This window comes from Furipterus horrens, unplaced genomic scaffold (assembly GCF_987537825.1).
Source record: "Furipterus horrens unplaced genomic scaffold, mFurHor1.1.pri manual_scaffold_4, whole genome shotgun sequence".
Classification (NCBI taxonomy): Eukaryota; Metazoa; Chordata; class Mammalia; order Chiroptera; family Furipteridae; genus Furipterus; species Furipterus horrens.
This window is the reverse complement of record NW_028327174.1, coordinates 91885820-91957908: the sequence shown is the minus strand read 5'-3', so window position 1 is coordinate 91957908 and position 72089 is coordinate 91885820. Positions and strand designations below refer to the sequence as shown.

General features: G+C 41.1%; 2 protein-coding genes and 2 non-coding genes across 5 annotated transcripts; all 4 read left to right on the top strand.

The window, feature by feature from the left end:
- The first annotated feature begins 19440 nt into the window (after positions 1–19440).
- RPL21 (ribosomal protein L21) lies at positions 19441–23255 on the top strand. The gene is made up of 6 exons (XM_090273768.1): positions 19441–19461; positions 21275–21353; positions 21628–21689; positions 22218–22330; positions 22756–22906; positions 23101–23255. The coding sequence occupies exons 2-6, from the start codon at positions 21287–21289 to the stop codon at positions 23188–23190; spliced, it is 483 nt and encodes a 160-aa protein (XP_090129894.1). The 5' UTR covers positions 19441–19461; positions 21275–21286; the 3' UTR covers positions 23191–23255.
- Positions 22040–22110, top strand: LOC150012433 (small nucleolar RNA SNORD102). The gene has a single exon (XR_016510976.1). It is a non-coding gene; the product is annotated as a small nucleolar RNA SNORD102 (small nucleolar RNA).
- LOC150012432 (small nucleolar RNA SNORA27) lies at positions 22375–22501 on the top strand. Its single transcript, XR_016510993.1, has one exon. It is a non-coding gene; the product is annotated as a small nucleolar RNA SNORA27 (small nucleolar RNA).
- A 6469-nt stretch (positions 23256–29724) lies between the features above and the next one.
- On the top strand, positions 29725–32452 carry RASL11A (RAS like family 11 member A). 2 transcript variants are annotated; one of them, XM_090275700.1, is made up of 4 exons: positions 29725–29997; positions 30388–30444; positions 30557–30636; positions 31528–32450. In XM_090275700.1, the coding sequence occupies exons 1-4, from the start codon at positions 29874–29876 to the stop codon at positions 31993–31995; spliced, it is 729 nt and encodes a 242-aa protein (XP_090131826.1). In that variant the 5' UTR covers positions 29725–29873; the 3' UTR covers positions 31996–32450. The 2 variants fall into 2 exon arrangements, with proteins under 2 accessions (XP_090131826.1, XP_090131827.1); XM_090275701.1 differs by lacking the exon at positions 30388–30444 and having other exon boundaries at positions 31528–32452.
- The last annotated feature ends 39637 nt before the right edge of the window (positions 32453–72089 follow it).

Genomic DNA, 72089 nt, shown 5'->3' with positions numbered 1-72089 from the left:
TCACTACTTTCTACACTTTACTTCACATTTTTTATTGTTTCAATATTTTTCTTATTCTCTTTATCTTAATGATCTCAAAGTGGAGACAAATTAACCAGTAGTGACTCAGGAAACCACTTTGGTTTTGAGATCCGTATGATTGAACTAGATACACAAATCTATTTTAAAAGCCTGTAGTGAAAATAAATGTCTTACTCTCTTCAGGGGAAAATGCTAAATAAATAAAAAATGGCTTCACTTTGGAAAACCTTTTTGCAATTTTTAATGAAGTTAGATAGTGCTGAGTGCAAACAAAAACTTGGCCAGATATTCCTTCAGCAAAGATGACATATTTGGGGTAAAGAAAGGATTGCAATCTTGTACATGCAGTCATGGTGAGCCATGTGCAAGAAGACTGTGACACAAAGAGGAGGAAGCTCTTTTATACAAGGGAAAGGAAATGGGTGGGGGGTGCTGTTACAGTCATAAAGTTGTGTTATAACCATAGAGTTCTTCCTCTAGGACTTTCAAGACTGAAAAGGGGTGTGAGAGTCCCTCATACAGTCCCTCTCAATTCCTGTCACATACCTACCTATGATCAAGCAATGCTAATCCGAGGCATTTATCCAAAATATGAAAACATATTCACAAAAATATTTATGGCTCCTTTATCGTAGTAAAAAAAAATTGTAAACAAACCAAATTTCATCAATAGGAGACTGTATAAATACATTGTGGTATATTCATATAGTATAATACTCCTTAGCAATAAAAAATGGAGTTGAACTATTGATACATGTAACAAAATTATCAAATCTCAAAAACATGAAGCTGAACAAAAGAAAAGCCAGGCAGAGCTCAATCTAAGAGCAGCAACAAACAAGAAGAGTCACAAAAATGGGGAGACAGAGAAACAACCCCCTATTGAAAGGAAAGGAAGAATGCCCAGAAAGAGTGCTAAATGAAATAGAAGGAAGCAAATTATCAGACATGGAATTCAAAAAATGGATTATAGGGAAGCTCAATGAGATCAGCGAGCTCAAAGAAAACTACAAAGAACTCCAGGGAAACTACAAGGAACTTACTGAGAATTACACCAGCATGAAAAAGGACATAGAAGCTATCAATAAGAATCAGGAGGAAATGAAAAATATAATTTCTGCATTGAAGAACACACTAGAAGGAATTAAAAGCAGGCTAGAGGAAGCAGAAGGTCACATCAGCGAGCTGGAGGACAATGTAGAAAAAAATTCTCAGACAGTGCAACAAAATGAAAAAAGACTGAAAAAGAATGAAGCGGTTTTAAGACAGCTACAGGACAACATGAAACATAATAATATTCATATCAAAGGAATTCCAGAAGGAGAAGAATAGTAGCAAAGGATAGAACACCTCCTTGAAAAACTAATGACAGAAAACTTCCCTAAGTTGATGAGAGAAAGAGTCACGCAAGTCCAGGAAGCACAGAGCGTCCCAGTGAAGATGAACCCCAACAGACCAACTTCAACACACATCATAATTAAAATGGTAACATTCAAAGACAAAGAGAGAATCCTAAAAGCAACAAGAGAGAAACAGCTAATAACATACAAGGGAGCTCCAATAAGGCCATCATCAGATTTCTCAGCAAAAACACTACAAGCCAGAAGGGAATGGCAAAAAATATTCCAAGCAATGAAAAACAAAGTCCTACAACCAAGAATACTCTACCCGGCAAGGCTCTCATTCAAAATGGAAGGTGAAATAAGGAGTTTCCCAGACAAAAGAAGGCTAAAAGAATACATCTCCACCAAACCAGCATTGCCAGAGATGCTAAAGGGCCTGCTTTAAGAAGATGAAGAAACAGAGAGAAACAGAGAGGAACACAAGTACCAAGGGGGAAATGACAATGAATAAATACCTATCGATAATAACCTTAAATGTAAATGGATTAAATGCACCAATCAAAAGACACAGGGTAGCTGAATGGATTAGAAAGCATGACCCACATATATGCTGTCTACAAGAGACCCACCTTAGAACAAATGATCTACACAGACTGAAAGTGAAGGGATGGAAAAAAGTGTTTCAAGGAAATGGACATGAAAAAAAAGCTGGGGTAGCAATACTTATATCAGACGAAACATATTTCACAGCAAGGCCAAAAAATGAGACAAAGAAGGACAATTCATAATACTTAAGGAAACAATCCAAGAAGATATAACGCTTGTAAACATATATGCACCCAACTTAGGAGCACCCAAATATGTAAAGAAAATTTTGAAAGACTTCAGGAAGGATATAGACAGAAATACACTCATAGCAGGGGACTTTAACACCCCATTGTCAACAACGGACAGGCCTTCAAAGCAAAGAAACACCAAAGATATTGAGGCACTGAACAACACTCTAGATCAAATGGACTTAGTTGATATATAGAGAACCTTTCACCCAAAAGAAGTAAAATATACATTCTTTTCAAGTGCACATGGAACATTTTCAAAGATTAGAACACATGGTAGGACACAAAACAAGCCTCAACAAATTCAAGAAAATTGAAATTATATCAAGCATCTTCTCAGATCACAATGGCTTAAAACTGGAAATCGACCTCAAGGAAAAACTCAAAAACATTCAAACTCATGGAGAATGAATAACATGCTATTAAATAACGAATGGGTTAACAATGACATCAAGAAAGAAATCAAAAAGCTTCTGGAAACAAATGATAATGAACACACAACAACCCAAAACCTATGGGATACAGCGAAAGCAGTCCTGAGAGGAAAGTTCATAGCAATACAGTCCTACCTAAAAAGAATAGAAGAATCTCAAATTAAAAAAATCTAACCCTACAGCTACAAGAACTAGAGGAACAACAACAAACAAAGCCCAGATCAAGTAGAAGGAAGGAAATCATCAAGGTCAGAGCAGAATTAAATGACATGGAGACTAAACAAACAATTCAAAAGATCAACAAAAGTAGGAGCTGGTTCTTTGAAAAGATAAACAAAATTGACAAGCCTTTAACCAGGTTCAACAAGAAAAAAAGAGAGAGGACCCAAATAAATAAAATCAGAAATGAAAGAGGAGAAATCACAACTGATACCACAGAAATACAAAGGATTGTAAGAAGTTATTATGAACAACTGTATCAGAAGAAATGTGACAACCTGGATGAAATGGACAAATTCCTGGAAACATATAATCTTCCAAAACTGAATCAAGAAGAAACAGAAAGCTTGAACAGACCAATAACAACTAGTGAAATTGAAGCAGTAATCAAAAATCTCCCGGCACACAAAAGCCCTGGACCAGATGGCTTCACAGGTGAATTTTAGAAAACATTTAGGAAAAAAAAAAAAAAAGCCAGGCAAAAAGAGTATGTATGGTATGGCACTGTTTATATGAAATTTAAGGCTAGGTAAAATGAAGAAAGCAGAATATTGTATGGTTCTGGTGGGGATATAACTTATCTGGAAAAGAGCATTAGGAATTTTCCATGTGGATGTCAATATTCTATACCTTGACTGTAAATATTGATTGCAAGATTATATATGATAGATATAAATATACACATATGTCAAAAGTCACACAAATTACACAGATTAGCATCTGTGCATTTTAATATATATATATTTTATAAATCTCTCTCAATCTTTCTCTCTCTGTGTATGTGTGTATACACAAAGTCAAGAATTGTGTACCATGTTTAAAATGGTGGGCCACAGCAAAAAATACATTTAATTTTGGAATTCATTTTGGTGTACTATTATTTTTATTTTCTTAACTATTCTTTTCTTAAGATGATGTTAATATAATTTTGGTACACTTAGCCTGAATCAACTGATAGCATATAAATAATAGAATATGTTAACAAAACAGAGTGACTTAAAATTGAATTTTTCCTATGACAAATACTTTTTAAAAATTACCTAAAATAAAGATGGTGGCAGAATAGGTGGAAGGTACACTAACCTCCTCCCAGGAGCAAACTGAAATTACAACTAAATTATAGGAAAATCATCCTGAATAACCAACTGAACAGCTAGCTAGGGAGAAGGCTTATAACCAAGTATTTACAGAAGAAACCACATCATCACATCAAAACTGGTAGGAATGGAGGAAGCGCAAGAGGGCTGGCTGGGCTCCCACAGGCAGCAGCTGTATTTCTGGAGGGATATTTCAGCACCTGGGGGATTATTCCTGAGAATGGTGGGGTCTAAACACCAAGCTGGGCTCCACAGCCTAGAGCAACAGAACAAGGAAAGGAACCCAAATAACATCCAACTGTGAAAAGCAACAGTGTTTCTGTCCACCGGGGAGAGGAAGCTAGAGACACAGAGAGCATCTTAAAGGGCCACCACAGTAAATATCATTTGCAATCACTTACCCTGGGCTCCAGCAGAGGGAGGGGCAGAGTGGACTAGAGACAAGTGAGAAGAGTCTGGTGTTGGTGGCTCTGGGAAAGGGCTGAAGGGTCAGCTGCCAGGACCTCTGTGCTCAGTCATTCTTCATACTGAAGAAGACATCCATCTCAGGCACACAACTCCCCTACAAGTGGCATCCTCTTGGGGGCATCAATAGCCCCAACCACAGGAAATCTTCTCACCCACCCTGTGGAGCATAATCTGGGCTGCTGAGGAGTATAGCCAGAGGCATTTTCAATTAATAAGCCTAATAGAAAGCTTGCAAGTAGAGGCGGATATCTGGGAACTATGAGACTTTAGCTGACCATCCTCCAGGCCCAGTGCTGATAAAAGTTGGCATTGGTCATTTCTACAAGCACCCAGGCCCAGCAGAGGGAGCCACAAGCTGTGTGACACTGATATTTCCAAACAGGTTGCCCAGGCCCAGTCACAGGCACAAGCTGACCTAGGACGGGACAGACAGTCAAAAGGGAAGAGAAAGAAACAAGTCTCAAATTAAAGAACAAGTATATTCTCCAGAACTAAATAAAATGGAGGCAAGCAATTGATGAGATATAGAATTAAGAGTAATGAATATGAGAATACTCAGCAGCATGAAGAAAGACATAGATACCATAAAAAAAGGAGCAGATAAAAATAAAGAATACAATATCTGAAATAAATAATAAACTGGAAGGAATAAACAGTAGGTTAGATGAAGCAAAGGATCAAATCAGCAATTTGGAAGACAAGATAGAACAAACACCTACGGAGAGCAGCAAAAAGAAAAAGAATTTTTTTTTAAATGAGGAGAGTTTAAGAAACATATGGTACAACATGAAATGTAACAACATCGACATCGTGGGGATACCAGAGAAGAGAGTGGGCAAGGGATTGAGAACCTACTTGAAGAATTAATGACTGAAAACTTCCCTAACCTGGTGAAGTAAAAAGACAGACAAGTTCAGGAGGCACAGAGAGTCCCAGACAATCAGACTCAAAGAGACCCACACCAAGACACATAATAATTAAAATGTCAAAACTTAAAGACAAGGAGAAAATCTTAAAAGCCACAAGAGTAAAGGAGTTAGTTAATTACAAGGGAACTCCCATTAGACTGTCATATAATTTCTCAACAAAACATTTTAGGCCAAAAGGGACTGGTATGAAATATTCAACGTGAAGAAAAGCAACCACCTACAACCAAGGCTTCTTTACCCAGCAAGGCTATCATTTAAAACTGAGGGTGAAATAAAGAGCTTCCCAGAAAAGAAGAAGTTAATGGAGTTTGTTACCACCAAACCAGTGTTACAACAAATGTGAAGGGGCTTGCTTGAAGAGCAAGAAGAGGAAGGAAGGAGGAGGAGAATAGTTAAAAAATAAAATGGCAATAAATACATATCTATCAATAATTGCTTAAATGTAAATGACTTAAATGCTCCAATCAAAAGACATAGGAGCTGAAGGATAAGAAAATAAGACCCATATATGTCCTGTTTCCAAGAGATCCACCTCAAAAAGAAAAATACACACACAGTAAAAGTAAAAAAAAAAAATGGAAAAAAACATTTCATGCAAATAGAAAGAGGAGAAAACTTCAGATATACTTGTAACCAACAAAATAGACTTTAAAACCCAGGTCATAGTAAGAGATAAAGAAAGACACTACATCATCATAAAGGGAAGAATCCACCAAGAGGTTATAACCCTAGTAAACACTAATGCACCCAGTACAGGTAAAGTAAATCTTGATGGACATAAAGGGAGAGGTCGACAGAAATACAGTTATATTAGGGAATTTTAACACCCCACTGACTTCAATGGATAGCTCTTATGGACAAAAAATCAACACTAAGACAAACTTTTAACCAGACTCATCAAGAAAAAAAGAGAGGGGGACAAATAAATAAAATAAAAAATGAAAGAGGAGAAATAACAACAGACATAAAAGAAACACAAAAGATTGTCAGAAAATTTTATAAATAACTTTATATCAACAAACTGGACAACCAGGAAAAAATGGATAAATTCCTAAAAACATACTTCTTCCAAAACTAACTCAGCAAGAATCAGAGAACCCAAATAGACAGATTATACCTAGCGAAATAGAAGCAGTAAAAAAAGAAACTCCCAGTAAACAAAAGCCCTGGACCTGTTGGATTCACAGGTGAATTTTACTGAACATTTCAAGAAGAAGTAACAGCTCTCTGTATCAAACTATTCCAGAAAATTCAAGAGGAGGAAGATTCCCATGCTCATTTTACAGGGCCAGCATTACCCTAACTCTAAAACCAGATAAAGACACTACAAGAAAAGAAAATTATAGGCCAACATCTCTGATGAAGATAGATGCTAAACTACTCAAAAAAATATTAGCAAACACAATACAGCAACACATCAAAAAGATCAAACACCATGATCAAGTAGAATTTATTCTAGGGATACAAGGTTGGTACAACATTCACAAATCAATAAAGGTGATACACCACATAAACAAAATTAAGGATAAAAACCACATGATCATATCAACAGATGCAGAAAAAGCATTTGATAAAAACCGAGCACTCACTTATGAAAAAAAACTCTCAGCAAAGTGGGATGAGAGGAAACATACCTAAACATAATAAAAGCCATATATGACAAATCCACTGCCAGCATCATACTCAACGGACAAAAACTACAAGTGTTCCCATTAAGAATTGGAACAAGATAGGGATGTCTGCTTTCACCTCTCTTATTCAACATAGTCCTGGAAACCCTAGTCACAGCAATCAGACAAGAAGAAGAAATAAAAGACATCCAAATTGGAAAGGAAGAAGTAAAACTGTCATTATTTGCAGATGACATAATACTGTACATAGAGAACCCTAAAAATTTCACCAAGAAACTACTAGAACTGATGAATTAATTCAGTAAAGTAGAGGATACAAAATTAATATCCATAAATCAGTTGCATTTTTATATGCCAATAATGAACTATCAGAAAGGGAAATTAAGAAAACAATCCCATTCACAATTGCTTCAAAAAGAATAAATCTAGACTTCCAGCCAAGATGGAGGGGTAGACAGACACACTGCATCTCCCTCCACAACTAAGAAGGAATACAACTACCTCAAAACTAGAAACAACCAAAGTTCCAGAAAATCAAACTGCATGAAAGTCCGGCAAACAAAGATATAAACAAGAAATACTCATCCAGACAGGTAGGAGGAGTGGAGCCATGGTGGAGAGAACGCAATGTGGTGGTGGCAGCCATGGTAGCAGCAGCAGGTCAGCAGAAAGTGCAGTCACACATTTTATAAAGTGGGAAGGGACACCTGGGGAGTGTCCCCAGCTCCTCACCAGACTGCACAGCTCACAGTTCCAGCACCGGGGAAAATCAAGCCTCATGACTTCTGACTGTGCAAACCAGTGAGGGTTGAAGGGGGTCGGAAGAAACTGCCAGTTTCTCAGCAGAGTCCGCTTCTTTAAAGGGCCCCCGCATTCCTAGAAATTCCGCAGACCCACCCATTCTGGGAACAACAGCCAGGGCAACAGCTAGGGGGGTGCCAGTCCCATACAGAAGTGGGAGAAGTGCCTGGAAAGGGGCAAGTGCTGGGCAAGTACCATTGTTCCCTCTTCACCCCTTCACCACATACAGTGCCACAACATGGTGAAACTGGTCGTCCCTACTGACAAATCCCTAAGGCTTTGCCTGTTACAACATAACAGGTGTGACAGCTTTGCCTAAAACACAGAGGCAAACAAACACAGGAGCCTATCAAGATGAGGAGACAAAGAAGTATGGCCCAAAAGAGGGAACAGGTCAAGGTTCCAGTGGAAGAACTAAGTGATGAGGAGATAGCCAACCTAACAGATGCAGAGATAGCCAAACTAACAGATGCAGAATTCAAAAAACCGGTGATAAAGAGGCTCACAGGCTTTACAGATATGCTTGAGTACAGCAAATGTGTTAAGAGAAGAAGTGAAGGTTATGCTCAGTGAAACGAAGGAAAATCCACACAAACCAATGGTGAAGGGAAGAAAACCGGGGTTCGAATCAATGATTTGGAACATAAGGCAGAAAAGAACAATCAACCAGTACAAAATGAAAAAACAAGAATTGAAAAAAAATGAGAAGCTTAGGAACCTCTGGGACAACTTTAAACATGCCAACATCCGAATCATGGGGGTGCCAGAAGGAGAAGAGGAAGAGCAATAAATTGAAAACTTATGTGAAAAAATAATGGAGGAAACCTTCCCTAATTTTGCAAAGGAAATAGACATACAAGTCCAGGAAGCATGGAGAGTCCCAGGTGAGCTGGACTCAGAAGGGACCACACCAAGATACATCATAATTAAAATGCCAAAGTTTCAAGATAAAGAGAGAATCCTAAAAGCAGCAAGAGAGAAGCAGAGTTGCCTACAAAGGGGTGCCTATAAGACCATCAGCTAATTTCTCAAAAGGAACTTTGCAATCAAGAAGGGACTGGCAAGTATTCAATGTGATGAAAAGCAAGGACCTACAACCAAGATTACCCTATCCAACAAAGCTACCATTTAGAATGGAAGGGCAGATGAAGTGCTTCCCAGACACGGTAAAGCTAAAAGAGCTCACCATCACCAACCCATTATTATATGAAATGTCAGAGGGACTTACTTAAGAAAAAGAAGATCAGAACTATGAACATTAAAATGACAACAAACTCACAACTATCAACAACTGAATCTAAAAAATAAAAACAAAATCCAACTAAGCAAACCAGAATAGGAACAGAATCATAGGTATAGGGATCATTTGGAGGGTTATCAGCTGGGAGTGGAGAGGGGGAGAAATGGGGATATGGTGCAGAGATTAAGAAGCATAATCAGTTGGTACAAAATAGACAGGGGGAAGTTAAGAATAATATAGGAAAGGGTGAAGCCAAAGAACTTATATGCACGACTCATGGACATGAACTAAGGGGGTGGGATTGCTGGAGGGAAGGAGGGTACTTGGCAGAGGGGAGCAAAGGTGTTATAACTGGAACTACACTAACAACATAATCAATAAAATATACTTTCAAAAAAAGAATAAACTAACCAAGGATGTAAAAGACTTGTATAAAGAAAATTATAAGACACTGAAGAAAGAAATTGAAGAAGATACAAATAAGTGAAAGTACATACCTTGTTCATGGATAGGAAAAATTAACATCATTAAAATGTCCATGTTACCCAAAATAATTTATAGATTTATGAAATTCTTATCAGGATTTCAGTGATTTATTTCACAGAACTAGAACAAACATTTCAAAAATTCATATGGAACCAAAAAAGTCCCCAGTAGCAACAACGATCTTGAGAAAGAACGAAGTTGGAAGAATCACACTACCTAATATCAAACTATAATATAAGGCCATAGTAAGCAAAACAGCATGGTACCAATATAAAAACAGACACATAGATCAATGGAACAGAATAGAAAGCCCATAAATAAACACAGTCCTTTATAGCCAATTAATATTTGACAGAAAAAGCAAACATACACAATGGGCTAAAGACAGTTTATTCAATAAATGGTGTTGGGAAAATTGGACAGATATATGCAGAAAAATGAAACTAGATCACCTTCTTACACCACACACAAGAATAAATTCAAAATGGAATAAAGGTTTAAATGTTTGACCTGAAACCATAAAAATAATAGAAGAAAACATAGGTAGTAAAATTTCAGGCATTACTCATAGCAGTATTTTTTTCTGATATATCTCCAAAGGCAAACAAAAGAAAAAATAAATGAGACTAGATCAAAGTAAAAAGGTTTTGCACAGCAAAGGAAATCATCAACAAAATAAAAACACAACCCACAGAATGATAGAACATATTAGTTGATACACCTGATTAGGGGTTAGTATCCAAAATTTATAAAAAACATAAAACTCAACACACACACACACACACAAAATCCAATTTAAAAATGGGCAAAGGACATGAATAGACTCTTCTCTGAAGAGGACATACAGATGACCCATAGACATATGAAAACATGCTCAACATCACTAATCGCCTGAGAATTGCAAATTAAAACCACAATGAGATATCACCTCACACCTGTCAGAATGGCTATCATCAATAAATCAAAAAACAAGTTCAGAGGAGACTGTGGAGAAAGCGGAACACTTTTGCACTGTTGGTGGGAATGCAGATTGGTGCAGCCACTGTAGATAGCAGTATGAAGTTACCTCAAAAAAATAGAAATGGAACTGCCTTATGACCCATTAATTACACTTTTGGGAATTTATTCAAAGAAACCCGAAACACTAATTCAAAAGACTATAAGCACCCTTATGTTCATTGAAGCTTTATTTGCAATTGCCAAGATTTGGAAGCAACCTAAGTTTCCAGCAGTAGATGGATGGATAAAATACTGTGGGTTATATTTATACAACAGAGTACTACTTGGACATAAATAAGAAGAAAATTTTACCCTTGTGACAGCATGGATGGACCTGGAGAACATTATGCTAAGTGAAGCAAGCCAGTCAGAGGAAGACAAATACCATATGATTTCATTCGTATGTGGATTCTAATGAACAAAATGAACTAACAAGCAAAATAGACACAGACTCATAGATAGAGAACAGGCTGACAGCTTTGGGGGAGGTTGTTAGGGGGTGGAGGGATCAAGCAAAAAAAAGACAAAGGACTCATGGACAGAGACAACAATGTGGTGATAGGGGGAGGGGGTGCGTGGAGGTGAAGGAATAAGGGGAATAAGTGGTAATAGAAAAATACAACTAAGAGGTTAACTAAAATAGAAGTAATTATAAACACTTAGGTCATGAATATTTGTTTTGTTCTATAATTAAAATATCTTATTAATTTTCCAGCTATTTAGGTATATAAAGCAATGTATATATTTAGGAAGCAGGAAGATGAGAAACAATGAGCCATTTGAAAGGCAAAGGGACAACATGCATAAAGCTCCTGAGGCCAAAATAGCTTGGTAATGAAACTAAAGACAGGCAGTGGGAGCTACAAGGAACTGTAGAAATGAAGTGAACCTGAAAAGATAAGCAATGACTGGTTTATGCAGGACCTTGTAAACCAAGATAAGTTTCTTGTGAGCAATAGAAAGTCTTTGGGTGGCTTTAAGTCAGGATGTAATATAATCAGATTTACATTTACATTATTAAAAGATCACTCTAGTATGTAGAAAGTGGACAGGGCAGAGTCAAGAGGGAGAAAAGTGACCTTAATGGGACCATTGCTAGTTCAGCTGAGAGATTCCAGTGGTAATGGTAGAGATGGAAAGAGGTAGGCCATCTGGGGATATACTTTGCAAATGGAACTGGGACAGAATTTGCTGATGGATTGGATATGGAGAGGGTAAGAGAAAACTTAAATATGAAAACAAAGTGTATGATTTGTGCCATTTACTGGTATGGGAAAAACTGGCACAAAAACAGGTTTTGGGGTGAAAATCAAATGTTTTATTTTGGACATGTTAACTTTGAGATGCTAGAGGATATCAGGAATAGATGTCAGGCTGAATAGAAGTTTTAAGAAGAGGCCTAAATTAAATAAATAGATCTAGTAGTAAACAGGATAGAGATGAAATTTAAAATTATGGGTGTAAATGGAAATCCTAGGAAGAAAGTATACAAAGAGAAGAGCAAAGGAACGATAGTCATACACCACATAATGTTTCAGTCTATGATGGACTGCATATATGATGGTGGTCCCATGAGATTATAATGGAGCTGAAAAATTCCTGTTGCCCAGTTATGTCATAGCTGTCATAACATTGCAGAGCAATGCAGTACTCTCTCTTCTCTCTCTGGTGATTCTGGTGTAAACAAACCTACTGCATTATCAGCGATATAAAAGTATAGTGCATACAAATACAGCATTAGGTTAAACCATCTAGGTTCTGTAAGTGCACTTTATCATGTTCCTGCAATGATGAAATTGCCTTATGAGACATTTCTCAGAATGTATCCCCATTGTTACACAATGTATAACTGTGATTCCAAATCCTGGGGAACTGTATAACTTAGAGGACAAGGAAATGAGGGGAAACCAGTAAAACAGCCTGTGAGGTGTTCAGAAAGGGTAGGAGGAAGGAGTGGCCAACAGAGTATAAAGCTACCAAGAGATTAAGAAATACAAGAATAAGGAATGTCTCTGGTTTGGGCAATATGGAAGCAGTTGATAACCTTGGCAAGATCTGTTTTCATGGCATGATTGGAGCAGAAGTCAGATTAAACTGAAAACAGAAGGGGAGATGAGGAAGCAATAACAGTGTTCATGTATTAAGTAAAACCACATTGCTGAAATCTTACAGTTTTTAATGTACAAAAAACAGTAATTTCATATGATTTTTTTTTTTTTTTGAAGCTTGATGAAAGAAAATATGGTGCTGTAGATCTCAGGGAAAATGAGGTCAATTAGTACCAGAAAGGAGAGGGTGGTGGGTTTATATGGAAATATCAGAGCATGTTTGTACACTGATAGAAACAGTCATCAGCTGAAAGAAAGATGAAGAGAAGAGATGGAAGATTTAATAATCAAAGAAAAATGTGAAATAGTCTTTACATGAGTAGGTAAGCACACTAACTCCAGAACCCCAGTGGGGAATCCTAACACTTCTCAGTATACATTTGAAAATGGTTGATCATGAACTTATGGCAGGGGCTAAAAACTGAAATGCCTACAGGCAAAGGCACATAAACAACTGAAGCAAGGTAAGTAGTTACACAGAGACTGAAAGTAAAGGAATGAATAAAAGTATTTCATGCAAATAGAAACAAAAGAAAAGTTGGAGTACCAATACCTGTATCAGAAAAAAATAGACTTTAATATAAGGACTGTAGCAAGAGACAAAGAAGGGCATTTCATAATGATAAATGGACACAGCCAAAGCAGCTCTAAGAGGGAAATTCAAAGTAATACACGCCTACCTCTAGAAACAAGAAAAATCTCAAATAAATAATCTAAACTTAAATATAAAGAAACTAGAAAAAGAAGAACAAAGAAAGCCCAAAGTGAGTAGAAGGAAGGAAATAAACATCAAATTGGAAACAAACTAAATAGAGACTAAAAAAAAAAAAAAAAAAAAAAAAAATTCCAGAATAGATCAGTGAAACTAAGAGCTGGTTCTTTGAAAAGCTAAACAAAACTCATAAACCTTTAACCAAACTCATCAAGAAAAAAAAGAGAGAGAACCCAATTTTTTAAAAATTCAGAAATGTAGACAAATGACAACTGACACCACAGAAATACAAAGGATTATAAGAAAATACTATGAACAACTATACACCAACAAATTGAACAACGTGGAAGAAGTGAATCCCTAGAAACTTACAATCTTCCAAGGCTGAATCAGAAAGAAACAGAAAATTGAAACAGACCAATAACTGCTACAGAAATTGGATCAGTAATAAAAAAACTCCCAACAAAATTCCTAGACCAGGTGACATCACAGGTAAATTTTACCAAACATTCAAAAAAGAATTAATGCCTATCCGTCTCAAAGTATTCCAAAATTTTGAAGAGGGAGGAAAACTCCCTCATTTTATGATGTCAGCATTATCCTGATACCAAAGCCAGACAACAATACTAGAAAGAAAAAAACTATAGGCCAATATCCTTGATGAACATAGATGTAGAAATCCTCAACAAATTAATAAACCAAATTCAGCAATACATTAAAAAGATCATACACCATGATCAAGTGGGAATTATTTCTATAATGTTAGGTTGATTCACTATCCACAAATCAATTATTATGGTATACCTTAAAAAAATGAATGTAAAAATCATATGATTATGCCCTGGCCAAGTAGGTCAGTTGGTTAAAACAGTTCCATACACCAAAAGGTTTGCAGGTTTGGTTCCCTGGTCAGGGCACATACCTGGGTTGTGGGTTTGGTCTCTGGTTGGGGCATGTTGGGGGAAAACCAAAATGATGTTTCTTTCTCACATCTCTCTCTCTCTCTCTCTCTCTCTCTCTCTCTCTCTCTCTCTCTCTCTCATCAATAAAAGTACATATCCTTGGGTGAGGATAGCATAGGATCATATCAATAGATGCAGAAAAAGCATTCAAGAAAATCCAACATACCTCAACATAATAAAGGCCATATAAATGACAAATCCACACCTAACATCATACTCAATGGTAAAAAGCTGAAATATTTTAAAGATCAGGTACAAGACTAGGATGTCCATTTTTATCGCTTTTATTCAACACAGTATTGGAAGTCCTAGCCACAGTAATCTGACTGGAAAAATAAATAAAAGGCATCCACATTGGAAAGAACTAAAACAAGTAAAACTGTCTTATTTGCAGATGACATGATAGTATATAGAGAGAACCCTGAAGATTCTATGAAATAACTATTAGTATAATTGAATTCAGTAAAATAGCAGAATATGAAATTAATATTCAAAAATTAGCTGCATTTTCATATACCAATAACAAACTATCAGAAAGCAGAATTAAGAAAACAATCCCATTTACAATTGCATGAAAAAGGTTTTAAATACTTAGGAATGAATTTAACCAAAGAGGTAAAAGACCTGTACTCAGAAAACTATAATAAATTGAAAAAAACACAAATAAATGGAAGGATATACCATGCTCATGGGTAGGAAGAATTAATACTGCTAAAATGTCCATATTACCCAGAGTAATCTACAGATTCACATCAATCCCTATCAAAATACCAATAGCAGTCTTCACAGAACTAAAATGAATAATCCTAAAATGTATATGGAAACACCAAAGACCCTGAAGAGCCACAGAATATTGATATCGAAGAGCAAAGTTGGAGATATCATGCTACCTGATATCAAACTGTACTACAAGGTTATAGTAATTAACTGCATGTTACTGGCATAAAAATAGATATAGAGATCAATGGAACGGAATCAAGAGCCCATAAATAAACCATGTTTATATGGTCAATTAATCTATGACAAAGGGGGCAAGAATATATAGGGAGGTAAAGACAGTCTTTTCAATAAATGGTTTTGAGAAAATTGGACAGATACATTGAAAAAAAATGAAACTACACTTTCTTACAGGTACCCAAAAATAAATTCAAAATGGATTAGAGACTTAAATGTAAGACCTGAAACCATAAGTCTCCAGGAAGGAAACATAGGCAGTAAACTCTTTGGCATTGGTCTTAGCAATAAATATATATATATATATATATATATATATATATATATATATATATATATATTTTTTTTTTTTTTTTTTTTTTTTTGGAGGGGGGCATGCCTATATCTATTAGGGCAAAGACAACAAAAGCAAAATAAACAAAGGGACGAATCAAACTAAAAATTTTTTGCACCACAAAGGAAACCATCAAAACAAAAAGGAAACCAACTGAATGGGAGAAGATATATTTGCAAATGATATATCTGATAAGGGATTAAACCAAAATACATACAGCTCAACATTAATAGAGCAAACAATCCCATTAAAAAATTCACAGATGACCTGAATAAACTTTTCTCCGAAGAGGATATACAGATAGCCAACAGACATATGAAAATATGATCAACATCACTAATCATTAGGTTTTAATGCAAATTAAAAGCAAAATGAGATATCATCTCACACCTGTCAGAATGGTTATCATCATAAAACAACAAAAAGCGTTGGTGAGGATGTGGAGAAAAAGGGAAATTCATGCACTGTTGAGATTGTAAGTCGGTGTAGCCACTATGGAAAGCAGTATGTAGTTTCTGCTAAAAAATTAAAAATAGAACTACCATATGACACAGCAATTCAACTGCTGGGAATTTACCCAAAGAAATCAGAAACATTAATCCAAAAAGCTATATGCACCCCTAAGTTCATTGCAGCATTATTTACAATAGCCAAGATATGGAAGGAACCTAAGTGTCCATTAAAGATAAGTGGATAAAGAAGATATGGTACTTGTATACAATGAATGTTACCCAATTATACAAAAGAATGAAATATTTCCATTTGCAACAACATGGCTGGATCTAGAAGACATTATGCTACTTGAAATAGACCAAGAAAGGCAAATACTGTGATTTTACTTCCATGTGGGATCTAAAAAACCAAATAAATGAACAAACATTGACCTGGAGATTATTATGCTAAGTGAAATAAGCCAGTGAGAGAAAGACAAATACCATATGCTCTCACTTATATATGGAATCTAATGAACAAAATAAACTGATGAACAAAATAGAAACAGAGGCGTGGATACATGGAACAGACTGACAGCTGTCAGAGGGAATGAGGGAGGAGGGGACTGAATGAAAGAAGGTGAAGGGATTAGTCAAAGAATATATATGTATAACCCATGGACACAGACCACAGTTTGGTGATGGCAAGAGGGAATGGGGAGTTGGGGCTAGGGGGAGGAGGGCAAAGGGGGCGAGGAAATGAGGGCATCTGCAAAAGTGTCAACAATAAAAATAAAGAAAAAAAAAAGAAAATGACAAAAATAAATAAATAAATGAACAAACAAACTCAAATACAAAGAACAAATTGATGGTCACCAGATGAGAGGGGTGCTGGAGGGATGAGTGAAAAAGGTGAAAGGGATTAAGAAGTACAAATTTCCAGTTACAAAAATAGTCACAAGCATGTCGTCGTCATTGTCGGCAGCCGTCCGTCTCGAGAGACGATGGTGTAGCTTCTTAAGAGTCTATCTGCACTGCCGAGAATGGCTGTGCAGTCCGACTCGGGAGTGACACGGTATCTGTCTCCTCCCGTGTTGAATTGACATCTTGCGATGACGCTGGAGTGTCCTCTCCAGTGAAGCTGAAGCTACAGAGCCTGGGCAGGGTGATATGGAGGGTCTGCTGTTGCCCATGCAGTACAGCATAAGGAATATAGTCAATAATATTGTAAAAACTCTGTATGGTGTTTGATGAGTACAGAATTATTATGGTGCTCACTTCATAAGGCATATGAACCTAATCATTATCTTGTACACCAAAAATTAATATATTGCATGTCAACTATAATGAAAAAGTTAAAAAATAATAATACATAGTATTTAAAAATAGCAGACAAATTCCATTATTGGGGCATCCCACAAAATATATGACCAGTACTCTTCCAAAACTGTCAAGTTCATGAAATACATGGGAAGTCTGAGAAACTGCCAAGGAGATAATGATAACTACCTGGAATGTGCTCTCCTGGATGGGATCCTGGAATAGAAAAAGGGAGGGCATACAGATATCCCCTAGACATGAAAAAATGTTCAGCATCCCTAGTCATCAGAGAGATGCAAATTAAAACCACAACGAGATGTCACCTCACACCGGTCAGAATGGCCATCATCAACAAATCAACAAACAACAAGTGCTGGTGAGGATGTGGAGAAATGGGGACCCGAGTGCACTGTTGGTGGGAATGTAGACTAGTGCAGCCACTATGGAAAACAGTATGGAATTTCCTCAAAAAACTAAAAATGGAACTGCCTTTTGAACCAGTGATTTCACCACTGGGAATATACCCTGAGAATCCTGAAACACCAATTCAAAAGTACTTATGCACCCCTGTGTTCATAGCAGCACTGTTTACAATAGCCAAATGTTGGAAACAGCCCAAGTGCCCATCTGTAGGTGAGTGGATTCAAAAACTGTGGTACATCTACACAATGGAATACTAAGCAACAGAAAGAAAGAAGGAACGCCCACCTTTTGCAACAGGATTGGTGGAACTAGAGAGAATTACACTAAGTGAAATAAGCTAGTTGGTGAAAGACAAATACCATATGACCTCACAACTGGAATCTAATGAACATAATAAACTAATGAGAAAAATAAAACCAGAGACATGGAAACATGGAACAGAATGATAGCTGTAGGAGGAGAGAAGGGGATAATGGTGGAAAGAAGAGGAAGGGATTAGTCAAAGAACATGTATGAATGACTCATGGACATGGACAATGGAGGGGGGATTGACTGTGGGCTACAGGGGTGGGCTGGGTGGAGGGGGATAAAAGGGAAAAAATTGGGACAACTGTAATAGAATAAACAATAAAAAAAGTAAAAGGATATTATAGAAGTAAGTCTGAATAAACTATGAACTTTGGTTAGCACAATGGCCTTTTGTATACTTAATATCCAGTTTTAAAATGGTGAACAGTTAAAGTCTCTCTTCTACCTTTCTTTATAGTCCCCTATTTTTTTTCTAAATTTGTTTTCTTCCCTTGACTACATTCATTACAGATGTGTACCTAAGCAATATATTTTGTTTTAAAATTTTATACATATAAATTATCATACTACATACATTCTACATTATCCTCTTTTGCCTTGTCCTATTTCTCGGTTCATTCTTAACTTACTGGCATATAATATTCCATTCCGTGAGTATCGATTAAGTCTTTATTCTCTTATTGATGGATGTTTAAATATTTGCTTCTACTCACAGTGCTGTTATGTACATCACTACCTACATATCAAAGTTTCTGTAAGAACATACTTTGGACGGAATGCTGGCATTTAATATTTGGACATTTTCAGTTCCACTACATTTTGCCAAACTGCTTTCCAAAGCTTAGAACACATTTGCATACATGAGCCAGTGCATAATATGTTCCTACGCATTTGGGGGAAAACCTTTGACACATACAAATTGGATAATCTTGCTTTAACTATAGTTTTATTTTTGCGTCCATGTAGTCATTTGTACAAACAACAAGCAATTACGAACACTAAAACTATAAACGCTCTGAAACGAGCAACCTCTTCGGGCCGGAAGACAGAGACACGCCCGCTTGCGGCGTATCTTCTGACGCAAGAGCGGACGTCGGCACGCTCGGCATGTCGGCGTTCTGTTTGACGCTCTTGAAAGCCCTTTTCCGGGCTGTCTGGCAAAATCCATGTATCAAGCTTATTTTGGTCGAGTGCTTCTTTTTCATAAGAAAGGAAAACATCCTGACAGCCTCTTAGTGTCAGAGACGATTCTCTAATCGTCTCTAAGAGTCTCTAATCCAAGAAGAGACTCTTTTGGCTGGCGTTTCTTTCAGGCAGTGCCACGGGCAGCCTTCAGGCCCTTGTAAGGCGCGCGCCGGAACTCCGCCTCCTTCTTTTTGGCCGGAACCGCCATCTTTCAGGTAGGTCGTGTGTGTCCTCCCCGGCCAACTTGGTTCGATAGTTCTGAGTTCTAACCCTGAGGCCATTGAAGCCGCCCATTGGGGCCCTAGAGAGCCTCTCTAGATTGTCGGGGTTCCTCTGGTCTGGGTGGTGGAGCTATGTTTATCCACACCGCTAGTGGCGTGCGTCTGGCGTCTAAAGGGCTTGGGCCTGGGGCCGAGGACCAAACTGCCATGCCGTGGCCTAGCAGAGGCGAGGCTCCAGAAAAGCGAGATCGAATCACTTGCGCGAGGTGACTCGCAAAAGTCTGGAAAGGTACTCGTCTTATCTGTGTCCCCACGGCTTTGCTGCGTTATCCCGGGCCTTCTCGGCCAGGCTTCGTGGGGACAAGCCGCTTGGTGTGATGCCTTTCAGATTTGTGCGGCAGGCATTTTTGTTTTTAAAACGAACATTTGCGATGTCGTATTGGGGCTTAGGAGTAGGAGGAATAGTTTAAAATTAGGAGTCGGTTTTAATCTGTGGTGGGGTCTGGTTGCGTGTAAAGCCTCGTGGTTGAGAACGGAATAGGTTCGCACTGTGCTCACGTCGATCGTGAACCCCAGGCCACTGGTCTTTGGTGCATGAATTGATTTTCCATTGTTTTTGGCCCCGGATCGCATTGAACAAAGGAAAAATAATTCGTTTGCCACGGGCATGGTTATGTTAATGCTGAGGTATTTTTCGTTGAATGAATAGATTTCCTAATAACTGTCTGATTTAGAAGTTTAAGGGAAAGGTAATTGAAGGAACACTTAAATCAGTGTCGTGTTTTTTTTTGTCTAGCTTGTGGGTAGTAGTCGTCAGCTACCAGAGTTGAACAAACTGAAGTTTGCAGCCCATAGTGGGTTTTAATTTTGGAAATAATAGAAACTTTTCGTGTATTGGGTAGTAATGTAAAGTGAATTTCTTACTCGGGAAGATGGGCCTGGTGCAAGGAGCGTGGGCTCTGGAGTCAGAAATGACTCCCGTTACTGATTCTGCCACTTTTTGACATAAATTTCTTGGACCTGCAGAGCACTCTTCCTTGTTTTGAAGATGAAAATGGTACTTGTTACTCAGTAGGTGCCTCGTTGCTTTTAAAGTAAAGAGTGCATTCATTTTAACAGTTTGTTTGGCTTTGGGTGGGTCAGGTGAAACATTTTTGTGTGTGTCTGCGTCACAAGTTACGTGAAAAGGGTACTTCGGTAAAGTCACTTTTCTTTAAGATTGAGGAGTGTTGATTAAGAGACCAATTTATGTAGAACTCTGTCAACAAGTTAAGCTAGACTTAGGTATATTTTGCCTTGTGGTGGTAATTATCAGCAGTGGTAGATCTGTCCTTAGATGACCTGAAACATTTGAAACCTTTTGGGAAACAGCGGAAGCTTACGTTCTAAATGCCTATAGGTGAAATCTTGGGCAGTGAGTTGGAGGTTTTTGTCAGTCATAGATTTTTGTACAAGAGATACACTGTCAAAAAATGAGGTTGCAATAAAAGATTTAATTCACCGTGTAAAAATGCGAGGCTGAGTTTTGTTATGTTTTCCAACGATACATTATCTTCTGGTTAGTCATTTCAGTGTCCTGGGCATTCTAGACTGGGTTTTACGGGTAATAGGCTGGTAGAAGTCCTGTTGTGTTTTTCTAGTCTAATGAGCGAAGTACCGGTCTGGGTTCTAAAGTCCAGTTCTGCTACTTAGGAATTTTGACGATATAGAACTTAGGTTTGGCAAAGATTTTATTTCATAAAATGATGGTTTTACCATTTGTAAGAAATAACTGTTTGCCATTATATTTGTTTTGTATTTTCTGGTTTCAGTAATTCGGCAAAATGACTAACACAAAGGGAAAGAGGAGAGGTACCCGCTATATGTTCTCTAGGCCTTTTAGAAAACATGGTAAGTAGATTTATCCTCTTTTGAGAGCAAGCATGACATACATTTCTGTTGTATTAACACATTTGTGTTGTGGTTCATATAATGTATTCTTAATAATGTCAGTTAACTAGCACCTACCTTATTTTGTAAATAAAGCATGAATTTTATATAGTAATTGTCAAATAGTGAGTTTTTAAAATACACGTAACTGTCAAATGTGTTTTCAAAAGCTAGTGAGGTTATGTTTCTTTGACTTGGCTTTTTATTTTTAATCTTTATACTTTTTTTTTTTTAGGAGTTGTTCCTTTGGCTACATACATGCGAATCTACAAGAAAGGTGATATTGTAGACATTAAGGTAAATTATAAAATTGGGGAAATAAAAAATTAGAAGTTAGAAAAGTTGGATTTAATCTAATAGGAATTCAAATACTGGTGTTTATTGCACCTGCTGGCTCATTTTTATCCTCCTAAATGGGGGAAAATGCATTGCACTTGAATAGCTAATTTAATTTTACTTTTAAAACCAGTTTTTTAAAGTGCTGTTCTTGAGTCTGAGGAAATTTCTCATTGTTAACAGCTAACGGAAAAATAATCACGAGGTGACAAAGGAATGCCTTAGTGTAGAATTTATTGATGGTAATTAATAAACCCTGTGAAAGCTATGTTCTTTTGTGACCAATATTTAAGTGTATCCTGACACTCTAGAGCTTAATGATGATTATCTTTTTGATTGCTTAAAGCAGTGTGAAAAATCCATTTCACCGGCTCTGAAAGCTCTTGAGTTGCCATTTAAAAGAGAAGTCTCTTAGTTATTTTAATAATTAAGTCAGGGTGTAAAAGGAAAGGGGACTTGCTGGGATGAATTTATCTCCTTTCTTAACAGGGAATGGGCACTGTTCAGAAAGGAATGCCCCACAAATGTTACCATGGCAAAACTGGAAGAGTCTACAATGTCACCCAGCATGCAGTGGGCATAGTTGTAAACAAGCAAGTTAAGTAAGTAATGTCATAGTTCTTGGTGACTAATTTGTATTCCCTCGTACCCCCTTTTCACTTTGCCAATTGGACTTGTGTCTTTTTTGGTCATTCAAGTGGGGCAAAGGAAATATCCTTTTAAAACTCAAGCAAACTGGATGTTTGTCTTGTATCCTGTCAGAGGAAACATTAAAACAGACACCCGGGCAAGTCTTAACGGGATTTGGTATTCAGCAGTTCTAGTTTTTAAAGTATAAAATGGTTGATAATGTAAATTTTATTAGCAATCTGGTTTTGGTTACATTATTTAGTGTTTCAGGATCTGTTATCCTGTCTGGGTGAAAGTTTCATGGTTTATTTAATAAATGAAACTGCCAAAAACAAGTTTTTCTGAATTTTGGTTTTATTTTTTATGAAGCATTTTATGAGAATTTTGCTTTTACCAGGGGCAAGATTCTTGCCAAGAGAATTAATGTACGTATTGAGCATATTAAACACTCAAAGAGTCGAGATAGCTTCCTGAAACGTGTGAAGGAAAATGATCAGAAAAAGAAGGAAGCCAAAGAGAAAGGTACCTGGGTTCAACTGAAGCGTCAGGTGAGTGCTTGACAAAGGTTTTTTTAAAGGTTGCTCATGGGAACTGTAAAGTTGTTGCTCAGTAATTTTATTTTATATGAAAGTAAAAATAAGAATTGAGTGTATTTTATGTCATTGTTTCTGAGAGCATTTTGAAATTGAGTTACAGTATATTACGTAATTATTCCCTCATTCTTTCTTTTTTTTAATTATAGCCTGCTCCACCCAGAGAAGCACACTTTGTGAGAACTAATGGAAAGGAGCCTGAGCTGCTGGAACCTATTCCCTATGAATTCATGGCATGATAAGTGTGAAAAAATAATAAAAGACTTCTGTACTGATAAAAACATTTAATTCGTTGGGTGATGTCCTTACTGTTTAAATTTAGTGTTTTTTTCTGTCTGAAAGATGTCAGGGATTTTTTTGCAACAAAGAATGTACTCCATTGATTAGGAAACTGCATGTTACATTATAGTTAAAATCAAGGAAAGTTGATTACTTTTAATTAGATCATAAATAGCTATAGTTTTAAGGATCAGAAACTTGCCTTTGAAGCCTGCTACTTAAATTGTTTAAATTACCCTGTTCTTTGTGAACTGTATACTAGTTCTGAATTACTTCTACCTTTCATGGAACATAGCTCAGAAAATAATAGTGTTTGATAATTTGGAACTAGAATACCTTTTTTTTCAACTAAGGATAAACATCTGTATAGCAGTTAATATATTATGCTGCTTTCTAAACACTACATGGTTAGCTCATTTTACATAAAAGAAAGCTGAGGCACAGTTAACTTGCGCAAGGTTACAGGTGCAAAGCATTAGTCAAAGAATCAAACCCTGGCAGTCTGACTGCATTGTCTGGTCTTAATCATTAGTTAATGGGAACATTTTAAAGCTACTTTGTGTAGTTTGAACACATTTGTGTTAATCTGTAGCTTCATGGATATTTACTTGACTGTGACAAAAGCATCTCAGACATAGCTAGAAGAGAATTGATCAGATCCTCTCCTAGCTGCCTTCAGTATTCTGTGATACCTATAGCAATAACATAAGTTAATTTGAAATGAAAAAACTCAACACTTAAGAGTATTCTCTTGCCCAGTAATAGATTCAAGGACAATAACATATTCATTTATAACTTCATTCGATGCGGTGAATGGGTAAACCCAATGTTAGTGGCCTTCAGTTTTCTCCAGTGAAGTGTGATAGTAATAGGTCTGCTTTGGAATCCAGAAACCTGGTTTTGAATCTTAGTGAATGCCTGACATAGCAATTGGTGTGTATTAACTGGTTAAAGAGTCACACATGGTAGAAAATGGTGTTCAATCATGTTTATATTGGTCAACAGAATTCACCGTAACAGAAAGCAACCATAAAAAGCTTACAAAATGCTTCCGTTGGCACTCGTGTTCTGTTTTTCAGTCTTAGTTGACGGCACCACTACATCCAGTTGAAGTCATTTTAAACTCAAGTCTGTGATTTTTCATATTTTAAAACTGTTCCCTGAATATTTTTCTAGCCATTTTCAAGGCAAAATAAGGCATCGAGTTGGTGCTGACAGAGCTCTCATCTCTGCCCTCATTTCATTGATTATCCCTGGTCTCTTGTGCCTTTGACCCTTGCCTACTTGCTGCTTCCTTGACCTTAGCCAACATACTTAATAAAAACCAACAAATGAAATGAGCAGCTTTTTCCTGTGCCTTCCTCTGGTAGCTTCATTTCCCAGTTCCTCTAAATATGGCTTCTGCCTCCACCACTCCAATGAAACGACTCAGTTTACTAACACTTGCTAATTAAATGGAGAGGCTTTTCAATTTGACTTTATGTCCCTAAATCTATGACAGTTTTTTTTCTCTACTAGAGGCTTTGCCATAATACCTTTTCCCAGTTCCCCAGCTGGCTGCATCAACTGGAAACTTGATAAAAATGTAGACCTGCCCAAAGACAGTTTGAGTCAGAAATTCTAGGAGTGGGGCCCAGCACTCTAAGCTCTGGGTGGTTAAGATACATGTTCCCAGTTTGAGAACCACTTATGTCTTAACCTTTTCTAATATGCCTGGGAGTCAGATTTCAGAGCTCACTCTGAAGCTCTAGATCTGTATGATTTGCTCTTGGGCAGGTCCATCTGAATATCCTGCAAATAAACAGATTCATTTGGGAGGTTTTACCACATGAATTAAATTGAAAATCCCTGTGCTCTGGGTAATGTGTATGCTGATAAAATAATGTGCCTGCCTTGAAATGGAGGTCCTTTTAAATAATGTTATCACAGATTACAAATTAATGAATTAATCCTTTACAATTCCCTTCTCTGACACTTGAGAATGAACAAAAATGTTCTAACCATTTAACTTTTCACCCTGTTCTGAGTCAAGACAAAAGAGGTTGCATGGCTACTTGATTTCTGATCTAGTCCAGTGTCTTAATGCTTCTTTTTGTTCAATTGAACCCAGTCCCAAGGGTTGAATAAATAGAGCACACTCTGAAGTCTGAAAGTTGTGTCAAAAAACCCTCACTCCATTTCATATCTCTTCTATATTCCCATTAGTGTCTGTTAGTATTTTTTCTGTACTGGGATGGGAAAAAGGCCAAAATACATAAAAGTGCTAGAAATTGGCAATAAGAATTGCTAAAATACAAACAAGGTAGGTTTATTATTTTAGCACAGAAGATTCAAAACGATTTATTTGAAACATGAGTCTTTGTAGCATTTCTTCATCCCAGCTCCACTTAAAGGCAAAAAAAAATTGTTCATTCAAAACACCTTATCTGTTAGACAAATTGCTTGGTTATGAATAATAACCGGCAGATTCTGCAGCTGTTCTGCTGAAGTGGAAAATGTTTCAAGGAATGGATAGTAGCTAACTGAGGTTCTGTGTTGTGATGCTTTTCAAACAGCAGAAGTGTGGGGTGAGGAGCAATTGACAGGCCATCTCACAAAGCCCCAAAGGGAAAAGGCACAGAAAATGCTTTCATGCACACTTTCCTAGCAAGAATGGAATTTATAGAAACCCTTTGGTTTGGAAAAGAAATGGCAATGAGGTACTCTCCTGTCTACAAGATTAGATGATGGCTTGGCTGAAGTGAAGATGGGATTGGATTTTTTTAGCTGCTGGGAGAAGAAAGGTTCAGATTAAATTTGACTGGCTTTGTCATTCCATTTACATGACTAGAGTACTCTCCATCCTGCTTCCCACATTGGTGGACAGCACCAAGATACGAAACCAGAGGGATTGGACTGTCTACTACTGAGTGACTGATTTAGGATAAATTACTAAGCTTGACTGAACCTCAATTTAGAAGACATTTTACCAATTTCAAGGAGTAAGAAAAGAGTTCAGATGATTAGAATATTTTGTTAATTTGAATAATTTATGAGTGGTAATTAACATGGTGGTGCCTGTGAAGGTAGGAGTATCTTACAATTTGTTGTCCTCTCAGTAAATGTTTCATAACAAAATTTAGCTGTTCTCTGTGTTCAGTACCAAGCACTTTGCCTTACAGAGTAGATTTTCAATTTTGTTGAAATAAAGTAGGAAGTTGGGGGAAAGTATCAAAAGGCAGTCTTAGTTTCCAGTAAGCACAGTAATCAATGATTTAGGCTATATAGGAAAGGTAATTGATGCTGGGCAATGAATGGTGGTGGGAGAGATTACCTTGAACTACTGAGGGACACACCTTTGGTGAAGTTTTGCCTGAGGGCTAGAAATCAAGCTTTAGCTGGTAAAGGGTTAGTATTAACTTCCTAAGCCTGGGATGTTTGCATGTGCCAAATTCTGTCCTTCACACTCATTCTAAACACCCACATATTTGTGATCCATATATGCCTACACATTTCTATTTTTCTATAACTACATCATGCTTGTTATTTTAGCTGCACCACATTTTTACATAATGACACAAAGAAATCCAATGAAGTAGTACACAAGCAGCAACAATTTACGCAAGGCTATTTATAATTCCACAGTTCAGTAATATATTGTCTGCATTAAAAGGTCATGTATTATCTTGTGTATTTGCAAATGCAAAGAGCTTTCCAAGGATAGTGGAATAAAGTTTTGAGCTCACTGAGCAAAGGTGTGATTTAAATTTAAAGTGAACGTAATTATTACCTGGGCAGGGAACAGTCTTAGGAATCTTATTAGGTGACCTTAAATTTAAATCATCTTATTCCTGACAGGGAATGTAAAACAATTAGGTGAAGAGAAAAGCCCAAGATTCAGCCAAGAAAGGGCTCCTTTTCCCTTGAAAATTCTGCATTTAGGCTCCAAAAAAAGTGAAGTGTTAGTGGTAGCTGCTCAACAGAGATTCTCTTTTGTGTTCCTTGATTTTTAACAGGTAGCAACTGTGTCTAGCCCCTGAATAGGAACTATGATCAAGTTCATCAGCAATCCCAGTCTTCTTTGCCAGATACTTGAATAAACTCTTTGTCCCAGCTTCTGAGTTCTTGCCATTGAGATGTAAGAGAAAGTCTGCTGGGTTCTTCTGAAAATTATTTCACAGTAACAAAAGACAAAGGAAGAGAGGTCCTCCCTCCCTGCTTGAATGAGGACTTGATGTTTGGTGAAGCAGGAGCCATTTTGTGTTCTAGAAGGAGAGGCCAAGAGAATCAGAAAACAACCCAGACCCCGCTCATTGAATTGCTCAAGGACCCCTGGAGCCTAATAGTTTCAAGGTTGTTCTGTAAATAGTAACTGTCTATGGTGCCTTTTGCCCAGTCAAGGAAGGAGGTGCCCTGCTTCAGGTCTTTCCTGTTGAACTGAAGTGTAACACAAGTGCATCCCTTTGTGAACAGCCAAAAGTTAGTATAACTAAAATATGGCTGTTCATTTCAGGATGTTTTCTGGAACACTTGCTCCCGAGAGCAGGTTGCTTTCAAAACTAAGGTTCTGGGTTAATGGTTACACACATAATTTCTGTGTTTTCCAGTTCACACAGTGAAGATACCATTAATTCATTTAGAACATCAATCATTGAATGAACATTTATTCAGGACTTTTTAAAGTCCCATGTACCACTATGTGCTGGGTACTGAAGACAAAAGCTAGAGTCCTTGCTCTCCTGGAGACAGACAAGAGACAAATACACCACCAGAAAGTAGTGACACATGAGTACTGCCAAGGGTGCCCTGAGAGTAACTGGGAAATAGGGGTGTGGGCGGCAGCAGTGATCAGAGGAAGCTTCCCCAAGGGTGGAACAAGTAAATCACCATCTATTCCTTCAGGATTATTCAGGATTTGTCCATTGAGAAGTGAAAAGAGCAGTAGGGGTGAAGAGGAGACACCAAGAAACAGGCAGTAGAAATGATGGAACTTGGCAACTAATGGATGTAGAAGTGAGTGGTGGGAGTCAGGGAAGAGGTCACTGTACTATTGGGTGATTGGAGGCACAGTCATCAATGTGGTCAACTGTAAAAATGGGTCCCATTCTCTACCCATATCTGCATCCCGCTCCTTTCAAATGTGCCTCTGCAGCTCCCTCCACCAAGGAGTAGAGTGTATTTCCCTATCCCTAGAACTTGAGCTGGCATTGTGACTTTCTTTGGCCAACAGAAAGCAGCAGAGGTGATGAGTTCCACCTGTGAGCCTAAGTCACTTTTTGAACCCTTCTCAGACACCATGAGAACAAGCCCTGGCCAGCCTGCTGGATGAAGAGAGCCATATGACTCAGCCACTGTCCCTCTCTCATCGTAGCTAACTGACAGCCAGGTGCAGGATGATGCCAGTTCTTCAGCCCTTGCCAGTTCTTCAACCCTTGCCAGCTCTCTGAAGATGCATAAATGAGCCAACCTAGATCAGCTGAGCCTGGCCTAGAGTAGGATAGCCACCACACTGTCCTTCAGACTTGTGAACAACTATGAGGGAATATTGTTTTAAGCCAATTGGTTTTGTGCGGTTTTTCATGCAGCAAAAGCTAACTAATACAACCAACATGGAGGGGTAAGGAACGGTGGGCTAATAGGCAATTAGATATATGAGGCTGGAATACAGGAGGCTAGAAGCATGAAGGTTGTCTAACCTGTAAGGATAAACCCTCACAGCTCTGCATTGCCAGGGTTGACCTAGAAACACAGGACCAGGCCATATTTCTCTTCTGTGTCCTCTTTTCTCTTCTGTCCTCTTCCCCTGCCCCAAACTCCACTTTACACCTGCAAGTCAGTACTTGAATAGCGAAGCACATGCATGATGCAAGTGCCTACGGTCCTGAACCAAAGCTTCCAGGGAAGGGAATGCTTATTGAGTGTTCTCTAATGAGTCAATGCAACCAGTGCCAGCTGAGGTGGAAACAATCACTGCCCCCCTGGGGCCTGCACAGATCTGGAGCCAGGTCAGTAACTACAGTTCTTTGTAGTGCTACTAACTCGGGGTTCTTTCCCCCTCCTTCCCCTTTTCCCTATTAACGTCACCCCTTATCAGCTTTTGAAAATAAAAGGAAACATTCAACAGGAATTTCGCCCTCCCACTGTTGCAGAAACATCCGACTGATTGCACTTTTCCCTCTTCCTTTCGTCCCCTCGCCCCTAAGCTTGATCTCGGTTCCCCACTAGGGTAGGGTAGTGCAGTGTAGTGTATAGAGTAGTGGAGAGAGCTACCTGGGCTCTGCAGACACAGCCTGGTGAGAGGCCTCGCCTGCGCCCTCAGGACAGTGGCTGTATTTCCAGGGACTGGGGACCATGAGCCGCGCGGGTTCCCGGGGAGAGCGCATCAGGCGCCGAGGCTGAGTGCAGGCTGGTGACCGCAGTTCTGCCACCGCCCTACAGCTGCTGCGGGGTGGGCGGGGAAGAGGAGGAGCGAGAGGCAACCGCCTCTGCCCAACCCCCGCGGAGGAGGCCTTTAAAAGCCTACAGCGATGACAGCTCCGCGGCTGTCAGCTTGGTCCCTGAGCCCCGAGTCCTCCTGTTCCCTACGCTCACCAGCCGCTCCCGCTCCCCCTGTGGCCGAGGCTCCGCTGAGTAGCCTTGTGCTCTCTGCGGTGGCGCACGGTCCATGCGGCCGCCCAGCATGTCCGGGCACTTTCTGCTCGCGCCCATCCCCGAGTCCTCCTCCGACTACCTCCTGCCCAGGGACATCAAACTGGCCGTACTGGGCGCCAGCTGCGTGGGCAAAAGCGGTGAGTGCTTAGGGGACGTTCGGGGCGGCGACCACGCCAGGCCGGCCGGGACAGCTAGGGGCTGGGGAAGACCAGGAGCTCGTGGTGGGGGGAGAAGGACAGGACCCAGGGAGAAGGCGGACACCCCCTCCCGCCTGGCTTTCCCTCAGCTTCCCGGAGCATCCACTCGAGGGCTCTCCCGGGTTTGGCACCTGTTGAAGAACGCGGGCTGGTGCGACAGGTCCAGTACCTGCTCTGCAGTCGTCCCCACCACCAAAGACCGCGAGCCGCCCCTCGGTTTTGCAGTTTTGCAGAGTCCGCAGCTCATCCCTTCCTCCCTTCTCTCCGAAAGTGTCGGGGTTTGACGGTCTTGTCCGAGTCCTTCAGCTGATTTTACTATTTTATTTTCAGCAATGATTGTGCGCTTTCTGACCAAGAGATTCATTGGTGATTATGAACCGAATACAGGTTAGAATAATTACAGGCCCCCTCCCCTGCTTTTGTGGCTGCATGCTCCGACTTTCTTTGTCCTGCTGAGAGTGTAAGAATTTAAAAGCAGACTCTCTCCTTCATTCTCCAGGGAAGTTGTACTCACGGCTTGTCTGTGTTGAGGGAGACCATTTGTCCCTGCAGATTCAGGACACCCCCGGAGGAATCCAGGTAAGGATGGCGGACTTTCCTTCCCACACGCCTGTTGTGCATTTAGATGGAGCAGTGGGCTGACCCAGGAGGGGCTGATCTGTGGGGTGTTAGAAACCCTTCAAGGGGGCGCGGACTGGACGGTGAGAGGTAGCTCCCTCCCGTGACCTACCTCAGAGAGAGAGAGAGGTGCTTAACTTTTCTTTGCAAAGGTCTTGGAGCATCGCTACTGGGATGGGTCTCACCACCACTTTCAGAGCTTGGCCATGGAACCATTAACAAAACAGTCTGGGTGGGGTTCTGGAGAGGGTTTTCCTCCCTAGCAAGGACTGCCAAAGAGCTTCTGTTTCTAGCTTTCCCTCAAGTCAGTAATTGCAGTCAGACACCCTTGGCACCCTGTCAGGAATGTAACTTGATTAACAAGTTACTAATTGCTCTCCCTTCTAGGGAGGAAAGGTCTTGTGGAAGACCAGAAAGAAAGAATTTATTTCTGGAACATTCTCAAGAAGGACATGCTAAAAATATTTTTATGGGTTTTGGGAATAGATATTTATCTTGGCTTATTTTCAAAGTTTTGTTTTTTTCTGAGTTCCTTGAAAATTGCAACATTCTGATTTGAAAGTTCTCATTGATGTCATTCTTCAGCCAGCCTGGGTTCACTACAGACTACCTGCCAGGCAAGGGGGTTAAAAACAATGCATTGATAACAGCTAATAAAATAACCCAGACAAGGAGCTTGCCTGAGAATTTGCTCTTTCTGCATCAAAAACCTCCTCTGCAGAAGCTGGGCAGAATGTGAACATTATATTTAGTGATTTCTTTTTCAACCATTGTTCAAGGGTGACTTTGATGTTATTTGGAGTCCTCTCCCACTGAGGGCTTCCTTGATCAGATTCCCTTTGATCTCCTCAGGTCCAAGACAACCTCATGCAGGTGGTTGATACCCTATACAAATGGGTGCAGTGGGCAGAGGGCTTTCTGCTGGTCTATTCCATCACGGACTACGACAGCTACCAGTCTATTCGCCCCCTTTACCAGCACATCCGGAAGGTCCACCCTGACTCAAAGGCCCCTGTCATCATTGTGGGCAACAAGGGGGACTTGCTGCATGCCCGGCAGGTGCAGACCGATGATGGCATTCAACTAGCCAATGAGCTGGGCAGCCTGTTCCTTGAAATTTCTACCAGTGAAAACTACGAAGATGTCTGTGATGTGTTTCAGCATCTCTGCAAAGAAGTGAGCAAGCTGCACAGCCTCAGTGGGGAGAGGAGAAGGGCCTCAATCATTCCTCGGCCGCGTTCTCCCAACATGCAAGACCTGAAGAGGCGCTTCAAGCAGGCTCTGTCTTCCAAAGTCAAAGCCCCATCCACACTGGGGTAAACCCACCTCAGACAGACTGCCTTCTTTTTATTGTGCATTTGCAGCTAAGAAGACTGGGGTCTCCCTTTTTAATCACACATTGAGAGTTTATTTTTATACAAACTATTACGTTACAAGTGTATGTGTATTTCTGAAAATTCAGTGATTGCCTAGAAGTTGCAATTGTTTTTTTTTAATAAAACTTTTTTTTATTGTAACTGCTAGCCACTTTTCCATTAAAGGCAAAATGGCAACATTTCGCCTTGTTTCTTAAATGTCTTTTTATAGAAACCATACTTGCACCAGAGCCCAGAAATGCTCTATACTTGCCCTCAGTCTGAACTCTGATTGGTGTCTTTCTGTCGGGAGGGATTTAAGTGGAGGAAATCTGTTGTGGGAGAAAGAAAAATATGTGGAATAGGAAAGAGATTTGAATAACTTTAGGATGTCTTTAATTAGGGCACTTTATCACAGGCATGAAATTTACATCATGTGATTTTCACTGTGCACTGATGCTAAAAATTACAAACATGAATGACATTATTATTTATTGGTACAAATGGAAGTTTATCCTCCTACTCTTATTTTAAAAAAATTAAAAAACCTTTTCCAGTATTTATGTCAGTAAGTGCACTCTACCATCCAGGAGTTGTCTAAAAATCCTCCTTCTCTCTCTCTGTCCATAACCCTTACATCAATAGGGTATTCAAGCTCTCAGTTCTCTCTACTTTTCTCTAAAGCATCGCTCTGCCTTAATTCAGTCCTCTTTCAGCTGGAAAGACAGCTGTCTGATCCCTTCTCCACCCCAGAACACCCTTACTAAAACCAATCCTAATCATTTTATTTCCATGATTGAAAAACCTCATCTGGTTTCCGCTTATTTAGTGGATGATATATAAAGGAAGCATGGCATCAAGATAATTCACCAGCCTCATCATTGCCTTCTGCCACATACACACACACACACACACACACACCCCTCCATTCCAGTAGAACGATCTTCCTTTCTCGGTATACACAAGGCTCTTTCACACCTCCCTGCCTTGGCATAAACTATTCCCTCTGCCTTGAATATTTTTCCCTCTTTGCCAGCACAAGGATGCCTAACTCATCTTCCAAGACCCAAGTCACGTGCTTTATTCAGCTTCTGAGGTGCCTTCTCTGAGTCTTCCTCTATTTTTATTGCATTTGTGTTATAACCCAACCATGTCGTATAGCCATTTGTCACTTCCTTTGGAAGGAGCAGTACCCAAGGCCACTAACTGCACTTTATGACTTTGTATTCCAAGCTTCTATCCCAGTGCATGCACATGGAGTAATAGGTTTTCAGTAAATATTTGATGAATCAATGACTAATGTATTATTCATTGGTGCCAAGGGACAATAACGGGAGATTACAATGACACGACTTGTCACTTCTTTAGAACAAGGACAGAAGACATTCTGAGTAAAGTTCTTTATTAGTAGTGATAGAAAGTGACACATTTGCAGCTTATGGCCATTGCAGACCATTATCCTTCCTTCCCAGGACACCTCTGTCCAGACCTGTAATGGTAACACTACTCTTCCCTATAGTTGAGGGGCATCTACCTATGCAAAATGACATAAGGCATTTAGAAAATTTAGATAATTTGTGTCTAAAGGAGTGTCGAAATATTTAAGAAAAAATATTACTTTAGATTCCATTATCTTTGTAAAAGTGCCCAATTCCCTTGCTCATTTGCATACCCTCAGAACAAAAGGAGTTCTATCATTGTCCATTCCTGCTTCCTACCATATGTAAGCTGGGCACGAAAACAACTGACTCTCCTACTCATGGTTATGCCCACAGCATGCCCAGATTGTCACCCAGTACCTGGGGGTCCTCTGCCTTCAAGAAGCTGAGATCGAACATCCCATGAGAAAAGGTTAAATTATAATGCAACAGCAGAACAATACAAGAGATATCCCAGGGCAGCCTATGAGTTCCAAGTGAGCACACTGTGGGCCAGAGGGGTCAAAGATGAGTCACAGGGCAGTTCCAAAGGGAGTAACAGCCTCCAGGGGCCCCAGCAGGCTGGGGGTCAAGCAGAAAGCAGAAAGCACTCCACAGGGTATTTTTCCTGTCCTCAGCATCACAAATAATTTCCTTTATTCTCTGGTCCTAGAACTGGCCTAGCACAGGACCTGGCTCCCTGGTCTCAGAGGGACCTAAATGTCTGTTGTCTCTTTCCTGGGCTTTCTGCTCATGGCAGTAGGGTCACTTCGGGGACTGAGTGCCTGGGGAACACCTGGAAAGGTCCTGGGATCCTAGACCTGGAAAAAGAAGAGGGGAGTGGGGAGTTATCAGCAGGTGGTTAGGGCGGAAGTTGTCAGATTTGCGTGTAGGGCAGAGGATCTGAGGATTTCGGGGGGACGGTGCTGAGGAGGCCCTGAGAGGAAGCTGAGCCTGGAGCCCACCTTCCTTCCTCTCAGAAATGGGGAGGCTGGGGCCGTAGGAGCCCTGGATGTCATTATATTACTGATAGGGACAGAACTCCTAAAACACTGAAAACTTGGTGGGTGTGGAGAGGCCAGTGCGTGAACATTTTTGCCTGGAAGTTTTGCCTTACCTCTGGGTGTGCCCATCACCGCCGAATTCACGAGGGAGGAGGAGCTACAGCGTCCCTGCTCCGACTTTGTTCCCCTCCCCCCATCAGAGCCTCCGCTTTTGAAATCCCAGATCTCCATTGGTCCCTCCTCCTCCACTGGTCCAGGCTCGGCCTAATTGTGCTCTAAAACTGCAGAACAGTCTAATTAACATGCTTGTCAGTGTGGTCCTGGAGAAATGGACAGGATCCAAAGGCTAAATTGCACATCCTGCAAACATTCTGTGCTTCATATGCGACTCATGAAAAGCGGAATTGAATAACGGAAAAATACATCAATTCTAACAGAAGAAAATAGATTTGTTTTTCTTGTGTTGAGGTGAAGGGCTCAATGGAAGTTCTAAAGCTTATTAATATCTCTTTGGAGAACCGGATTAAAATAAATAGCTATGGAAGGCGGCAGTAAACAAAACAGCAAGTAGGGAAGACAAGATGATGGTTAAGTCACAAATTGGGGGCTCCAATAGCCTTTTTCCCCATTGTAGGTGTTGTAATTTCAATTTCTCATTATGCAAAGTTACCAATTCAAAGTTATGATACAAAGATACTTGTATGATTAATAATTTATTCTTACCATTTCATCTGTCTCCAAATGGTGAAATATTTTAGAAGACTTAACTAGTCTTAAACTGCTTTGACTCTCAATTAGAAAGATGTGATATAGGAGAAAAAAAAAACCAAAATGATTATTTTCCAAACACCATTAGGTTAGCTAGAGCTCTAGGAGAAATTATTGCAATGATTATTTTGCAATAACAGAACAGTTTTCAGCATACAGAGTAGAAATTTGGTTAAACTAGAAAAAATGCTCTTTGCCCAGTAGAAAATGAGCTCCATTAGAGGGAGATGGGTCTCATTCTTCTTAGCTCCACAGAACTTGTTAGAGTGTCCAGTACAAAGCAAGATCCTCAAAACTATTCGCTAAGCTGAACCATTAGAAAAATTAAGGTGTCTATAATGTTACTTTCGTATTAATCATGAGTGCAGTGGTGTATATCTATATTCTGGGTCTCCGCTGTCAAACAGGCAGAGATGGCCTTTTCCCCATTATTGAAAGTTGGCCTGCTTGAACAAAACAGGTGTCCACAACAGTGATGTTCATGATTTCAAATCATGTTTATTGAGAATATGTGTATGCAAAGCCTTGTGCTTAATGTTGTGATCAAGACAGAATTCCAGGTGTAGGAGCTCAGGCCGCTGGGAGCTAAACACTACCCACTAGGCAGAATTATTGGCAGAACCTGACATATATAAGGTGCTCTGTAGGTTACAGTTGTCTTGTTTTGTTTAAAGATACATTGATACGTTAAGAAGTGGTTTGCGGGGGTGGGGCGAAGTGCTTCTTGAGCTTGCTTGTATACTCTAAAAGGTGTAACAGTTGCTTTGAAAGCTGTGCCTTTTCCCATTTCTCAGTTAGGAAAGAGAAGGTCTGCAGGGGAGTAGTTATTCTTTCAGTAATAATACCTAACAATTACTGATGCTTAACTGTTCAGTAATCTCCTGAGGTCTATTACCACTCTCATGCTTCAGAGAAGGAAACTAAGGATCAGAGAGGTCACATGACCTAGGAAGCTAAGAGGCCTGGCTCCAGGAAGAAACAAGAATTCCCTCCAGCTTGGGGCTGTTCCTCTTGTCCAGGTCTGTGCAGCCAGCATCTCCTAAGGAACTTGTGAAAAATGAAGACACTGCTGCTATGTATTTGAGCCATGGAGGAGGAATTGTGTTTTAAGGAGCTCCCTGAGTGGTAGTGGGGCCCGATGGCTCATGTTTGCAGCTTTCAAGTGAGATCCTGGTCTGGGCTCACCCCGTGCTTCGTGCTGACCCAGGGGGAAGTCAGGCTTGCAGTGAGAAGCAGGAGTACCACACAAAGTCAGGGGGTGTGAACCCCTGTGTTTCACCTGGTGCTGTAGCTGGCAAGGCTGGATGCAGGGTGGACTGACCTTGTTGAGCTTCATCCAGTCTCCTCAGAATTATCTGATAGAGCCATGTCCTTCCCCAGGATGGGGTCTTCCCCACCACTGTGAAAGGCGTGGTAGGGTGTGGGCAGTGGTAGGAAAAGGGGTAGCAGGCATCATCCAAGTCAGCATGCCCAGGGACTCCCTCCCACTGGCCGCATCTCTCTTCAGTCTCTTCTGTGTCCAGTATCATGAGAAGCAGCCCGCACCCAGCCACCACAGATTCAAGCCTGTTATTTTCTCCTGGAGGCAGGAGATTAGCACCTTGCAGGCGGCTGGGAAAGGTTTGGGGGTCCAGAGTTGTTGAATGTCAGCATGGGTAAGGGGCTAAGGGAGTGAATGGTTTACTACAGTGGGAAGAAGCCAGAAGGAGAAATTCACAATGCACATTTGGGAGCTAAAAGTGCCTTCCCACCCCCAACTCAGTCTGGTCCAGGATAGTAATGTGTGTGTGTGTGTGTGTCTGTTGTCCTCACAAGGACATATTTCCCCAGGTGAGGAAAATAAGAGGATGCTGCTGCAATGTTCACCAGGAACTGTGTTCTAGTCACATCATTTGTGGCATAACAAAACTAATGACAACAACAATTAGCTACTGTAATTACCAAATCTGCATAAATTTCTCAGTTTGCCAGAGAAATAGAACCAACAGGATGTACTTACATGTGAAGAAATTTATTAAAAGGAATTGGCTCACACGATTATGGAAGCTGAGAAGTCCCAACAACTGTAGTCCCAAATTGGAGACTCCAGAGAGCCCACGGCACAGTTCCAATCTGGAAGGTGGCATGCTGGAGATGGGACCCACCCACATTTGAGAGGACAACCTGCTTTACTTACTCAGCTAAGTGACTTAAATGCTAATCTCCTGCAGAAGGATGACACATCCAGAAGAGTATGTGACCAGCACAAATCACAGCAAGATCCACTGCCTTTGAGGAATGTGGTCAGACTGAAAAGCGATCTGATTGTCAAGGCCATTCTTATTTGTAAGCTTGAGGAGCCTAGCTAGAATGGAGGAAATGAAAGAAGTGGCAGCTCATTGGTCAGGTTCTCTCACAGCTGATGTGAAAGAGTTGGGTGCAGTGGCACAAACTGGGGTTTCTGTCTGTGTCAGTTCCATGGGTTCTGGTCCCCTCGCTCTAGGCTGCTCACGAGATAAAGGACCCCTGCATGGGGGAGGCACCTGAAAATCAGACTTGGTTGGTGCTGCTTGAACTTGTTCAAGTTCATGAATGATTAAAGGTGGACTAGATAGTGAATTAGGCAAGGTTTTTTTTAGCTTGGCTAAGTCATTTCACCTTCCTGATCCTCAAGTTCCTCATTTATTAAAGAAGAGATTTGAATGACATTAGCGGTCCACAAAACCTAGTGTTCAGTAGAATCACCTAGGGGGACTAGTTTAAAAAGCAGATTCCTGGGCTCATTCTCAGAGACCTCAGTACAGCAATTCCAGATGGGACCAAAGGATAATAGTACCTAAGATCCATCAAGTACATTACATGTGCTGGACACTGTTCCAAAGAGTTTTTTGTGGATGAACTAATTTTTATCTTGCAATGATCCTGTGAGGTGTGTAGTATTATTATCCCCATGTTTCAGATGTGTAAACAGGCTGAAGCTGCTGGGAGACTTATCCCATGTCACGCAGTTGGGGAAAGGCAGAGCTGAGACCCAGGCCAGGCCTTGGCTGCAGATAACTGTGCCCTCAGTTATTGTTTCATCCAGAGGTTGTTGTAAACTATTACAAGCCAGCTGTTGTGCTGGCTGCTTAAATAGATAGTTGTCCCCAAGAAATTGGCACTTCTATCAGGAAACTGAGACCCACATAGCGGAATACAAGGCAAACAGACAGAAACCACGAGAAAGGGACAAGCAACGTGCTCTGGGAACAGAGTGGGTGGTTGGGGAAAGGCTTTCTGTCTTCTGACGGGGGGATTAAAGTAAGCAGCAAAGAGAAGCAGGCAGGCAACTCAAGTGAGGAGCTTGTCAAGGTGGAGGTAAGCAGAGCGCCCAGCTTGAAGGAGGGCCAGAGCACAGAGTTCCAGGTACAGAGGTGATGGGCTTCTCCAAGGAGCAGGTGCTTTAGTTGGACTTGTGTGTGGGGTTCAGGCAAGAGGGCTCCAGAAGGAGTGGAAGGAAGTCTGCAAGCAAGTGGATTGTGAAGAGCTTGATGGCCTGCCAGGAAGGGGGAGACTCTGTTTGTACAGACTGTAGGAGGTCTCAGAGGGAGCCGAGGGAGCACAGGCAGCAGCTTGGTGGGAGTGGGAGACCAGGAGGCCAGCTCAAGGGTCCACTGGACCAGATCAGAGGCAGGGGCATGAACAAGAGGTGGTGGGTGCAGGGGGGATGGTTCAAAAGTGGAGCCCACAGAAATGAGAGGGCCTGGAAGTTTAGAACAAAGGAAATAAAGGTGTTAAACATGACCCAGGCTTTTTAGCGCAGGAGAAATGGAGGAAAAGAAACCCCAACAGAGGGCTAGGTGGAGAAGAAGTTGAATTAAGGAGACACAGAGATGCCCTAAACTCAGAAGATAACTCAGGACGCAAGGAGTACATGCTGAACTGTTCCTTCTGCAGGAAGTTTGAGAGGAACAGCATCACTGGATCTTTCTAATGAGGTAGTGCCTTCCCATTCCTTTGGCACAAAGTGGACCGCTCCATTTTTTCATACTCCAGAAGGGAAATGACATTTTACAAGTTTCCTTTTACTGTTTCTTAGGTGCACTGAAAACTCAGAATCCTATGCTCAAGCAAGAAGGAGTTTCCCGATTGACAATTTTGGACAGGAAGACCGTTGTTTATTCAGATGACCGAGCTGTGTTGAACAGTTAGGACTGGCTTTCCAGACCCCATTAGTCCTCTCAAACTTCCTGCAGAAGGGAGAGTTCAGCAGGGCACAGACCCCTTTCTTATTGTCCCTATCCCCAGTATACTTTAGGAAGCCAACATGTTCACTTGAGATTCTGTTTTAGGGGCACCTGGGGTTGGGGGAGTCTTCCAGTAGGCACTAACTCTGGTCTCAGAGGCCAATCACAGGCCACAGTATGAATCTCTCTCAACTTGGCTCATGTTGCTTTGAAAGGAAGTAGTTGCATGAGTAAATACTCATCCTGTTTATCCTGTGAATGGTATACAAACAAAATCACTCAACCAGTGGGCTGAATTGTATTTCCCTCAAATTCATATGTTCAAGTCTCAATCCCCAGCACCTCAGAATGTGACTATTTGCAGATAGGGCCTTTAAAGAGGTAATTAAGTTAAATAAGGTTATATGGTTGCTCAAAAATAGGCACTCAAGTCACTTTCCCACACTGATAAGCAAATGCAAATGCCCACTAGAATGATAAGAATCCAGGGCTACAGTACATTCCAACTGAAGAAATCTGCCTTCCTCCAATTCTTCTGCCCTTTCTCCTTGATCTCTTCAGGTTGACTTCAAGTCTGTAGGAGGTGAAGGGCAGATGGCCAGGTGAAGTTATCCCTCTCAGGCACAATCAAATCTTTCCTACCCATCCAGACTGGCAACTCACATTTCCATGGCATAATCCTCTCTAGGGTCCTACCAGACCTTATCTACTCATCATCCCTAAATATGGTTAGTCTTTCCTCTTTCCTGGCCATTATTCATGTGTTTCTTCTACTTGGAATTCCTTCTCCCCATCACGTTCTTAGCTCATCTGCAGGGGTGAACTCGAATGCCTTTTCTTCATGAAGCCTCCTCTCACCTCTTCGCCCCTCCACCCTGAACACCCAGCACACAGTAGGTTCTTGATCTATACTTGTTGAGTGAGTGAAAGAAACAATAAAACTTTTCTTGCTTCTGTTGCTTTTCATGACACTAACTAGTCACAGAATATTCGAATGCAAGTGGTCTTGGGGGACCTCCAGTGGCTGTCAGAGGTCAGACTAAATTAATTTCAATTTTACATATTCTTGTTTTGTTTGTGCTAGGAAGCCAGACTGTGTGATATGCTGCAGAAGACCACTTGTCCTTGACTCTTCTGATTTATGCAGACAAAATTGTGGTCTTGATGATGCTGAGTTTGTTCAGGAACCAAAAGTCTTATGTTCGTTGTAACTGTTCTTTAAATGGAAGCATTAAGTGTAGAGGCTGTTTGTATAAGTTCTTCCTGAAGAGCGTTGAAAGGTCCAGGGTAACATGACTATGACTGATGGCAAAACCAAGTTTGTCAGATCCAGTAAGACCTACTTTGCAGGGTCCATGTCACTGGCAGCCATGCTCATCTCCTGCCTCTACCTTCCAGTCCCCAACTCCAGCCACCACGCTGCTTTGGAGGACTCAGAAAAGCTGTATTGGGCTATGTCCAGGATGTGCTAAGTTTCTGTGCCTGCAGATAATTATATTGAATACTTACAAGGGTGTGGGTGTGGTCTTCAGAAATTATGCCCTCTGTTATGGGCTGAATTGTATCCCTCTCAAATTCATATGTTGAAGACTTAACCCCCAGCACCTCAGAATGTGACTGTTTGCAGATAGGGTCCTTAAAGAGGTAATTAAGTTAAATAAGGTCATATGGTTGGGCTCTAATCCAATCTGACTGGTGTCCTTATAAAAAGAGGAAATTTGAACATAAATATACACAGAGGGAAGAATATATGAAGACACAGGGTGAAACAGCCATCTACAAGCCAAGAGGAGAGGCTCAGTAGTAACTAACCCTGCATAATACCTTTATCTCAGATTTCCAGCCTCCAGGACTGTGAGAAAATTTCTAATGTTTAAGTCCTCCAGACTATGGTTCTTAGTTATGGAGGCCCAAGTAGACTAGTGCCACTTCTATTAGGTCTATTGTGGAGAGTCACATGCATACTATCTTCTCAGTGAGACTGACAGACAGGCATTCTATCTTCCCATACCTCCAGGTCATAATCTGGAATATTTTAGCTGTGAAGGGTCATACAAACCTAAGCTGCACACTAGTGGGAGATCAGGAATCATGTCTACACTTCTCTGGATAACTCTTAACACGTCTTAGAGGGTGAGGCTTATAGTAGGAGTCTGGTAAATTCCAGCTAGTCAATGAAAAATCAATAACAGTAAGTAGGATGTTCATCACTAAATTTTTGTACTGTCTTGGGTCGTGTGGGTTAATTCACCTCCTTCCTGGATGTGGCCAGTTAAGATAGTCCTTAGCTGGGGGTCAGCTCCAACTATAGTTTCTGGGTAGAGAACTCCATCTTCACTGATTCATGCCATAGCTCCAGCAAAGCAGTGAGGCAGATGAGCACTGCCTCTCAGTCACTGCATTTCTGGCCAATCTGCTTCCTCACATGCAAATGAGGAAACTGTGTTAGATCGCCTCTACAAATTATTCTAGCTCTAGAATTTATGATTCCCTTCTTGCGTCAGTTAGCATGCATTTGACTAAATACTTGATTCCAGCTACATTGACAATAGAAACACTTACCATCTAACATAATAGCAGGCCAATTTCTTCACTCTGACCTTGGTTTCAACTTCATCCTAAGGCTCTCATCTTGGCTACAAGATGAGAAGATGGAGGCACAGAGAAGTTAAATAACTTGCCCAAGTTCGCACAGCTGGTAAGAGGTAGGCAGAACTCACAACCAGGCTGTCTGGCTCCAGACTCTACACTCTTAGTTGCCAAGCCATACTGCCTCTCGTGAAGAGCCATTGCCTGCAGTCAGAGATATATGCAGGCCAGGAGGGTCACTGCTTGCCACCCCACTCTACTTGTTGGAGAGGGAGAGAGCATTACAGAACCTCAGAAAAGGAGTGAATGCTCTGTGACAGAATCAGACACTGGAATTCTTCAGCTGCCATCCTTCCCATTAGGATAGGCTGTTCTTGTGTCCCTCCATCTGGTGTGATAGTGTTCCCAACACAGTGGGCACTTGGTCAGTCACAGTTAGAGAGGGTGGCCTGAGCTTCCTGCTTCCTCTTGCTCCCTGAGCAATCTGGTCTGTTGCTAAGAACAAAATCTTCCAATTCTACTGAAAGGCTCAGCTGACAAGCACAGTGATTCAGACTAATTTCCTTGAGACTTAGAACAGGCTGAGTACGTCTTAATGGTTCTGCCTACTCTGTCTTTTTGTGTGTCACAGACTGTTGATCTGTTGGAGAGGTTTTATCAAGCTTACAGAAACAGTTGCTGGTAGACCTCTGGCTGTTCTCAGAACAGACTGACACTCACCAGAGGGGACAGGGCTCTGTGTGGCCAGGGACAGGAGGTGAGTAGGAACCTGGAATATGCTAGATATTAAGTTAAACAGGCATGTTTCAAACCCTTGGTCCTCACCACCTGTATGACCCTCATCAATAATAACAATAGTATTTATAGCTCAAGGTCTTATACTGAGCATTTTACATGTTATCTCATTTAATCCTCAAACAACCATGAGTTGGTGCCTCATTTTACAGATGAGAACATTGAGACTTAGAGACAGGGAAGCTGAGTCATTTGCCTATGGTGATATATTTAATAAATAGCTGGGTTTTGAGTCAATATTGTTCCTTTCTTTGTTCCCTCTATCTCCTGCTCCCCCACTCTCTCTGTCTTTCTCTCCCTTCCTCCTTCTCTTTCTTCCTCTCAACGAATAGATAGGTGTTAGGTGCTACGTAAGCTGTGGGCAATATACTGGTGAACACAACATGTAGATTCTTACCTTATTTTAACCTATGACCTCTTGTCTTCCAAGTCATTTAAGCCTGGTCCAGCACAGTCTCAGATTGGGAGAACTTCTTCCATGTAGCCCCCCAAAGTCTTCCCTTGGCTTTTAGATGCATTCAAAAGTGGAAACATCGAGACTGAGAAGCCTTTAGGGGCATTTGAGCTGAGATTTTGGGCATTTGGGTACAGATTTTGAAGTCTGGGGAGAGACTTCAGAGTGAACGTATTTGACCAAAATGAGGTGTGCAGTGGGAGGACAAGAGGGAGGACAACCAAGGATGGAGTCAAAGTAGATGACAGAGCTGTGGTTTAAGACAAGCCCATGACAGGGCAAAAAGGGAATGTCAGAAGTGGGAGGAGAGCCAGTCCTGGAAGTGCACAGTCCTGGAAGTCAAGAAGGCTAGAGTGCTAAGTCATAGGTAGTGGTTAACTGTATCACCTGTCAGCAATAATTCAGCCGTTCTTCAGCAACATTTGTTTGTGTTTCCTTGTTTGGGTTTTGTTTTTAATGTTTATTGATTTTAGAGGGGGTAGGAGGGAGAGAGAGAAACACTGATGTGAGGGAAACATCGATTGGTTACCTGCGATACGTGCCCTGACCAGGGATCAAACCCACCACCTAGGTATGTATCCTGATTGGGAATCAAACCCACGACCTTTTGGTGCATGGGACAATACTCCAACCAACGGAGCCACACAGGTCAGGGCTGTTTGGCTAGTTCACATAATTTCTCCTCCTATTTCTTTTGAAATCATTTTCCTTTTTGATACAAAGTGAAAGGTAAGTCTCTCATAGGTCTGACTCTCTGGCTACCTGGACCCACTCCCCTGAAACCAACAACTATTTACCTGTTCCTTATATCTCCTTCCAGAGGTATTTTCTCCAGTTAATTTGTTTTTGAAAAGCAAAAATATCAACTTATTTGCCAATTCACCTGCTTAATACAATTGTTTTCAAGTTCCATTAACACAAAAGTATCCAAATTCTAGTTTTTTGTGATTTTTGCATTATTCTTCACATACTGTTTTAAATGTTGCCAGTTGTGTATTATTTTCAAACTAGCGTAGGGTAGGTAATTTGAAATGGTGTGTCCCTTTCTTCCCCAAGAACTGCAAGTAAGTTCCTGTTCTTGCTCTGGGGACAGTCCTGGTTCACTGTGCACTTACAAAATGAGACATTGAAAACCAGTGAACCATCTAGGAAATAGCTCTGCCTCTTCCTAAAACTCACCAGGGTTGCTCATTCAGATTCCTTCTCCCAGAAAGGAACGTCCAACGTTTAAACAAAGTTTAAACACACAAACCCTTTAACTGGCACGAGTGCCATCTTAGCAAACATGGTGTGGTTTTGCAGACCCTCCCATTGCAGCGCTTTCCAACTCAGGGACATCCTTGAGGTCCTCACAGCCACCTTCAGTCCTGATGCTTCTCCCCTCACTGGGACCCTTCACAGAGCTTTCTCCACAAAGAGAAAGAGCCACTATACCTGAGGTAGCACAGTTTTCAAATTTTATATTTTTAGATATGTATACCTTTATATATTTCAGAAATTTTTAAAAATACAAAAAGGCAGAAAATGAAATCTTCACTTCCACCTTCATCCACTCTGTTTTCTTCTTCCTGCTCCCTCCTCTGTACATCAAGGTAAGCATTAGATTCCAGTTATTCAAATATGTTGCATTCAGACCATGCTTGATTTGAGTCTTTTCCCCCCTGGAATATGGATTCACTTGACCTCGTCAAGTAGGTTAGTAAAAAACAAACAAAATTAAAAAAACACCTGCTGAGGCTCAATTTTGACCGAAGTCAAACCAAGGACCTCATTTAAATCCTGTGAGTGTATTTTTTTGCATAGTTACAGAATGGGGTTCCTCTTTTTACTCTGCTTGGAAAGCAGTTCAAAAATCTTCAAGTGTCCATAATGTTCAAACAGCCTTTCAAACTAACAAAATTCACCCAAAGAATAGTCATACCTCTTGAATTAGTATCATGGGGAGTTCGACACAGTAGATAATCTTCCTGATGGATTACCACTAATCTTTTGCCAAAGGGCATTTCACGTGCATGTTAGGATTCAATAAAGGGCAGGATGAAACCCTGTTCATGAACTCCAGGCTGATTTGAGTTGGGGTGTCACTGTTCCTGTGCAAAACCAAAGAAATGAGGCACACAGTGATATTATGGACTGGTGGCAGATGGCCAATAGACATTTGAAAAGATGCTCAATGTCACTAATCATCAGAGAAATGAAAATTAAAACCACAATGAGATATCACCTCACACCTGTCAGAATGGCCATCATGAACAAATCAATAAACAACAAGTGCTGGTGAGGATGCGGAGAAAAGGGAACCCTACTGCACTGTTGGTGGGAATGCAGACTGGTGCAGCCACTGTGGAAAACAGTATGGAGGTTCCTCAAAAAACTAAAAAGTATGACCCAGTAATTCCACTTCTGGGTATACATCCAAAGAAACACAAAACACTAATTCTAAAAAAATATATGCACCCCTATGTTTACTGCAGCATTATTTACAATAGCCAAGATATGGAGGCAACCAAAGTGCCCATCCATAGACAAGAGGATAAAAATGTGGTGATATATTACATATATATAATGAAATATTACTTGGCCATTAAAAAGTATGAAATCTTACAATTGTGACAGCATAGATGGACCTAGAGGGTGTTATGCAAAGTGAAATAAGTCAGTCAGGGAAAGAAAACCACCATATTATTTCACTTACATGTGGAATCTAAAGAACAATATAAATGAACAAACAAAATAGGAACAGACTCAAAGACACAGAGAATAGATTGTTGGTTTCAGAGAGGAGAGGATTTGTGGGACTGGGTGAAAATGTTAAGGGATTAAGAAGTAAAGATTGGTAGCTACAAAACAGCCACGGGGATGTAAAGCACAGCATAGGGAATGTAGTCAACAATACTGTAGTAACGACTGGTGCCAGGTGGCAAATGGGAATATTGGGGGGAACAATTTGTAAAGTATATGATTGTCTAACTACTATGCTATACACCTAAAACTAATACAAAATAATATTGAATGTAAACAATAACTGAAAAAAATTGAAAAATTACAGAAAAGGGCTGGTGGCAAAATGCCTTCTTCAGCCCCAGATCAATGCTTGTGGCAGGAACACCTCAAATAATTTAACTTGGTAATATAGTTGATATGGGAGGCATTACTTAAGTTAGTGGCTTTCTTTTTGACATAAACATTTCAAGACTCCTATATCTGAGTGAGTTATGTCCTTCAAAGTGGTTTCCAAGAAATAATGCACTTTTCCCAAAGATGCTGGCATTCTCTAAAGTGTTTTTGAAATTTTTCTTTTACAGTGGCTCTCAGAGATAGTTTACAAACTGTAATAAAATCATCTTATTATATTTATGCCAGACTTACAAATCAAAATGATATTTCCTTATCTGGAAACAAAATTAAGTTATATCTTACACCCAAATGAAAAGCAGATAAAACATTAAATATTACAAAGGAAACCACACAAAATGTGGAAAGAAAATATGAGAGAAAATTGTTTTAATGATTGCAGAATGGGGTAGGTCCTTTTAAGTAATACACAAAGTACATGTATAAGGGTTTTCCAGAGAATCACAATCAACTGGAGACACACAAATGTATCCATTATATGTATTATATGTACATGCAATTATCTGTATAATATGTGTGTGCATGTGTGTGGGGGAGAGAGATTGAGAGAGAGAACATGTACATGTGACAGAGAGGAATTTATTTTAAGGGACTGGCTCATGTGATTGTGGGGATAAGCAAGTCCAAGTCCAAAACCTGTAAGGAATGCCAGAATTGTAGGGATCCAGGGAAGAGCTTATGTTGTAGTCTTGAGTTAGAACTCAGGCAGGATTTTCATATGGCAGCCTTGCAAAAAATTTCTTATTCCTTGGATAACCTTGGTTTTGCTCTTAGGGCCTTTAACTGATTAGATGAGGCCCACCCACATGATGGAGGATACTCTGTCTTACTCAAAGTCTACTGATTTAAATGTTAATTACTGCTAGAAAAGAAAAAACCCTGGCTGGTTTGGCTCAGTGGATTGAGCGTCGGCCTGCGAGCTAAGTGTCGCTGGTTCGATCTTCCAGTCGGGGCACATCAGAGAAGGAAAACTCTGACTCCAAAAAACCTCTGCTGCCTTGCAGCATACCTCTTCAGGGGAAAGGCTAAGGGAGTAAACCCCGACAGAAAATTCGGAGCCGGAGTCCCTAAGGCGGTTTGACGTTGTAGTCAACACCGGCAACTCCTGCGGCGCACCTGAAGCCAAGCTGTATTGACTCCGTCTTTCCCTTGGACCCTTCAGCTGTGAAGAGAGGGGGGGTCTGCTGCATGGGCAACAGCAGACCCTCCATATCACCCTGCCCAGGCTCTGTAGCTTCAGCTTCACTGGAGAGGACACTCCAGCGTCATCGCAAGATGTCGATTCAACACGGGAGGAGACAGATACCGTGTCACTCCCGAGTCGGACTGCACAACCATTCTCGGCGGTGCAGATAGACTCTTAAGAAGCTACACCATCGTCTCTTGAGACAGACGGCTGCCGACGACGACTGCTAGAAAAATACTTTCACAATAACATCCAGACTAGTGTTTGACCAAACAATTGGGTACCATAGTCCATCCAAGGTGACATATTAGCCATCACAACATAGAAGATGTAAAAGAAAAAACTGACATATCTGACTAAAGTTACAAAAATCATAGCAGCCCTGCCCTTACAGGACTTGAATTTTTGTGGCATTGCTGTTGGTGTGTCTGCCCATCAATCTTTTCTACCTGTCTATGTGGCAGCTTGAAATGAACCATGAACTTGGAAAATGCCAGTTTTTCTTTCTGAAGATTTATTTTTATTTTTAAATATTTTTATTATTTACTTTTTAGAGAGAGGGGAAGGGAGAGAGAAAGAGAGGGAGAGAAACATCAATGTGCAAGAGATAAATCAATTGGTTGCCACTTGCACACCCCCAACTGGGGACCTGGTCTGCAAGCCAGGCATGTGCCCTGACTGGGAATCGAACCAGCGACCTTTTGGTTCACAGGCCAGCGCTCAATTCACTGAGCCACACCAGCCAGGGCTAAAGATCTTTTTAAAATATTTCATTTATTTATTTTTAGAGAGGGGGAATGGAAGGAGAAAGAGAGGGAGATAAACATCAATTGGTTGCCTTTTGTATGCTTTGTCCGGGGACCAAACCCAGGCAAGTGCCCTAACCAGGAATTGAACCAGCGACATTTTCGTTTGCAGGGTGATGCCCAACCAACTGAGCTTCACCAGTCAGGGTATGTTTCTAAAGGTGTTTTTAAAGGGGTGTTTAAAAGAGGACTTCTTAGGCTGAGAATAGACCTAAGCGATTCCTCAGGAGTGAAATGACTGACATGTTTGGCACATGTAGTTGCTGATGTTGATCTTAGTCCTTGAGTACATTTGCTGTTTTAGAACTTCTTTGAATGAGAAATCTCTGCTTGTAAAGATAGTACTTTATTTAATATTAACTTTTCATAGCAATTTAAAACTGACATTAAAAAAATTGATATTGAGAGAGAGAGAAACATTGATTTCTTATTCCACTTATTTATGCATTTATGGGTTGATTCTGGTATGTGCCCTGACCAAGAATGGAACCCACAACCTTGGCGTATCAGGATGCCATGATGCTCTAACCAACTGACCTACTGGGCCAGGGCTGAAACTGACATTTTCTTATTAAAAGAGGCTTCTTTTTCTTTTTAAGTGACTGCTTTTAATCGAATTTAAAAGCTTCCATGAGAAAAAAATCTTGCTTTCTGTGGCTTTCTTTCTTTTTTAATTAATTAATTAATTTGTTTGTTTATTTATTTTTAGAGAGAGGGGAAAGGAGAAAAAAAGGGAGAGAAACATCACTGTATGGTTGCCTCTCACGCGCCCCCAGCTGGGGACCTGGCATGCAACCTAGTCATGTGCCCTGACTGGGAATCGAACCAGCGACACTTGGTTCGCAGGCTGATGCTCAATCCACTGAGCCACAGCAGCCAGGGCTTGTGGCTTTTTTTTATAATACTAAAGTACTTGAATTTCTACTGTATAGTTATTGCTATTTATGGTTTTTTTAAAAAGAACTTATAATAGCAAAAACAATCATGAAGAAAAGCAGTAATTACTATAGTGGTTTCAACCACAAAACTCTTGAGGGGATGGCCAATAAGGTATCTCTCTGATGATCGGTGATGCCGAGCATGTTTTCATGTGTCTATTGGCCATCTGTCTGTCCTTTCTGGAGAAGTGTCTATTTAGGTTCTCTGCCCATTTTTAAATTAGATTTATTTTTTTTTTGGTGTTGAGTTATAAGAGTACTTTATACATTTTGAATATTAACCACTTATCAGATGTGTCATTGATGAATATGTTCTCCCATTCAGTGAGCTGTCTTTCGTTTTGTTGATGGTTTCCTTCACTGTGCAGAAACTTGTTAGTTTGAAGTAGTCTCATTTGTTTAATTTTTCTTCTGTTTCCCTTGCTTGAGGAGATATATCAGAAAAAATATTGCAATGAAAAATGTCTGAGATTTTTACTGCCTATGTTCTCTTCTAAGGTTTTTATGGTTTTGAGCCTTACATTTAAGTCTTTAATCCATTTCAGTTTACTCTTGTAAAAGATATAAGGAGGTGGTCTAGATACTGTATATAGAGAACCCTAAGGACGCCATCAAAAAACTCCTAGAACTGATGAATGAATTCAGTAAAGTGGAAGGATACAAAACAAATATTAAGAAGTTGGTTGCTTTTTTATATACCAAAATTGAAATATCAGAAAGGGAAACTAAGAAAATAATCCCATTTCCAGTTGCACAAAAAAACAATACCTAGAAATAAATTTAACCAAGGAGGTAAAAGACTATAGTTGGAAAACTACAAGGTACTGAAGAAAGCATATACTGTGTTCATGGATAGGAAGAATTAACATCATTTAAATATCCATACTGGCAATCTATAGATTCAATGCAACCCCCATCAAAATACCAATGGCATGTATTGCAAAACTAGAACAAATAATCCAAAAATTTATATAGAACCACAAAAACCCCAAATAGCCTCAGCAATATTGAGGAAGGAGAACAAAGTTAGGGATATCATGGTACCCAATATATAAAACTATAATGTATGGACATAGTAATCAAAATGGCATGGTTCTAGCATAAAAACAGACACAGAGATCAAGGGAACAGAATAGAGAGCCTAGAAATAAATCCACATCTATATGGTCAATTAATATCTGACAAAGGATGCAAGAACATACAATGGGGAAAAAAAACAATCTATGCAATAAATGGAGCTGAGAAAATTGGGAAGATATGTGCAAAAAAATGACATCACTTTTTTCTGCTCTCATCTTGGGGTGATGGGGAGTAGGACTGACCAAACAGTGACTTGTGTAGTAATGTCAGTGGTAGTGGTGAAACACAGGGCTGCCTTCTTCTAACAAATGGAAGCCCTGGTATATGTCCCAGGCAGAGTTTTGAAGTTTGCAGCAGGATACACTTCCTTGGTTTCTGCACAGTGAGGAGCAGGAGATTCTAAGGAACAAACACAACTCCCAGTTTCTTAAGGCAGCCTGGGCACCCTCCTTGCAGCGAGAGTGAACCATAGCCCTTCCAGCACAGAGTGGGAATGCACTGGCAGAGTTGTTGGGTACAGACAACACTCACGCTGATCTTTCGGTGCATGAGATGCCCTGCTAATTGCTTTAAATGACTACAAAGCACTGGAGGATAGAGAAGCAGATGAGGCTACAAGGAAAGAGGAGTATGTGAAGTCAGAAAGACACCAGGTCAGAGCAAACTCATGACATGGGCATTACATCTTTCCTTCAGCCTGTTAATGGGGCTAGAAGCTTCTGTAACTCCCCATTAGTAGTCTGTCAGTGTTGGAGGGAGCAAGACCTCTAACATACCAGCTGCACAGCTCCATCAGAATTTTCCTGTAAATGGGGGCCTACTCCTCTGCCTCACCACTCTCTACTGACCAGAGCGTAGGAGCTGAATGAAGCCCAGATGATTAAGGGCTAATATCTTTTTTTCTTTGTGTGAGAGGAAAACACTATTTTTTAAATTTTCTTCTTTTTATTGTTGTTCTATTACAGTTGTCCCAATTTTTCCACCATTACTCTCCACTGCCCTCCACCCCCACCCCATTGTCCATGTCCATGGGTCATTTGTACTAGTTTCTTGACTAGACCCTTCCCCTTCTTTCCCCTTTTCCTTCTCCCCCCTCTCCTCTGGCCACTGTCAGCCTGTTACTTGTTTCCATGTCTCTGGTTCTATTTTGCTCATTTGTTTGTTTTGTTCATTAGTTTCCTGTGTCAGGTGATATCATATGGTATTTGACTTTCACTGCCTGGCTCATTTCACTAAGCATAATATTCTCCAGTTCCATCCATGCTGTTGCAAAAGGTAGGAGTTCCTTCTTTCTTTTTGCTGCACAGTATTCCCTCATGTAAATGTACCACAGTTTTTTGATACACTCACTTGCTGATGGGCACTTAGGCTCATTCCAGCACTTAGCTATTATAAATAGTACTGCTACGAACATAGGGGTGCATAGACTCTTTTGAAATGGTGTTTAAGGATCCTTTGGATATAATCCTAGCAGTGGGATCACTGGATCAAAAAAGCAGTTTCATTTTGAGTTTTTTGAGGGAAAACACTGTTTTAAAACCATTATACATCTTTTAAATTATAAACTTAGCCAAAGCCTCTTAGAAGACTGTTTCAGCCATAGCCTAGTATTTGAAAACCAGAGAAACTGGTGAGTGGAACAGTGTGTGAGGATTTCATTTCAAGTATCTGATAAGAGAAGTTTACGTGTCAGATGAGAGAAAGAAATTTAATGTGATTTGGTAGAAAAATGTCTATTGTAGAAAGTCACTGTTGCAAAGTGTTTCTTTTTTCTTCATTCATTCACAACATACTTAATGAATACCAGCTCTGTTCCAGGCATTGTGTTGTTTTGCCAACAAATACGGGAACATAAAAGGGAGTTGTGGAAGGGATTGTGTGGTCACCAGTGACCTGTCCTAGTTGGTTCCTGTTGAGATAGTCATTGTCATGGGCAGCTGGGCCTGCCAGACCTCTGGAGTGTCAGGACTGAGCTGAGGAATGCCATCTTCCTGGAGACTGCTTGGGCTCACTTGACATTCCCCTCAGGGGTCTGGTCCCCTCCCCAGCAGCCCTACTCTTGCTCCCCATCTTCCCCAAGAACTGGAGGGATGTTTCTCTCCCTCTCTCTAAAAATAAATAAGTAAAATCTTTTTTAAAAATGACTTCAAATAGAAAGGATGCTCCTCTTTTGTCTCTTGCTTACCAATGTTTACTGAATAAATCTTTTGAGGCCCCCAGGCATGGGCAGCATCTTAAGGACCATTTACTGATATTACTTACCATTTACTCAAAGGGCTAGCTTAGGGAAATGTCATGGAAGTGAGTAGTAGGTGCAAAACTCAAATCTCTGCATTGGTGGCCAATGTTAAGCTCCCTCTCTGCATTTTCTCTCCCTGATAACTTAATACATGTGGGTGTTCCTCTTTGGAACTTACTGAGCCTGAGTCTTGTCCCTGAATGGTGTTTGTCTTTCCAGAAGCAGTGAAGATAGATATACATGACAATGGAATGAAGTTTCAAAATGGCACAAGTGGCATCCCACTTGAATTATTTCAAGAACTCTTTGTTGCTATTGGAACACTGTTAAACATCCTGCAGAGACAAAAAGAGACAAAATGGAGAGAAATTTTGTGATGAATGAGAACTGAATCGCAAGATCACATAGCAATATTGTGTCAAATCAGCTACTCCACTCAAGATTTTCCTTAACAAAATTATTTCCCTTTTTATCACTCCAAATTATCATTTTTACAATTCAGTGTTCATCTTAAACACAGGCTGGGCAGGAAGTTCTGTATTTTAACATTCATCACTCACATCAAACTGCATTTTATAGTGTCTTTCAGAGATTTATATGATGACATGATAACACCGACTTGAAACAATCCTCCAAGTCAGTTTTGGGGTAAGGATACTGTTTATCTTTGATGATTTAAACAAATGAAAATTTACAGGTTCATCGACTTAAACATTATTTTGATTGACTTTATTTTTTAGAGCATTTATAAGTTCACAACAAAGTTGAGGAGGACACAGAATTCCCATATACTCCCTGCTCCCATCACACACAGCCTCCCCACTCTCAGCATCTTGCACAGAGTGGTACAATTTTGACAGCTGATGAACCTACATTTACAGGGTTGTTATCAACCAAAGTCCATAGTTTATATTAGGATTCACTTTTGCCGTTGTACATTCTATGGGTTTTAACAAATGTGTTTTTTTTCCTGAAAGATTTTTCATATTTTTTTTAGAGAGAGAGGAAGGGAGCGAGAAAGAGAAGGAGAGAAATATCAATGTGTGGTTGTCTCTTGCACTCCCCCAACTAGGGACCTGGCCTGCAACCCAGGCATGTGCCCTGACTGGGAATCAAACCAGCGACCCTTTGGTTTGCAGGCCGGCATTCAATTCATGGAATCACACCACAGGGCAACAAATGTTTAATGACATATATTCACCATCATACTATCATACAGTGGAAAGGGCTGGCTCCTTGATATAAAAGACATCTCACGAAGAGGCCAAAATTTCTGAAGCCTAACTCCAAACCATAGGACCCATCTCACAACTGAATTGGCATTCACCATTTTTAACCGTTATTAACTTTTTGCTCTATTTGTTTTATCTTTCTCTATATATATGTATATATGTATAGAAATTAAGTTATAGACACCATGACACTTCCCTCTTAAATATTTCAGCAGACACCGTCTAACAATGAGAGTATTGTCCCACATACCCATAAAAAAATTTTAAAAAATTATTCAATAGGATCTAATATCTAGTCCATGTCTAAATTCTCCCAATTATATCCAAAATGTCTTTTTTAGTTGTGCATTTTTTTCAAACCCAGATCTCACCAAGTTTATCTCATCATATCTGGTTATAAAAGCTCTTTAGTCTATTTAAATATAAACTAGTTTTTGTTTGTGTGTGTGACTAACTTTTTTGTGTAACACTGGTATTCTGTTTTTGTTTTAAAAACCTACTGTTTGAGGTGTAATTTAAATATAATAAAATGCTGTCATTTTAAGTGTACTAATCATAAGTTTTAATAATATGTATACCTATGTAATCATCACCCCAACCAAGAAAAAATATTTCTATCTTCCTGAAAAACTCCTTTGTGCCCTGTGCAGTCATTCCCCCCTCTGCTTTTGGTCTAGGCAACCACTGATCTGCTTTCCATTATCATATTGATTTTCTGAAGAGACTAGGCCAGTGTATCTTATAGAACAACCAATATGTCTGGTTGTTTTCTTGTAGTGTCATTACCTTCATACCATAGATATTAAATTTCCTGTGCACTGAAGGTTAGATCTAAAGGCTTGGTTAAATACAGGTTGAGCTTATAAAGAAAAAATACTTCATAGGTGATATTCAATGCTTCCTGGTGAATCATTGTTAGGGCTGCTAATTCTACTACTTTCGTTGTTCTGTTGACCACCTGGTCTTTTGAAAAAGGAGATCTTTCCCTTAAAATGGGCAAATCACCTATGGGGTGATATTTTCGTAATGATCCAAGATCTTATCGTGCCACAACATTTCACTTAATGGTTGTAGCATTTCTTGCTTGACTCAGCTATTTCACAGGGAGTTAAAAAAAAGCCAGAGAAGGAGAACAGTGGAAGGAGAGAAAGGAGGGGTGGGTGGCCTCCCATATGACAGTGGCTTCTAGAAAGACAGAGCCTCTGAAAGAGCCGGGGAGGAAAATCAAAGACTTGTTTTAACACAAACATCTATGTAAGAAACCATAGCAACCATGAATGAAATATCAAATGAATGAATAAAGCAGGACATATGCACATTAACTGATATAAGTCTGCACAAGAACTGACATGAACAAACACTTTTGTGTAGCTGGGTGAGCAGACACCAGCTTGGTAGAAATGGGCTCTGAAAATGTCATCCTCAAAGAAAATGAGCTAAAGGAGTCAATTTTCTTTTTCCTCTTGGTTTCAATGTCTGACTTGATGAAAAGTTTGCAACTTTTACATCATTATTTCGTATAAGTAACAATCTGACTCATACATCATAATTTATCTAGTTGAGTTAGTGTAGTTTTCTTCCCAAATACTGGGATTTAAAAACCACTCTTTTTCTATGCTTGGAATTGTAAGCTCACAACATGTATGTGCTCCTAAATGATGTAAAAGGTAAGTTACTATTCCAAATAATTTGGGATTTTCTTGATTTAAAAATATATATCAAAAAATATGTAGATAGTATCATTTATTTTTTTAATGTGTTTTATTGATTATAATATTACATTTGTGCCAATTTCCCTTCCCTCTGCTCCCCTCCACCCGGTGGCCCCCCTCCCTCCAGTTGTCCCCCGCTTTTAGATCATGTCCATTAGTTGTGCATATAGTTCTTCTCAACCTCTCTCTGTCTATTCCATTCCCTCTTACCATGATCCTTAATTCCTATATCATCTCCCTCCCTCTCCCCATTCCCCCTCCCTGTTGACCTCCCCCCAATATGTTCCCTGTATCTATAGTTCTTTTTCCACTCTTGTTGCCTGTTTAGTTTGCCTTTGTTTCAATTCCCTAGCTTCTGTTGTTTCTTGTGATGCAGTTTTCATTTTAGATTTCATTGTCTTGATCCTCCTTTTTCTAAACCAGTCCCTTTAACATCTCATATAACAGTGGTTTGGATCTAATGAACTCTTTCAGTTTTATTTTGTCCTGGAAACACTTTCTCTGTCCTTCTATTCTGAATGACAATTTCGCTGGATAGAGTATTCGTGGTTGTAGGTTTTGGATTTTCATTACTTTGAATATTTCTTGCCAGTCCCTTCTTGCCTGCAGGGTCTCCCTTGAGAAGTCAGCTGATAGTCTAATTGGGACCCCTTTGTACATAATTCTTTTCTTCTCTCTTGCTGCTTTTAAGATTCTCTCTTTATCTTTAATTTTTGACATTTTGATTATAATGTGTCTTGGAGTGGTTCTCCCTGGGTCCAGTTTTTTGGGAACTCTCTGTGCTTCCTGGACCTGTAAGTCTATTTCCTTCCCCAAGTCTGGGAAGTTCTCCTTTATTATATTTTCACTCAATTTTTCAAGTTCTAGTTCATCTTCCTCGCTCTCTGGCAAACCAATGATTCTTATGTTGGGCCTTTTATAGCTGTCCCAGAGGTTTCTGATCCTCTCATCGTTGCTTCCCATTTCCTCTCGCTGCATTGGTTGACTGCTTGTTCCTTCTCCATATTCCAGTTTGTTGAAATGAACTCTGGATTTTATTTCCTCACCATCTGTCTCGTATGTGGTTTTGTTCCTTTCATTATGAGTGTTTTTCGCTTCTTTCTCATCTTTTTCCAGATCTTTTGTTAATTCTGTAAGCCAACTGATAACAATGGCCCAGAACTGAGCATCTGACAGGTTTCTTATCTGTTCATCTGTCAGGTTCTCCATCTGTTGCCTGGTGAGCTGTGCCACCGGGATTTCTATAGTTGTCTGCCTCATTTTGACAGATGCGTTTTGTTTTCTTGGGCCGGCTGTCGGGGGCAGTGCCTGTGTACGCGTCACAATCCAGCGACCGGCCGGCGCCTGCCTGTCCGCGACCTATTTCGCAGCCCTGTGGTGCTTTCTGTGGGGGCGGGGGTCCAAGATGGATTCACACAGTTATTCAGCTAGGAGACCGGGATCCGTCCTCCCGCCCCCCTGGGCCTCACTGTTCAAGGCGATGTGGTGGCCGCTCTCCCCAGCGCTGGGGTCGCGAGCTGCCGGGGGTTCGACTGCAGCCGGGGTTGTTCTCCCCGCCGCTGTCCCAGGTGCGACCGCAAACAGCTCCGCCCCCTTTCTCTCGTCCTACCTGCCCAAAGAGCGCCGCTGGTTTATAACTTCATATGTTGGGCTTCCGTGTAGTTTTATTTTCTGGAATTTCTAGTTATCCTTTGTTTTGAAGTAGTTGTATTCCTCTCTAGTTGTAGAGGGAGACCTAGCGCATCTGTCTAAGCCTCCATCTTGGCCGGAAGTCCGCATCTCATTCGATAGTATCATTTATTGTAGAGGTTTAGTAAGTGATATGATTTTTCAGAATCTGTTGTTAGGCTATGGCTGACAAGATTTAAAAAAACAACAATAGCATCCTAAGATTTGAAAACATAATGGTTGTTGCTAACATCTTATAACAGTTATAGAAAAACAGGTAAATTCAGAGTTTTTGTGTATTATAGATTATTTTTAAAGCATGTCATTAATATATTATAGGGATACTTATCATAAAAGTATAATCTACCCACACACCAGATATCCTGCCTCTGAAATCTTGTTATCAAGAGACTGACAACTATAGACAATAAATAGAACAACACAGGCTGCTCAGAGGGCCACATCGATCATTGGTAATTTCAGCTGTGCTGCCCAATAAAAATGGACCCTCTGCTTTCAGCACTCATTCCTTCTTAACAGGCCTGGTAGGGCCAAGGATCAGTAACATTTAAAGCTACAAAGTTTTAGATGAGGCCACTGGAACCATCAATACCAGCTGTGCTAAAGGAAGAAGAAGCCTTTGGCACCATCTACAAGAAAAAAATCCAAAATATATTTGAAGAAGTTCAAAATTTCAAAGTTCTCTTTTCATGAGGGGTTGTTAATAAGTTCCAAATAAGGGCCAGTCTCTATTGGGAAAAGTCGCAGGAATAATGTAACGAGCTCTGGGATGCAGTCATGAGGAGGGACAGGGTCCCTCCAGGGTGGCCTTCTGCTCAGTGGTGGTTGAGAAATTCACTTTACAAATTTCTTGTGAACATCAACAAAGGACACAACTGGTTGAGGGTTTTCACTTTCCTTGACTGGTTTCTCATCTGACTAAAGAAACCCCACACTAAATTCTCAGGGACAGAGGATGAACTGTGTATATGTGTGTGTGTGTGTGTGTGTGTGTGTACACAAAAAGATGTGTGTCCAAGAAATCAACTGGTCCCAAAGGCATCAATGGGTGGATGATGCTGTCTGTTGGATACTGTGAATCTGTGAACATTTTCTGACAGTTCTAACACATCATTCGATTTCTGGTTGTTATGGTTTTTTATCCCTCTGAAAATATTGGAGGGTCAAGATCTCTTCATTATATTATATTAACATAACTAACTTAAGAGCTTTGAGGGCAAAAAGATAATCCAGACACAGACTCTACCCTTGAGGTGTTTGGAGAGTAGAGCAGTCAGTGGCCCTCAGCGCTGCAGGGGCCAGTCTGCCCCACAGAGACCTGACTGCGCTGGTCTGACACATGGCCAGAGCATCGAAATGTGAGTGTTCCCGAGCGTTTCTAATGTGCATTCAAGGTTGGGAATCATTGCAGTGAAGAAGAGACAAGCCTTGCGACACCCATAAACTAAAGAGGAGGAGTCATTCTCAGCCTCTAAGAGTGATACTACTACCACATGAACATTCTAGAAGAGTTATAAAATTTGAAGTTACTCTTCTCTTTTATATACATAAATACTTATTCACTTATAGATGTATGTGTACACATATGTATTATAAAGCAACAGTCTTGAAATAGATCCAGTGACATAGAAGTTATCAAAGTGGAACTAATTCTCCTTTACACCTCCCCCTGCGCCAGCTTGGCCACCTCCACTCCCTGTGCAATGCCTCAGTCCTCTTTCCATGCATTTTAAACACATGTGTATATATACATACACAACTTGCCTATATACCTACACAAGTGAGAGCATGTTTACCTAGTTTGATTTTTTTTAATGTAACAACTTTCGTGGCCACACTTTTTAATGGCTATTCAGTGTTACTGGCTCCCTGGGACAAGTATTCTCTGGTTTACTTAGTTTCTTCCCTATACGGATTTAGCTGTTTCTGGTAAATTGACGTGAAAACTCTTTATGGCAATAATAGATCAACACAAATAGTTACATAAGCAAAATTAAAACTATGACTCAGAATCTCCTTAAAATTTAGTAAAAAACTTAGCCTTTGATGTCTATGAAAACCAGAAACCTGTTTTTAAACCTAGAACCATTCCTTGGCTTCATTAAATGCTTAGGCTTTAAGGGCAAAAAATTAGAGAAATATTGTTTCGGAAAATAGGTATGGTTTTTACCAGAAACTCTGACAGGAGCATGAGTGTGAACATTTTGAGTGGGAGGAAAGAGTACTAACAATTCATTAGACTGAAGAGAAAAGCAGCCTGAGTAGGTGCAGCTGGGAGCAGACACCACCACAATGCAGTGCAGGCTCTCCTCCTCATTTTATTTGAGGCCACAGTGGTTACGCATTAGGAAAGCTCTTGGGGTGAGTAAGCTGAAGGGGGGTAGAAGGGCAACAATTGTCTCTCCACCGTCACTGTGTTATGAGCAAGTGATGCTTACGTGAGAATCAAATCAGGAGACACATTTTCACGAAATTGCCACTGCTATTGTGCAAAGTGTCACCTGTTTCTGAGAACTCCCAGCTGGTGGTAAAACCAGCAGATATATTTTCCAGAATGGAATGCAATTGTGTGAGCATTGACTTAGATGTCGATTCGATATGGAATGAAACCACACCATGACCCAGCACACACTCCATCAGCTGCCCCCAGCATAGCAGGTAAGGGATTGCTTTAGGACCTGATGGGATGCTGAGTTATCCTGCAGGTAACAGCAAATAACACAGCAGATGTGATTCAAGAAGTCCCCAGAGAAATTCCCTGATATTTGAGCCTGGCATTTCACCCACCACTAGCTAGTCAGAGCTTCATTCTATTGTTTATCAGGCTTGCTGTGCAAGACATGTTTGTTCTGAAACATAGCTGCTTCGGTTTAGTAATGGCTTCTGGTTTCTTTCTTTTTTTGCCCTGAGAAACCAATAATAAGAAAAAAGAAAACAATCAGGATTCCTCTTCAGGCACTTTGTTTACCCCAGTACTTTTTCTCTTCTAGTAAGCAATTGTGTCATTGAGGGATGTTTCTGGGGATACACCAAATGGACATGGTATGATATTCCTAACTGAGCCGAGAGTTCCCAAGGCTTTTGCCAGGACACCGAGCGGTTGGTCCCAGGCTGCACTCACACAGAGGGCTATGGCCAAAGGCTGCAGGTGGAAAAACATGGCTCATGAGCATCCAGAGGTCATTCCAAACCTTCATGTTAGGCAAGGCTTAAGTTTCATCTTTTTCTAAACACTTCATAGGAGTGCCCACAGGAAGTAAACTTTTCTCCTTTCTCCCTTCTGAAAAACATGTTAGGCAGCAGTGGCAAGGTCAAAATGTGGATAGGAGGGAGAAGAGGTTGAGAGGCAAACGTCTATGTGGGCAACCTGGCAATTAACTGCCTTGAAAACATCACTGCTTTGTTTCATCCCATGTCATCTATGTGACTCTCTCGCTATCACTGCCAGATGATGCCAAGCTAAGGGGTTAGACTGACAGCAAGGTGGTCATGAGGGCTTTTTGGTATACAGTGAGTCCAGCCCTTATCTGACCACTCATGTTCATGGTGTCAAGGGCTTCATTAACATGAGAATTTTATTATTTTCATTTTATTGGTTATTTCATTTTACTCACTTCTTATTTCATTAGGTCTGGGAATTAACTCTGACTCATTGCTGAAGGCTGTGAGTGGGCATCTGGCTAATTTAATAGCAGCCTCATGGACTTTCCTTGTCAATATGACTGTTCTGAGTCAGGCCAGCCTTGAAATGGGCAATCCCTGGTCCAGAAGTAGCCGAGCATTATAGTTACCCAACCATTTGCTACATGCTGGATCACATACCTTTATAACTTCATCCGTATACTCTATTCTGGTAAGCAGGCCAGTTTCCCAACAGGAGGGCAGAGTAGAACCTAGGTACAGGGCAATGAGGAGAGAGCAAGACCCTGGTGTCGGGAACAGGGCATTTGATCTTTACAGACTGAACTCCCTCAGGACAGGCACCAGGTAGATTGTGCTCACAGCTAAGTCCTCAATGTTAGCATGTTATAGGAGCTCAGTGAATATCTGTTGAGTGAATGAAGAGATTCGAGAAGGACAAGGAAATTTCTGGGCCAGCAAGATGAATAGCAAGGAAGAACAGCAAATATTCTCACAAAAGAAATGTCATTTAGGGCTGCTCCAAATTGCCATCAAGAGCCCCCTCCCAAAAGGAGGGTGGAGAGATGTTTATCCCCAGGGACATTAAAGCACATTTAACAATATGCAATGGATAGTCTGTCTTCTGACATGTAGCTGTCACATGTTTGTCCTGAGGTCCTCGCCATGGACACCTCTTGGTCTCATACTTCAACTGCCTGCATGAGACAGAGGCCTTTTATAACTCTTTTTATAACTTTTAGTATGTTTGAATCCTTTGAAGTCTATACCTGAGGTATATATCCTTTGAATTTTATAGTCCTGACAGCCAGAGTTGTCTTCTGTCCTTCTGTGTTCTTCTTTCCTGTGGGGATCTTGGGACTGTCTCTTCTCTCCAGAGGAAATGATGACCTTCTACCTCAGGCAGCAACAGGAGGGACATTATAGCACAGTGAGGCCAACAAGAGTACAAGGGATGCCCAAGGTCAATAAAAGGGGTTGTCAGGGGATGCAAGATGTGGAAATTAAGATCACATGGGAAGGAATTTCTTAACAAGCTGTTTAGTATTACAATAAACTAACAACAGTGTGAAGTCTGCTCAGAACCACTGTAAAATGAGCCAGTTCTCATCTGTGCTTGTCTGAAGGTAGGAACAAAAGAGTGACCTTGTCAGTCTTCTGAGATGCCATGATTCTAAAGCTCCATGTTCATACAGCACTTTTCAAAATGTTATTGTGGCCCAATTTCAAACAAGTCGTTTGATATTCTTAGTTTATAGTCGAGAAATCTAGGCCATGGCATGTTGGGCCATTTGCCCAAAGTTAAACTGAAAGTTAGTCTTTGTCAGTGTTTTGCTACTCTCCAAGGAGATTCCAAAATTGGTGCTGTCCTGGTTTCAGGCTTATAATTAGCCTCCAGAAAATGATGGCAGAGCTTCCTGCTACATTGAGGACAATCCTTCATTTCCAGGAACCTGACACAAAGCCCCTAGTCCAACAGTCCCTGACCCAGTTTACTTTTCTCATGTTACTGGGGCTCAGAGGCTGTCAAAAGAGCCAGCTATAATTAACAAATACCTGGAGCTCCTACCCTTGCTCCTCTCTAAAGAATAGAGCCTCTGTGTGAAATGGGGAGAGGCCTCATTTGGCCAAAGTCCTCAGGCTCAGCTCATTGAACCTCAGCTTGCATCCCTGAATTGTGATGAAGCTCAGAATTTGCACTGTGGATAGTTGCTGGCTACAGGTGTCTTAGAGAATCTTGGGCAGATGGGTTGATTTAGGAGTTTCTGATGACTTCTCCCTATGTATTGGGTGCTGTCTCTCATTTCATAGAACTGAAGTCCACCTGATTAGCCCTGAATTTTCTGGTGTGACCATTGGCTTGCTCAGATCCTGAATCCTAGACCTTTGAGAATCTAATCTGTGGCACAATTACCTTTGGTTTTCTTAAAACTTTGGGTTTGATTTAGTCTAAAAATAGAAACCAAAATATAGATGCCTCAGGAGCACTGTACCAGACAGGATAGGCTAGGTTTTGCTGTGACAATAAATAGCTCCAACAAGTGTTCATTTCTTGCTCTTACTACATGTCTGCTGCAAATTGACAGAGAGCTCTACTCACTGAGGTCACATAGGGACCCAGGCTGTCAGAGTACCTTCCACCTTGCCTGTTGCTGGTTGCTAAAGAGGGAAAAAGATATCTCTAAGGGTTCACATTAGCAATTAAATGCTCACTCACAAGATATGTAATTTCTACTTACCACTCAGTTGTTAGAACTGATCACATGATCCCACCCATCTAAACACATTCAGACATACATTATTATACTGTACCTAGACAGGGAAAAATTCTTTGGGAAACAGCACTAATGTCTACTGAGGGCATTTGCTGATACATTCAACCATAAAAGAGACTGTGAGGAAGCAGATAGCTGGAACTTGTCCCCAAGGAAGAGCAGCAATGAAGGAAGCAAATCTTTAGGAAATGTATGTGGAACCAGTTCCCTGATTTGTGAGGGGAAAGTCTTTTCCCAAACAACAAAAGCTGAGGAAGATCAACACCAAAAGAACCTCAATGAAGAAAAGTTAAAAGGATTTACTTTAGGCAGAAGGAAAATGGTCTCAGGTAAAGGTTTACCAGAGAGGTGGTGAACTATGAGGTGCATTGGTTTTCAGTTGCTGCAGCAGCAAAGTACTACCAATGTAGTGGCTTAAAACAATAAGAATTTATTCTCTTACAGCTCTGGAGGTCAGAAGTCCAGGATTAGTTTTATTGGGCTAAAGTCAAGGTGTTGGCAGGGCTGGTTCTTCTGGAAGCTCTGTGCCATTGTTCCCTCTCAGGCTCCTCCCCCATGTACAGCACCACGACGTGGTGAAATGGGTCACCCTGTACTGACGAATACCTAAGGCTCTGCCTCTTACAATGTAACAGTTGCGACAGCTCTACCTAAGACACAGAGGCAAACACAGGAGGCTATCAAGTTGAGACATAGAAGGATGGCCCAAAGGAGAGAACAGATCAAGGTTATAGTGGGAGAACTAAGCGACAAAAAGTTAACCGACTTAACAGACGCAGAGTTCAAAACACTGGTGATAAAGATGCTCACAGACTTGACAGATATGCGTGAGTACAGCAAATGCAGAAGAGAAGAAGTGAAGGCTAGGCTAAGTGAAATGAAGGAAAATCTACACAAAACCAATGGTGAAGGAACAGAAATCGGGGTTGAGGTCAATGATTTGGAACATAAGGAAGAAATAAACAGTCAACCAGTACAGAATGAAGAAACAAGAACTGGAAAAAAAATTAGGAGAGGCTTAGGAAACTCTGGGACAACTTTAAACATGTCAACATCCAAATCACAGGGGTTCCAGAAGGAGAAGAGGAAGAGCAAGAAATTGAAAGGTTATGTGAAAAAATAATGAAAGGAAACTTCCCTAACTTGGTGAAGGAAATAGACATACAAGTCCAGGAAGCACAGAGAGTTTCTAATAAGCTAGACCCAAAGAGGACCATAACAAGACACATCAAAATTAAAATGCCAAAGGTTCAAGACAAAGAGAGAATCTTAAAAGCAGCAAAAGAAGAGAGTTACCTACAAAGGAGTTCCTATAAAACTATCAGCTGATTTTTCAAAAGAAACTTTGCAGGCAAGAAATATTCTAAGTGATGAAAAACAAGGGCCTACAACCAAGATTACCCTATCTAGCAAAGCTATCATTTAGACTGGAATGGCAGACAAGATAAAGCTAACGGAGTTCATCATCACCAAGCCATTATTAAATGAAATGTTAAAGGAACATATTTAAGAAAAAGCGGATCAAAACTATGAACATTAAAATGACAACAAACTCACAACTATCAACAACAGAACCTAAAAAAATAAAAACAAAAACAAACTAAGCAAACAACCAGAATAGGAACAGAATCATAGGTATAGGGATCATTTGGAGGGTTATCAGTGGGGAGGGGGAAAAGGGAGAAATGGGGAAGTGATGCAGGGATTAAGAAGCACAATTGCTAGGTACAAAATAGACAGGGGGGAGTTAAGAGTAATATAGGAAAGGGTGAAGCCAAAGAACTTATATGCACCACCCATGGACATGAACTAAGGGGGGTGGGATCGCTGGAGGCAAAGGGGATACTGGGTAGAGAAGAGCAAACGGAAAAGAAATTGGGACAGCTGTAAGAGCATAATCAATAAAATATACTTTTAAACAAATAAGAAGCTCCATGAACTGGGCTGGTTCCCGAACCACACTGCACCTGCCACATTCACATCATCAAAATCACTGCCAAAGGCCCCCTGCCTATGGACACTGTGAGCCTGGTGGCTATATACTGAGCTGAGACAGTTTCTGCTCATGCTGATGCAGAAAGTTTGCTGTCTTGCCCATGGGCTGAAGCATAGTCTCTGCTTCACTTTTTCCAAATAAAGTCTGTCCAAACTGAAGTCATATTCACAGCCTGGGAGCCTCTGCCTGTCGCTTTCCAGCCTCTGCTATTCCAGAGACACATTGGTAGGAGGATGGAACGGGTGGTGAGTGCTAATCCCTTGCATCTACCTGCCTTTCTTGGTTTCCTAAACGGATTAAGCATCAACCTTGCTAAGAATTCAGATATATCCCCAGTCCCACACTCTCCCCTCCTTGGGCAAATCCAAGAAGCCTTCCCTTTTGAAGTGAAAGGTTCAAATATCAGAGGAGAACTGGCTTTGAGATCATCTCTATGCTCAGACCTGAGGGGCAGCTTTATTACATGTGTAGCTTTTGATTCTGTACTTTTAGGAGGGTAAAGCTAATAGGAAAAGCAACTACCAGCATTGGTAGATAAAAGCACCTCTTGAGATTATGATGCCACTCAATAGAGTAGCAAGGGAAGATTTAAGTTGTAGGGCCCAGGAGGGTGGAAGGCATTTGGTTGAGCATCAAAGGCTGGGTTTGGGCTGGACCACAGTTGCAGAGGCACTTCTGGTGCTCTGGAATAGCCTGCTCTAGGTGCAGGGAATGGGAGAATGAATGGATCAGGCAGGAGAGGGCACTGAAGCCATTGCTGGCAGAATATTCCAGGGCCAATCGCTCCCATTTCAAAATTCTCCGGGCCAGCTTTTGTCCTCCCTGCTCCCTCATCATCTCTCTTTACCCTTTTTGCACCTGTCTAGACAGCTCCTCTGTCAGTGAGAAAGGGATTCACCCTGGCCAATAGCTGTCCACTGTCCACAATTTTATTGTGGGCCAGCCCTCAAGACTCCCCATTTTCATGGACACGTTTCTGTGATGATTTTGACTTTCGTGCAGGCAGCCAACACAAATATTTGAAGCACAGTTCAGGCCTTCCTTTATAAGATGCTGTCCCACATATTTATTTCCTGTCTTCCCCTCCAGAGTGTGAGCAGGCCTTCTCTTTGTAAGCCCATTGTGCTTGAAAGTGATGGGTGGAGTGGCACACATACAATTGAATAGTCTTCCCATGCTTAGGACATGAACAGATGGACTATATGGGACCAGAGTGGGAATGAATCCTTCCACTATACACTGCAGGGCTTTGAGGTGGGGAGTGGTTTACCCTAAATTATGAGGGAATGGGGGCAGGTGAGGAGCGCTCAGCTACAGTTTGGAAAACTGGAGAGGAGAAAGTTTTAGTGGGGAAGGTTGTAGCTTAGCTGTGCTTGGAAAGATTGAGTTTGAGTTAGCTAAGAGAAGTCATAAAGAGATGACCAGGAAGCAATGGTACCTACACATCTACAACTTGGAACAGGTCTGAATTAGAGACAGGGATTGGGAGTCACCAGCATTAAGGTTCTAGTTTTTAAAAACCAAAGTGGATCATAATTTACCATGGCAACAGCAGGTAGGGCTCCATTTGGGGAGTTTGAGGGTGAGGCAGGCAAGTCTGTGACTTCCATTTGAAGGGGAAATTTTTAGAGAGGATAAGGGAGGGAGAAAGAGAGAGAGAAAAAAAATCCCTTGGTTGCCTCTCATTTTGTATGTGCCCCAACCATGGGCTGAACCCACACCTCAGGCCTGTGCCCTGACCAGGAATAAAACTGGTGACCTTTGGCCTTGTATGACGATGCCCAACCAACTAAGCCACACCAGTCCGGGCTACGGAAGCTTCATATAATTTTGGTTTTGCCCCTGAATCAAGTCATTTAACTTCACAACTTGTAGATGTGTGTGAAACTGAATTGCAAACTGCATATATAAGGGGTTATTGTTACTATTATTGACTTGGAACTTTGTATAGCTCTGTGCAACACCAAAGGTACTGGAAGCGAGTAGTAAATATTAAATATAAAAATAATGTGATGGGACAGCATGCTTATGAAGAAACATTTCTTAATGTGTCCACTGCTGACCTTTCTGCTGCAGTGACAGGGCCACACTTGGGAACGCTTAGTCAAAATTCATCAACACCAAAGATCCTGTAAAAGATGGCTGAGTCACCACTGGAAGCCTCAGTGCTTCAAGTTCTCAGCTGGGGAAAAAGTGCTCATTTAGTAATTATTCTCAAGATGAGGATGAGAAAAGGAAATGAACACTTAGAAAAAATTGAAGAGATGCAAATTTCTCAAAGCTGGTGAATCAAGATGCCTCTTTCTAAGGGAATGTTTATTCCATTTAATTTGCTTCACTTTAAAGTGAGTAAAGCAAGGAGAGGGTGTCGGGCGGACAGAGAAACAAAGAGACAAATGAGAGAGATAAGAGGAAGAGAAGAAAAAGTGTCTTTCTATAGAAAAGGCAAGTTCCTGGGATTCTATCAGAAATATAAAATGGGGAGAAATAACCACAGGAGAAGGGCTCATAATCCTTGATGGGAACCCGGTTGCCATGAAGGAAATGTGTCCCTGCTGTTCCCCAGGTTCCCTGTCATGTGCCTCCTCTTGCTCTCTCTCTGTCCCCCCTGCCCCACAACTTCTCCTTAGCTGATTGTAAGACTGTTTAGCAAAGACTGAAGTCTAATTGTACAAGCCCCTTATCTTTGACTAAAAGCATATAAGTGAAAAAAAAAAAAAGAGTTTATTTTTCCCCTTTGTAGATGTGTTTTGGGCCGGCGCTGTGTTGGGCATATCGCATATGTGTGTCTGGTGTCCTGGCTCCAGCCCACACAAGACCTTCCCAGGACAGAGGGCTGCAGGTTTGCCTACTGGACCAAGGAGCACCCTGCAAGGAGTCTATTAGCACTCTGGGAAAGCGCTCCTTAGAGGTAAGTGAGCTGCTACTCAAGTTTGGTGCCAGGGAAATGAGCCTCTGGGAAGACTCCCCAACTTAAGGGGTTGCTGGCACCCTAAGACATAACACCTTTGGCTTCCTATCAAATCTCTGATCACATTGGGTTACAACTGTCCCCCACTAACCTGTGAGTTCCACAAGGCCAAGGCCTGTCCTTATTTTGTTTACCTCTGCATCCCCAGTGTATAGCACAAAGCTGGCTACTGGAGGTATATCGGTTAGATGAGTGAATGAATGGCTAGGGTTGGTAGAGGAGGAGAGAATACTAAGAATTACTGAGGCCCACCACAAGTCATCTTTCTGCCCACCCTGACCTTCCCCTCAGTAGAAGAGAGCACAGTAAAGCAGCCCATGGAAATGAAAAGAGGTGCTCCCTCATGGTCCGGAAGATGGCTTCAACAGATTTCAACTTCAGCAGCCACATGATGGCACCAGCATTCTCAATAGCACTGGCTCTTTGGGTTTCTTATAAAGCTTTTCTTTTGAGGGCATTCAAGGCTTTGGGGCAAGCATCAATGGCCTCATTTTCTCATTCCACCAAAGTAGGCCAAAGCAGAGGGGAGGGAATGGCCAACTCCAGGCCATAGCCAGGGACTGTTCATGAGGACACGGAGTTTTAGCCAGAGCATGACTAGAGCCAATGGGGAAAAGATTTGGTCGAGAGGGAAGGCTCACCTAGACCATGCCTTGGAAATGTCAAGTTACTGTTTCGGGGGACTTAGAATAAGGCCTAGTTGACATGGCCTGAAGAAACCCAGGTCCAACATAACTATCTGACACACCTCTATGTCCAACCATCTTATGAGGTAGATTCTCTTTATTGCCTTCCCTTTGCTGATGAGAAAGTGTAGGCTGAGAGGCTGGGTAGCTTATTCTAGGTCACAAGGCTGGTGCCTGACTCAGAGCCTATGCTATTCACCCTGCTGGGCTGCCTCTCCCAGTGCTGCTGGCATGCCTGCTTGGATTCCACTTGATCTTGACTCAGTGTGAGGGAGACATAAAGAAAGTAGAAGAGCCCACCTAGGAAAAAAAGAGCACTAGCCTTGCCGAGTGGTGGACACAGCTGGGTGGCCTGGCATGTATGCTTGGGGCAAAGTCTTGATCAGAGGAGAGAATTTTGCAGCCGGGAAGGCAAGATAGGGCATCCACCTCACATGCTAAGGGAGGTTTTTGCCTGGCCCCTCCAGTGCATGGAAACAGAAAGTGGAGGAATGATTTGAGTAATAAACACATGGCTTCAGTTATTACAAACAGAAGCAATAACATAGATGAGTGAGACTCTGGGTCCCTTGGAGTGGATGAAGAAACTACTCAGACACTCACCATCTGAGGAAGGAAGGAAGGGGGTTTCCTCTGAGGAAAATCACCCCTCTTTCTTTATTAGCCAGGGTTTTTATCTACTTTCTAAATGAGAAATGCATAAGGAAAAACACGCAGCACCTCACCAAATGGTTGGGAGTAATAACAAAGGGAAATGCAGATCAATACAGGGTTGAGGCACCCAGGTATTTTACACAAGTTCAAAACATTTACTCTTGCTTAGTCGTTCTGTTTTTTCCCATCCTACTGACAAGAATTTGGGACTGTTTAGAGAAAAACAGAGCAGGTTCCCTTTTCCTTAAAAGCCACTTTGTATTTCTATTTTATCCTTAAAATCTCCCGAAGGGTGGGATTCAGAGCAGGCCTGGAAGACAACCTGTGGCTAAGGGCCCATTGGGGGGCGGCACCGCACAGCGGTCAGTATTTTAAACCAAGTCTGTCTGTTTCCCACACCTCCCCATGCCTGTCTGTCTCCCACACATAGACACTCAAGTGAGTTATTAGGGGACAAAGAGGCAAAAACCCAATTCAGGAGATCTTGCCAAATGGAATAAATCTTAAGTAATTGGATGGCTGAGCGTAAACCATCATAAAAGGAAACCATAACATATCTTGGTTAAAAATATATATGTTAGAGAAACATGGGCTAACTTACTGGCTGGGGAAATATAATTATTTTCCAGAGATGCTTACAGTCAAGGACTGTGCCTTCAGTGTCATGCATTCAGTAAATATTTACTGAGAGTCCTTAGAATTTCCGTATCCTTGGTGCTCCCAAGCCAGGGGTGGGCTGTGTGGGTGACTTAGAGCCAGGCGCCACTTGGCTCATTGACATCCAGTCTTGTCTCCATATTGTTTTGCCTGAAAACACAAATGAAGTCAGTAAGGTTTAGAATGATGGATGGCAAGACCTCTCTCATGGGAAGATGTGAATTTGGGAGGCATGACCCCAATCTTTTAAGGACAGTGTCACAGAGAGGTCTCTTGTGGCCCTGGTGGAACCCTGGGGTACACGGAGGAAAGTTGGAATCACTGTGAGAGCTCCCCAAACACTGGGATTCCTGTGACAATTGTCCAAGTGAAACCACTGTGCAGATCTGCTTAAAAAGCCCATGGTGTTCCACTTCAGAGGGTATGTTTTGGATTGAAGAAGATTTTGTAATGCAGTTTTTTTTTCAGTCATCAGTCTGCAGCTTTCAAAACAGCCTCATCCCAGCTGTGAACCAAACACTCAGAGGCAGGGGCTGGAAAGGCTGGTTCAGGGGGAAACAGTAATAGCTCCTCTCGGGAGTGCCAGGAAGCACTCGACTAAGTGCCTTACACACACTGTCTCTGTAAACTTAAATTACCTTGGTCGGACAGATGAGAATGCTGAAGCTTGGAGAGGGTAACTTTCCCAAGGTGACACAGCTGATGATAAGCTGAACTGGAATATAAGTGTTTGACCAACGCACTCTCTGGTCACTTCAATGCAAAGAGGCTTCAAAGTTGGACAATTGGGTTTGTGCTAGCTAAGGCCACAGCTGGTTCTGTAGTTTTTTTCTTTTTGGTGTTCTGCTTCCAGAGAAGGAAACGATGCAGATGTTGACTGCAATTTCCAGTGCTCATAGTGTAAACACAGGCAGCAGCAGACACTGATCAGTCGGCAGCCGTCCGTCTCGAGAGACGATGGTGTAGCTTCTTAAGAGTCTATCTGCACCGCCGAGAATGGCTGTGCAGTCCGACTCGGGAGTGACACGGTATCTGTCTCCTCCCGTGTTGAATCGACATCTTGCGATGACACTGGAGTGTCCTCTCCAGTGAAGCTGAAGCTATAGAGCCTGGGCAGGGTGATATGGAGGGTCTGCTGTTGCCCATGCAGCAGACCCCCCCTCTCTTCGCAGCTGAAGGGTCCAAGGGAAAGACGGAGTCAATACAGCTTGGCTTCAGGTGCGCCGCAGGAGTTGCCGGTGTTGACTACAACGTCAAACCGCCTTAGGGACTCCGGCTCCGGATTTTCTGTCGGGGTTTACTCCCTTAGCCTTTCCCCTGAAGAGGTATGCCGCAAGGCAGCGGAGGTTTTTTGGAGTCAGAGTTTTCCTTCTCTGATGTGCCCTGACTGGAAGATCGAACCAGCGACACTTAGCTCACAGGCCGACGCTCAATCCACTGAGCCAAACCAGCCAGGGTATAGACACTGATCAGTATACTGATAGATAATGTTCAGATATGTGACAAGCCAGTAACACAAGTTTAAAAGTGGCACACTGTCTAAATGATTTATATAGGAAGCACAGATGATACGATGTACAAATAGCAATGTATATTTGTGTCCTAAAAAACTCACTGGTCCAAAGGTATAAAACTCACATGGCCTGTGGCCCTGGTGGGTGGATAGCATAACACTGATATAAAAAGAGCCAGTTTAATCCAGGTGCACCTGCAGCTCAGGTCCTGCTGAGAGGCTGCGGCAGTCAGCAGGCAGGCTAGATATTTTGCTCACTGGCCACTGCAACTTCCTGCCACCCAGAGTAACCAAGCACAAATAAGGGCTCTGATACAGTTTTGAGATGGTCAAAGAGGGAGCAGGACCACCTCTCATGCTCTCCACTCCTTTTTCCTAACATCCTTATATCACTCTACTTAGGGTTGTCCCCACAGC

Bases quoted from the DNA above. Each gene is read 5' to 3' on its own strand.
- RASL11A (XM_090275700.1), top strand. From the start codon at position 29,874: ATGCGGCCGCCCAGCATGTCCGGGCACTTTCTGCTCGCGCCCATCCCC. The intron at 29,998-30,387 runs GTGAGTGCTTAG...TTTTATTTTCAG, and splicing joins CAGCTGCGTGGGCAAAAGCG to CAATGATTGTGCGCTTTCTG. The intron at 30,445-30,556 runs GTTAGAATAATT...TTCATTCTCCAG, and splicing joins TGATTATGAACCGAATACAG to GGAAGTTGTACTCACGGCTT.
- RPL21 (XM_090273768.1), top strand. From the start codon at position 21,287: ATGACTAACACAAAGGGAAAGAGGAGAGGTACCCGCTATATGTTCTCT. The intron at 21,354-21,627 runs GTAAGTAGATTT...TTTTTTTTTTAG, and splicing joins TAGGCCTTTTAGAAAACATG to GAGTTGTTCCTTTGGCTACA. The intron at 22,907-23,100 runs GTGAGTGCTTGA...TTTTAATTATAG, and splicing joins GGGTTCAACTGAAGCGTCAG to CCTGCTCCACCCAGAGAAGC.